Genomic DNA, 72,089 nt, shown 5'->3' with positions numbered 1-72,089 from the left:
GGCGATATTTTCGAGGGTCTGCTTTGAGCCAAGATAGTACAGTCGTTGAATCGGTCCAGATGAACCGTTTCTGAATCGGAAGGTTATGGGCGTCCGATATTGTTTTCATAAGACGTACACCCATCACGGCAGCGTTTAGTTCATTTTTCGGGATCGTCTGTGGTCGTAGTGGAGTTACTTTTGCTTTGGAGGCTACCAGAGAACATCTTGCAGTACCATCACCATCGACGATTCGAAAATATGCAACACAGCAATACGCCAACTCGCTCGCATCTACGAACACATGCAATTGTAATGATTGGTAGCTATGTTGATCGTAATTTGGGAAGTAGCATCTGGGGATCTTGACTCGGTCTAATTCTGGTGTCAGCTTAACCCAACGTTGCCAGCTAGCGAAGTCAGCATCTCTAATCGGATCATCCCACCCAATTCCAGATCTCCACAGGTCTTGAATGAGGATTTTTCCGTGGATTGTGAAGGTAGCGATTATACCGAGTGGATCAAAAAGGCTCATCACAACTTGAAGCACTTGACGCTTAGTAGGAATAGTATCTCCAGTGAGCAGCAAATGAAGATCTGGTCGGAATTGTGCGGTGAATGCAAAGACGTCCTCATTTGGAATCCAAATCATACCCAGTACTCGCTCAGCCACTGTAGTTTTCTCAGACGTGAAATGTTTTATTACATTGGAGGTTTCTCCCCCGACCCGTGTGAGAACCTGCTCCGAGTTTGACTGCCAGTTCCGGATCTCAAAGCCAGCCTCACTATGAATTGTCCGAACGTTGCATGCCAAGCTTACCACTTCCTCGACGGTGTCTCTACTATCCAAATAGTCATCGACGTATGTGTTATTAATAATAGCTAACGACGCCTCTGGGTAACGATCGGCGAATTCCATTGCATTTGTATTCTTTACATACTGCGCCGAACACGGAGAACAGGTTGCTCCAAACGTGGCCACATCCATGACATAGACGTCCGGGGCAGATGCTGTATCAGTTCGCCACAAGAACCTTTGCGATTGTCGATCTTCTTCTCGAATTAATAGTTGGTGAAACATTTGCCGAATATCACCCGCTATGGCAAATTGCTTTTGGCGAAAACGACATAGAACCGATAAAAGGGGCGTATGTAGATCAGGTCCTTTCAATAGAGCGGAGTTGAGAGAAATTCCTGCGACCGTAGCGGCGGCATCCCATACAACACGAACTTTATTGGGTTTGCGGGGGTTTCGAACTACACCCAGTGGTAAGTACCACACCCTCTTAGAATTCGTCTCACGTAGCTCTTCGGTGGTTGCTTTATGGGCGTATCCGCGTTCCTGATATTCGATAATTTGTTCAGAAACTATTTTTCGCAGTTCCGGCTCCATTTGAAGTCGACGTTCTAAACATTTAAGTCACCGTGCAGCCATCGGATAGCTATCTGGAAATTCGACTTCATCGGTCTTCCAAAGTAACCCAGTCTGAAATCTGCCGGAATCTGTTCGTTTTGTAGTTTGTTGGAGAATCCTGCGCGCTCGTTGATCTTCATCAGACTCTGGTATTACCAGGTTACCAGTGCCAACGTTGTCCAGGGCAAAATAATTTTCTACCAGATCATTGAGCTTTTGATTTTCCAAACAGTTACAGACATGAATCATGACTCGATCGATTCCGCCATGTTCACGTTGTCCTCCATATATAGTCCATCCCAAACGCGTTTTTATGGCCACAGGCTCCGTATCTCTCCTCTCCCGTTTTTTTTGTGGCAGTTTCAGTCGCGCATTGTCGACCCCGATTAAGATCCTGGGTAATGCCTTGCTGTAGCCCTGAATCGGAAGACGACGCAGGAACGGAAATCGATGGGAGATATCCTGGTAGTCCAAACTTTGTCGGGGTAGCCCAAGATTCTCAACCGTTCTTACGTTTTGTAGGAAATATTCTTTCTTGTCAGTTCCAGATATGCTTAGTTGAACTTTCTTCGAACGGGATTCTTTCCTCGTTAGATTGCTAGTCCATCGGAGGCACAGTGGACTTTCGATTCCATCTAAACCAAGTTCATTCGCTAGTCCATCTTCTAATAGAGTCAAGTCCGATCCATCATCGAAGAAAGCGAAAGTATTCACCGATTTGCCTTTATTGTGCAGTATTACCGGTAATATTTTAAAAAGGGTTGATGTCTGATGGTGGCAGTGTGTAGATACTAAGGCTGAAGGACCTGGTCGAGCGGAGTCTTCTGATAAACTAGGCTTGCTTGAATGCAACAGTTTATGATGTAGTTCCTTACAACCCTCAACACCGCAGGGTTGCTTCGTTCTACATGGCCACTTGCCGTGCCCAGTTAAACAGCGATGGCACAGTGCATGATCTTCTACGAATTTCATTCGCTCGGGGTAAGTGAACATTATGAACTTATCGCAGTTGCGAATCCTGTGATCAACTCGTTGGCACGCGTGACAAGGTCTTGGGTTCGAATCGCTACGATTTGGAATAATAGATTCAGTTACTGTCTCCGGCTCTATCTTATTTTTGTCGTCCATCGAATGTGCGTTTAGAAAGCCATCTTTTTCCTTTTTCGTGCCACGCCGAGGGCTATAATCCATATGGATGGAATCCGTTGGGAGGCTCACTTGGCAAGCGGCCGTTTTGATGGACGATGTGTAGTCACTAAACGCTTTTAGGGATACTTCTGAAATTCGCTGACTATAAAGACCCCAATCTAGACGTAAACTAGGTGGTAGTTTACCTACCAGTTCTGTTAGCAACATTGGATTTGAGAGATGAGCGTGGAGACTGGCTGCTTCGATGTAAGTTACAAGGTTCTTCACCTCCCGACCAAACGTGACTAACGTTTCAAGCTTGTTGACGTTCGGAGATGGAGCGTTTCGTATCCTCGACAGCAAACAGTGGACTAGCTGCTCGGGACGTCCGCATTCATCTCGCAGTGTATTTATAATCTCTGGGATTGCGGAGGGTAGTGTGAGAATACTTTGCACTTTTTCCCGAGCACTTCCTGTTAAACTTTTTTGCAATCTAGCAAGGTTTTCATCAGGTTGTATTCCACACATGGCGGTAGTCGACTCAAATGAGCTCAAAAACATAGGCCATTCCAAGGGGTCCCCAGCGAATTTAGGCAAATCTCTGCTGACAACATGACGTGCTGCGAGTTGTTGTGGACTAATAACTCCATCCGTTAGCCAAGCTGACTGTGGCGGCGGGAAGCAGCCCATCGTTGGTGGTGGGTAACATGCTGACACATTGGTTGGCGGTATCGGCTGTTGATATATGTATTGAGCTCCCAATAAAGGGTCTGGTTGAAAATAATGTCCCTCGAACCGCTGTTGATTCTTTGGCAACGCTTGTGTTTCATTCGCTTCCGTGGATACCGCAGGATGTTGCGGATTTACATTCGCATGTGAATTCATACTAAACGGTGGTCCGGTTGCATTAGGAAACCTCGTCGTTGGAGGAATGAAAGATCGACCCACATGCAATGCCGGATACAACGAAGACTGACCTGTCCATATGGGTTGCTGACAAGCCGATGGGTTTTGAGTCATTACCAATGGTTGCGCTGTAGAGTGAACATCAAACGAAGGACCCAATTGCAAGTACGTTCCTATCGGACGGTCTGGAATTGATGGTACTGTTGCCCCTGAGGATCTTATCGGAGGCCGCATTAGCTGTGGCAAACCATACGGTGTGTTAGGTTGATATTGCTGTTGTTGTTGACGTCTCTCTAGGTTATTCGACAGTACTGGGACATATGATGTCAATGTTTGTGTTGTGGGTTGGTGTGGTATACCATGATCCATTATCGGGTTACGTTTTATGATGGGTGCAAGCGTGTACACAGGCTGAGTCGTCGACATCGTGTTTGCCAAGGAAAGTTGCAGTACGGGACAAATAGCTTTAGGAACCACACCTGTTATAGCTCCTGATGTTGAAATTGGAGTTGATGTGCTTGTGACTAACGGGTTGGCCTTCCCAACAACGAAGTTTTGTTCGGCAACCCAGTTGCGTACATCACTTTGACTGTGACGGCTGCGGAAGCTTTTCAGGCTACCTCTTTCCTTTTCAGCCTCGGCATCAGCTTCAAGCTGGTGTTTCTGAGCCAAAAACTCCCGTTCCTTTTGCGCCTTTTCCTTCTGAAGTTTATCTTCCAGAGCTTTCTTCTCCTCTAATTGCTTCAGTCTCAGTTGGGCGCTCATAGTCGTTCTTACCGAGGTAATAGAACCGCAGAATGTGGAACAGTGGCTACATCTCCACGATCGGTCGGCGACTGTTTCCGTTACACCTGCGCAACCAATATGCCACCAGGTATTACAACCGTCACAGGCCACCATGTCCTCGACATGGTCAGGGCGGTTACAACCCTTACAGTTGAAGGTTGTTTGCTGCATCGTATCTTGGAGGGCGTTCGTGGTGGCGGTCCCGGCTCCTGGAGTGTTCATCCCTCGTTATTTTCGAGATTGTAAAAAATTCCGTAGTCCGTTTTTATTCAGACGAAACTCGAACTGAAATCGAATATATTTAATCCTTTTGTGCATTTAATATTAAGTAGCTTATCTTACAATAAATTTCCTCCCGAGTGTCTTAGACAGGCAATTGCACTCCTGGAGATAGTTTCCAGGTAATCGGCTGAACGATGCGAAAAGATTTACATAAATATAATGCAACTAAAGCATAAATTCAATGTACTAATGCTTACGGTAATGAAGTTTTATAAGTAGTACTCGTACCCGTACCGCCACAGTTGCTCGAATTAAGACTTGCTAAATTATTTGTGGAAAAGTATAATAAATTGTAAATAATATAATTTGCCTATACGGATTATTTCCTGATATGGCTATTACCTTTAGCTATAACAACTGATTTCAAACGTTATTTACGGGTTTGCTAAGAACGCTTTCTTCATAGGGTGATTTTCAGTTTTAACCTAACTTCAATCGCACAATATGATTCAATTGATTGGTTTGTTTACAAATTGCTGTTTCTCATATCCGATCTACGTTGAGGCGCCGCCTTGCTCCAGCATACTCACGCCACGCCGCATCGGGCAGTTAAAGCGGTGATCACAGCGAACGAGGGGTTTGGTGAAGAAGTTATTAACAATATTAAATAACTAAAATTGTTGATGTACGAGCATTTCGATTCTTTACCTTAATCTTAGAAAAATACAAATTCTTACCAATATCCGGATCATTGGTTTGAAGAAGCGCCAAAAATGGAGTGCTTTCTAGTTCCTTGAGGTATCCCAGTAATATGTACCATATATTCCACCTTGTTTCACAAACCTTCGGTTGTAGGGCAGTTTTATGGAACATGAACATTTGGCGATTGGCTTTCTTGTGCATTCTGAGGCATTTTTTGTTGATGTTCGAGAGGCGAGTTTTGTACTCTCGCAAGACGTCCCATACAGCCAATTGAGCTGTATGGGCTCCACATCTTACACTTTCCAGGATGTCAAAGTTAATCATCTTATCATCTTCGCTATCTTCAAACAGTTCATCATCGTATTCGGTTCGAGATAAATCTTCAACGAAGTCGTCATTTTCAGGTACTATCTGTAATTCGCATTCTAAAATGTCTTCCTCATCTCTAACAAAGGTTTCAGTCAGTTCCGGTGTTTCGATATTCTCCGAATCACAAGAGTTCGCAACAAATAAATATTCTTTGCGAAGAATGCTACCGAGGGAGCCCTCTAGGGTATCGCCCAACAGTCGTTTCATGTATCGAACTACGGCCAATATATTTTGACCATTGTCGCTGGTGATAGCCACAATTTGCGAATATTCAATCCCAAAAACCTTGATCTCATTCATAATTACTCATTGTAGATTCTCTTGCGTCTGTCGTTCAGGCATTTCGTGAGCGGCTGAATTAAATTAAATTGAAACATTATTTTAATACTGATTAAAGTCTTAAGGCGTAAACACAATAGGTTGCATTGCGGCAAATGTAGCAGGGACTAAAATCGCTGCCGCAGTGAATGCGACAAGAAGATATTTAGCAATTGCTCAACCAAAAACTTTGAAGCTACAGCGATGGTTTATACATTATTATACATCAATAGATTGCAAATAATATAGACTACATGTTTTTTTTGTTTTTATTAACTAAATTTTACACCAAAAGGGTGCATTCATTTCGGGAATATAGACTACAGTTTATAAATGAAAGTCTTGTGATATTCGTTTAAAGTACTATACAAAATACGAAGAGAAATTCAGCAATTTCATTTATTCAGTCAATAACTTTGAATTTAAAAGGATGACATACACATTTTTATACATTAAACGATGAGAATGGATGCAGGTAAAAGTTTCTGATTTTTTTTCGTTAAAAATTCATTGGAAGTTATATTGTAGAATTGCAGAATAAATGAGATTTCTCACACTGAAAATATTGTTCCAGTAAATCTCTAAATATGACTGCTCTTAAAACTATTGTTTGCTCAAATAGTATTGGTAAGAAAAAATATTTCCAACAAACCCAGACGACAGTTAAAATATTACGATTGTCTGTATGAATACATTAACCATATTCAGTGTTCAAGTAAAGAAAAACTTGTAGTTAAAATGATCCTTTCATCCTTTTCAATTTTACTACACATTATCACAATAATATTTTTTTACTATAACTAACGTAAGATTTAAATTATAATTTTCACAATTTGCAACTAATCAACTATGGTAGAAAGTTAATAACTTCAAATTTTAGACATTTTAGAAAAGGTTCTTTTTTGTGCCGAAATGGTAGATGATGGATTTGAGGACAAGCAGATTTTAACAAAATGCCAAATGAAAATCCATCTAAAAATAAATATTTCGGAGTCAGGCTTACAAATTCTTTAGAATTTATTTATTTTCGTCACCTAAACCTGCAAGTTTTGAGGTATTTGACATTTCAAGCATTTCTGTTGGTAAGTGAGGTTCTTATGGATTTGACACCAAATGGATCTCAACGTCCGTCGTGTTTCCAAACATGGAATAATACCATGCATCGTAAATCAAGATTTTCAAAAATTACTGACTATAGTAAGAAAAACCATGTGCGTTCAAAAACGGGCATGTTATATAGTAAACACCAATAAAAAATATCATTAAAGTTACCATGGAACATTGATATGATAGACCATTTTCTGTCTAAACAGAATATTTGTTCTACAAAATTTATATGGTGCATTATATTACATTTAACCCTTAAAATAGTAACATCTGTCATACATGTTTTTTCAATGTTTTATTTTGATATTTCTATGAGATTTTGGTGTGTGTATTTCCAATGAATTTTAAGCATATTCGTAAACTGAAGCCTACATCATTTGGAAACGACTGTTGTACAAAAATGTATATGTTATTGCTTTGAATTTAAAGTTATTAGCTGAACAAAATATATTTCTGAAATTCTAAGATTCCTATCATTTGTTGGAAAAGATACAATCAAAAGAGTTTCCCTTAATAATTGTAGCCTACATAAATTGCAATGGGTCGAAGTACAAAAATATGTATGTCATCGCATTGAATTCAAAATAAGTGAAATTTCTGAATTTCTTCAAATTTCTATTTTTAGGCATTTCCAATGACTTTCAAAAAATATTTTACCACAAATAGTAGCTTACATTAATTGCAACAGAATAATCTCTGAAAATAATGTGCCTTCCCCTTGAATTCCCAGTTATTCGATAAATAAATCCTTGCCACGCACGTCTGCCGAACGCGCTTGCCGCATTCTTGTTGAGAAATTTTAAACCCTGCAACCGCCGCAACGAGTCATTGTGGGTACACGCATCCAATCGAAATGGTTTTAAAAAAATTGCCGCGCCGTGTCGTGCCGCACCGCATTGATTATGTTCGGGCCTTTACACGGAAGTGATTAGCGTCACCAGTGATAATTGAGCCATTGAACAATGTTCTGGAATTGGATATCACAATATGCAAGGTGTTTCTTTCAGCATTGCAAACTTTTTGGGAGATGAAAAAGCATTATATTTTGCGGAAAAACTTCACCCTTACTATTAACCATCAAACGTTAATGGGTTATTAGACTTTACCTGTTATTTTCTTATACAAACGGAAATACGAAACGAAAGATGATGATGTAAATTGAAAACTTTCGCTTCGTATTTCCGTTTTTCTTAAAAAAAACCTGCACAAAAAGTGAATGAGGGTAGGAAGTGTGTTCCTTGAAATTTTTAAATCGCATGCATTCCACAAAGGACCCAATAGCAACTGAACACCTTCCCATTCCGGGAATCAAATCGAGAGGTTGTTCTCTGTTATCATTTGCAATGTTCCTAAAAGCACATTACTTCTGGTCCACCTGCACCTTAGATGCCGACTTTGGTCGCTTTTTGGTATTTTGCGGCTGATCACTACCTTCGCTCACTAAGTTTAACCGATGCGCCACTTCCGCGTGACAAGATATAAAGTGACGCTTAAAATTGCCCGGATTGAAATTTTTTTGTTTGTATACACATTTCCTTTCAGCATCAATATCCGCGAGACATCTATATTTTTTGCCTCCAGCGGAATCGTTCACTTTTTCCACTGCATCGCTTATTTTTCTCTTCAAACTTCCGCGTACATTCGCATTCATGCTTGCATCTGGTTTCACTCGCGGCGATTCTTACAATAACTCGTCTTGAGTCGTCATTGGCAGGTGCACTCGTCTATGATTCCACCAGTTCGTAAAAATACAAGAGAGTGGAATAGGAACGAATGGAAGACGGCACGAACAGCAAGAACTCTCATCGTACACAGGTCGCTCACAGCCGCTCGTATTAAGCATAGCGGTTGCTTCATTCACAGTGCATGTTTTGCTCCCTTCGTTCTCAGATTATTCGAAGGTGGTGAATGTTTTTGAGTCCAACGATGCGAGTAACAGCAACCTTGCCCACAATGCCGCGAAAACTGGAACCACGTTATAGACGGCGTCCAGCTTACTGGTGGAACGAGAGCTTAATACGCGCTGCTTGTCTCAGAGTCAGAAGGCGGGTTCAGAGAGCAATATCGGAGCCAGATAGAGAAGAGCGCGAGGCTGCGTTTCGGGAAGCTAGGGCCGCCTTAAAACGGGAGATCAGACTTAGCAAGTCAGATTGCCACAAGGAGCTGTGCCGAGAAGTAGACGCCAATCCCTTGGGCGACGCGTACCGAGTCGTGATAGTGAAAATTAAGGGCTCGACGACCACGGTGCCAATCGAAATGTGTCCGAGTAAGCTGAAGATAATCGTCGAAGGTCTTTTCCCGAAGCACGATCCAACTATTTGGCCACCAACACCGTACCGCAAAGAAGATGGAGCAAACAAGGGTATTCGGCAAGTTACTAACGACGAACTCGCAGAAGCATCGAACTGCTTGAAATAAAAAAAAAGCCCGCGGTCCGGATGGAATACCCAACGTGGTACTGAAAGCTGCGATCCTGGCATATCCGGTCTCGTATATCTGCTGGATATTCTCGAAAAACTGCCGGCAAGAATCGTCCTTAACAGGCTGGCGAAATGCACGGAGGGTGAGCGCGGACTGTCCAAGATGCAGTTCGGATTCCGCAAAGGAGCGTCGAAAGTTTTGGCAATTCTGACAGTACTCAAACGTGCCGAGAAGGCATCTACACAGAAGCGAAGAGTAGATCGATACTGCGCTGAAGTCACGATAGATGTGAAGAATGCTTCTAATAGCGCCAGCTGGGGAGCCATCAGCGCTACACAGACTGCTCATGCCAGATCCTGAAGAGCTACTTCCAGAGCAAAGTGCTGTTGTACGAGACAAAACGAAGGGCAGAAGTCAATGTGAGTCACAGCGGGCGTTCCTCAGGGCTCCATTCTCCGATCCAACTCTTTCGAACGGGACATACTATGGGTTCTTGACGCTACAGCTTCCCAGAAAAATGAAAATCGTATGTTTCGCGAATGACGTGGATTGATAGTTGCCATCAATGTTTTCAATTTAAATGCCACACTGCCCTTGTATGCAAAAGTGACGTAAACGCCATGGAGTATATTTTTCAGGAAATCAAATTTTATCTTGCATCCCGATCAGAATGAAATAACAAGTTTATAACAGAATGCAATTTTCGTAACAAATTGTGTTATAAATTAGGTCTCGTTAGTAGTTAAAATAACAGAAAATTATAACAAGCGACAACGCAAGATATGTTTTTGAAATATTTTTGTTATGGGTTTCTGATCGGGATGGTGCGGGTCAAAACATGCTTTCATCACTTTGTTTTTCGAGTTTCAACAGGTCATTTTTGTTTGAATTGCTTGCACTGAAAGATTTTCGTAGCGAACTTAAAAATACGAAAAAGTGAACTTTGACCAAAGTGGCGTTTACTTCACTTTTGCATACAAGGGCAGCACACTGTGCTATTATAAGCGCTTTGGCTCTTGAAAAAAATTTAATGTAATCCAACGCTCACACCAATGACGATACAAATTAGTTTGACTTTTATATATGTTAAAAATGTAATGCTATTAGGGCGAATGACCCATCGAAGTTACAGCCCCAATAAACAATAATAAAAATAACAGTAATAATAATTATAATAATAATGAAAAGCAAAATCCACGTGGACATTTCTTGGTATATGGATGGTCCCTTATGAGTTTTTTTTCTTTTATGAGTTTTATGAGCTTCGGAGAATCATAAGATGCTCGTATTTAATTCAAACGGCTGGCATATGCAATACCTTATAAAGTGTTAATCATCAAAGTCGTATGTTTACATATTAATCATATGAAAAATTAGTTTTGTTACTTTTCGGTGCATTATAACATAATTCTTATAAATTTGGCTAGAAGTTTTGTGTGAATGTAACAACACAAATAATGTTAAAGTAATAGCGCATAAAAAACAACATAAAACTAAACAGGCATTGGAACGACGATGAGTTTTTATGAAGAAATTCTCAGCCTACTTCGACGGACACCTTCGACAATGCACGTATGTGTGAGAAAATGAGAGGAGAAAAGAGCTCCAACAAAGGAACCCGACTCAAGACTGTCAGAACAATGGCCCGATAGACGGATGAAAAATTAACTTCTCCATCGGGTGGAAAGAAATTAGTCTAGGAATAATGTGCTATTTCCTCCCGGTCTGTAGATAGTCGCAACGTGCGTTGAAAAGTGCGGGTCGAGGTGAAAAATAGAAAAATGTGAACGGATCGATTCGAGCCAAAGCGATTTCCAATATTCGATCCGTTTGATGGAACCCAGAAGGTTAGTTGGAATAGGTGCAATTGTGTCCAGACGCGCCCAATTATGTAAAACTAAGGTTAATACCATCCATCGCGTAAGTACATTCGACTTGGTTAGCCCGTCAAGTCATACAATGGAGAATTACTGGTTGCCGAGCTCGTCAAGTTTAGTCAATTGGGATGCGGAACTTAACCCGATGAGCCTTGGAAAATAGACGTTGCTCCTAGCAGCACTATACCGTAACTACCTCAGCATTGCGGATGTTATTTGTTTGGCGATATCGTAATCCCATTGCTGGCTAACCTGCACCTTCAACCGCGAACAGCATCTTTCTAGTAGCAACAGTGCACAGTTTGCACTTTCACGCCTAATACTGAGAGGACGCAATCAGGCCTGTGACCCATGATCAGCATAATCATCATTACCGTCATCTTGAAGCCTCAAACCTGTCAGCGCCTGTACCGGTAAAAAAACGCAAACGGTTTGTCCGCTGCGTCGCACCGGCCGGGCAGAGATGAGATGAATTCGAGACCCTCGCCGCCTTCTGCCGAACCCAATCGGTCCTTTCCGCTGATTTGACGGAGTAGCTCCATGGATCGTCACTGAGGCGTGGAATTACCTAGGTCATATGTCACCTGGCGTGCTCTTTCTTCGCGCTTTAACCTGCCGACGATGAGGAGAAGAACGGCAACGACGACGACGAAGACGAAGAAGACGCCGCTTTGCGTCGTCGTCCGATAATGGGAAATGACCTGCAATATAAAAAGTATACCTCTATTAATATCGTTCTTTTGTACTAGTTGGAAGCGATGCCGCTCTGGCACGGTGTGGAGATCGGAAGATTTGGATCGTAAGTTTATATCGTTTAAAAACAATATAGCCAACTGCTTTTGACGAGCTGTCAAGTTTTACTAAGATCAAAGGATTTATCATTGCCTAGTTCTCTACAATCACCGTTTGCTTGGTATTTCCCTAAGCCTAAATTTCACACAAATAATGCACTGTCTTGTAAGTTTAAGAACATTTTAACTAATCAACTTGATATGGTGATAAAATTGTTCGTGTTAATAAAAGTGATATAAAAGCAGATAATAAACCAGTACCCCTTCGAGCAGTGAGAAAAAATGAGCAACCACGTTTTACACGAACATCCTTCAAGTTCAGAACCGCCGCACACAGCACAATGACCACAAAAGCGAGTCAATTTCATCACGCGCGCCCAAATCAAAGCACCCTCGGCATTTTCTCTCCCACCTGAAGAAGACGTTTTGCGACTTTCCCGCAACTTCGCGCGCTGTTCTTACTTGGCCAACCCGCGCACCGGAACCCTCGGCACGGTAGGTTCAGAGTGCTGACGTGTATACGAATGGAAGTGTACTCCGTGCGAGACATCATGACGACGACGAGAAGAACTTAGCAACCGACCTCCGCAGCTGTTGCCGCATCGTATCCACCACCCCCGCGGCTGCTGCTGCAACCAATTCTCCTCCGCAGAGGCAGGTCGCCAGGAACAAGCCGATGAGATACGACCAATAGGTCATAATCGTCATAAATATGGGATGGCTGGCGTGGAGTGTTTCGGCGGGAATTGACCATCGCAAAGGGGTCCGGTCCGGTCAGCAGACGTTAAAAAAAGCCAAATGCCTAAAAGCGCCGACAAAGTCGATTATTGTTATTGGTTGTTTGGAGCGGTTTGATGGTGTCTCGGTACATGATGGGTTTATGAAGTAGTTGAAGTACATGAGAATATGTGAGCGTTTTTGATATTGCTCGCGCTGTTGCATTAGTGGGTTCAAACAATGGACGCGGAATGCAAAACAAAATAATTCATCGGTACTTTCATTTGTGTTCCGCTGACCATGAATCCGATGATGAGATTGACCGATGTGCATCGCTAATAGGAAGACATTTATGTAACTGATTGATAGTGTTTCGGAACACAGGGCAGCTGAACGGAATATTATCGGACAGGTATAAAACGGAAAATGACAACTGGGTGACCATAACTTCAGGTATTGGAAACACTAAAATTTTATTCAGTACTCTATTTTGTTTGCATACACATTCGAAAATTTATTTTTTGCAAATAGCTCAAGTAATTTCATTTAACCCTCCGGAATTCGCGCAAACGGCTCACTGAACGACCAGCCGCAGCTGCTCTAAAACAATTTCGCTAGATTTTCAGAGCAGCGTGCACTCAGTGCACTAGCGCGGCTGCCGGAAGGTTAAGGCGTTTTTACTAATGTGCTATACAAGCAAAATTAGCACGAAAAAACTTCAAATACTAATACTAGTTGTATTAAACAAGGATCGATTTTTATATATTTTATCTAAATAAAGATTTTTTAGCTCACTGAAGCTGTAAAAAACCAAATATTTTTAAATAACTTGTACTTGTGGTTCCGGTTGGATATTCAATCAAAGAAAGATCTTTTGAAGTCTTAAGACTTCAATATACTATTTTTACTTATATTGCAAGATTCCGTTTGGGCAACGAAAACTTTTTTTCTACCACTAATTTTAATAAATTGACATCTTTCAATTCATTCAATACTTTGCGTTTTTTACACCGAAAATGAACACCAAATTCCAACGTCTCAGCTAGTTTCAATCGTAGCTAGACAAATCACCTCCATATCACTCCAGCATAACCAAACATGCAACGAAACTGCAATACTCATCATAATCATCATCAACCACCTCTCGATACAGGCCCCGCTATTTCCTTACTTTCTGCCCTCGCCCACCAAATGCACACAATACCAAAACATCAAAAACTAACAATTGGCCGAGGTGTTTCTGTTGTGTGAACCGATGGAAGAGGTGTGGTGTCAATCGGGGGTGGTGGTGGTGGTGGTAAATGAATAGATCGACCCGACTCTTGCTGGAAATTCCTTTGATATTTGCCGGCCACCCAGAAGGACGGACGCCGCCGTCCGATGCGATGCGATGGACGGAGACGAGCGGTCTAAGCCGGCCGACTGACCGGTCAATATGTGATGGGTTGCATTTCTTGTTTTGCTCCAACCAAAACGGTGGTATCGAGAGGATGATGGCCGGTCTCCGAATTGGCTAGAGCACCTGAAAATGAAACAACGGAAAAATGTAATTCCATTCGAGGTGTTATTTCGTTGCTATGATACTGGTAGTATAAATATAATGTGTCTGCTAATCTGGTGCACTGTTGACCAATTTTATGCAGGTTTAAATTTTAAAAGTGTTTTAAAGACTCTCAAGTCATGACTTTCGTATAAAATAAAATACATGATTTTTGATGGAGAAAAACCAATTTTTGTTTTGCCATTCAGATGATTCAAACAGAAAAATAAAGTAACTAAGCCTTCTTTTCATTTTGCAAGATTCTCAATCCATGATTATTGAAAATTATTTTTGATTTTGATTCAAGACGCACTAAAAGGTAGCGACACCCAGTCCTGACTAAGTAGAATCTTTGGTTGACATGGTGGCCCCAGGGCTGTAGAGAGAAATTGCGGGCCCGGGGGGTCCAGGATAAGGGCCCCTTCCATCAAATTTTTCGAACACACAAACGGTTGAGCTCGAGTGAGTGTTCAATTCAAATGATTTTTAATGCATATTTTTTTGTTTATCTACCGTCGGTTTCTGTCTGCATTGAGTGTCAATCACCGACGCCAAAGATGTGTTAACACAACCAGATATCGGGTCATCAATACATGGACCGGGACAAACGGCTTTCACCTCTAATAATTTCATCGACCTCGGCTGGGATTGCACCCAGACCCAGTGGTCCTGAATGCAAATTTAGCAGAAATTTTGAGATTTTACTAAAACTAAACAACTTAGCCTTATTAAGTCTTTGGAGAAGTTTTCGTAGTTTGTGAGCCCCTGGTCCTTACCAAGACCAAAAAATTAACCTTTTAATCATTCTAGCTAGAGCCAAACGACCTTCAGCGAAGTTGTAGAACGACAAATTTTGGAAAAAGTTTGCTGAAGACATGTAAGCTCTATTTGTCATACTTTTTATTTTACAACAAATTTAAAGTCGGAGCTTAGGGTGTTTCTTCGAAATACAGTTTTATTCCAATAACTTTTGCTGTATTCATTTAAAACTGAAGTAGTCTTCAGACAACTTTAAGATTGTTTCAAGGCGATTAATTTGTTTCATGGCACCATATATTTAGCTATTTCTGTTGAAAAGTTATGAGCACTTTTTCGCCAATAGGGTGTTGTTTGGAATAACAATATCACTCAGTTGGGTCAAATAAAAGATAATTCTTTTTGAACTGTATATAAGATCATGATTAGAGTTATAATTGAGCAAGAAATGTCGAATGCGATATTTTTTTAAAATTTCATAAAATTGATTTAAAAAAAAATCCATTTTTGAAATCTTAAGTGCTTATATCTTCTGAACAATAAAAGCTACAGTTTTGATGTATTAAAAGAAAATGTTCGCGTTCAAAAACATCTGAAGGATAGGTTGGAAAAAAATGAAAACTGAAAAAGTTTTATTAAAAATTTGGTTTTTAATGAATTGACTCTTTGTAATATTTTTAAATTACTTTCACGGTGAATAATATAAAAAATGTAGTTTCGTTTTAATGATAAAATGCTGCACTTTACAATACTTTTCTATTATTTTAAATAGTGAGTAGGGTGGTTCTAATTTTTTTTAAAATCAGAAAATTAACTTTTTAATGGCTCGAGATAGAGTTCCAGAAAAATGAAGAAAATGAAATTTTAAAAAAACTTTGTCGAAGACACTGAAACTCTATGTCGTGTACTTTTCATTTTACAAGAAATTTACCAAAAAAATTTAGGGTGTTTCTTAAAAAATGGTTGTCTTGGTATAACTTTTGTAGTTTTGATTTTTCATTAATATCACTTTAGAAATGCTTTGAGATATTTTGAAGGAGAATAATTTGTCTTAATATATTGAACCTCTAGCTTTGCTCGTTTGAAAGTTATATATATATATATATATATATATATATATATATATATATATATATATATATATATATATATATATATATATATATATATATATATATATATATATATATATATATATATATATATATATATATATACTTTTTACTAAAAATAAACTATTTTTTGAGTAAATATTGCAAGATATAAAAAAATATCGTATTTGCCATTTCTTGGTGATCTATACTACAAAGCATGCTATTTCATATGAAAGCAACAGTATTTAATATTCAGTGCCCGAATCGAAGGTAATTCTATTTGAAAAAGTTATATTTTTTACATAAAAGTTCTTATAACTTTAAAACGAAAAAAGTTAAATAGTTGGTGTTTTAAAGCAAATTATGCGCCCTAAAATAATCTTCAAGTTGTCCAAAGGGTACACCGTAAAGCTTACATTTGAATTTCTCGTGCAATGGAAAATATATAAGCTAGAGCTTGCATATCTTCGGCAAATTTGTCTAAAATGAGTTTCTCTACATCTTCATCGAAGACAGTAAAGCTCTATCTCAAACCGCTAAAAAGTTCTATTTTAAATATTGCTAAATTTAGAACCACCCTAGCATCGGTTTAAACAAAAAGAAGGGCCTTGCAAAGTACAACAGCTTTGCTAAACATGTTGTAAGGCGTCATTTAATTTAAGCAAAAAGTTAAAATTCCTGTTAAATTCGCATTCTGGACCACTGTGCAGTGGAGTCAGTGGCAGTCACGCTTACCACTCTTCTACCAGCGCAGTCTATAATCAAAATTTGGTCAAACAAGAATGCATGAAAACTAATTTTTGCTAGTCCCTCATTTATATATTTGGTGCAGTACCATTAAAAAAAACTCACAATTGCAACCTTGTGCAAATTGCAGTAACAAAATAGAAACACAATAAATTAAAAAAAGTAAAAAGAACATTCAATGGAGGCAGAATTTGAAGAAAGCAAAGCAACAAATAAATAAATAAATAAGGAACAACGAGAAAAACATAATAAGTACCTAAAATGTAACAAAACGAGAAAGCTGAAAAGTGGCATTGAAAATAATACAAATAGGATAATAACATGCAAATAATAAAAAACCGCTAATATCCAAAATAAAAAACCCAAAACGGAGAAACGACAGAAAAATGAACAAAATTAAGATAATGGAAAAGTTAAAGTTTGGAAAAAATTAATAAATAGCAACATAAAACTGATTAAATAAATGAAACAATCAAATTAGACGAAGAATATTAGACTAAAATTGAAGAAAAAGAAACATATTGCAAAATGGTTAAAATAACGAAAAAACGGGTAAGCGACAAAATGAAAAATAAAGTATCATAAGTATGGAAAACAGGAAATACGACAAACGGGAGAATAATGAACATAACTAAAAAATAAAAAGAGAGCTACAAAAAAAACAAGTATAAAAATGGACGTAATGGATCCACGGAGTTAGACGTAGAAATAACAATAATATAAAATGTTTAAAATACAAAAATTTGTAAGAAAATAAAAAATAGAGAATATTAAAACAGGAAAACGGGGAAAAAAGTTGAAAATAATTCAAAATAAAAGAAAAAATGATGATCGACTATTGAATAAATAAATTGTTCAGATTTAAAAAAATAAAAAAATGGACATATTATATATTTTTTTATGAAGTAATTTAGAACTTAATAAGCACAATAATAGAAGTAGAAATAAATAGATCAATTGGACGGAATAGATAGAAGAAAAAAAAAGAGAAAACAGGAACAAGTGGAAAGAGCCCAAAAACAGGCAAAAATGAAACCATAGAAAACATGAAAAATAAAAACGGTTTAAATAGGTGAAAATGGAAATGCAAGACGAAATGGGAAAAATAGGAATAGTAAAATAAGAAAAAACAAAAAAAATAAATGGGTTAAATAATAAATAAATTCAAATAAAGTAAAACTTTAAATTAGATGAAATGGAAAACAGAAAACTTGCACAAAATACAAAAAAATCAAAATTTAATAATGGGAAAAATGTGCAAATGATAAAACATAAAATTCACAATTTCTTAAATGGGCATAAAAACAAGATTATTGAAAAAATCCATACAAAGTAAAGCATAAATTTCAAAACTGTTAAATGAAGAACGGAAAATTCACAACAAAAAAAACTAAAACGAAAAAATAAAAAAAACTATTATTTTTTTCGAAAATGGGAGACCTAATAATGAAAACTATGGAAAAAGTACGGATGGAGAAAATACTAAAGTAGGTTTATTGAAAAATATGAAAAAAATCAAAAACAATCGTAAGGATTAAAATTTTGTGAAATTAATTTAATAAATTTAGTGAAATCAATTGAACAAACGGTTGACAAAAAAAAACAAATGAAACGATAATAGAAGTGAGAAGTGAGTGATAATAGAAGCTCGACAGTCAAGAAGACATTCATAATGATACATACGGCACCAAGACGAAGCGTCAATTTCTACGATAGCATTGGGAACACTTATGGAACTGAGGTACAAACGCTATTTAAAACCCTAGCTAATGCGACGTGCAAACTGGGAAGTGCACAGAGTCGAAAAAGTTTTCTTATACGTTGTCGAAAACGAGGCATTTTCCCGTCGCATATTAGCAATACGTTCCGATGTATCTTTCAGTTACTGGAGTCAAACAGTCCCTATCTGAATGAGCTTAACAGATGTGTTAACAAATTCAAGAAAACGTTACTAAACATTGAAATCAAACAAACATACTTCACACTCCGTTCCATACAACATGAAATTCAATCCACGAAACACCAAATAACAGCTGCCGTTCCGGAAAATATCCGCAATTCATTCTTCCAATCACAAGACAGGTTCCACCAGTCAAATCTGGAAGCCCGATCCACCACCACTAAGAAGAAATTCGACGCCATGCTCCAAAAGATAACTGCTGACACTCCCATACCCAAATTTCAAGATAAAGCCATTCTCAACGGTACACACAAACAAATACCCAACGAAACAGCTATCATCCTCAGCCTGGGCCCAAAATTTGCATTACCGTATCAACACGTCCAAGAAATACCACTGTTCCACCTTATTGCCGATATTGAAGCAGTCCTCCAGACAAATCCCAACGAACGTATCCAGAATAACAACCGATGTACGATCGTCAATAACATGCAAAACCACATTAACCGTCTACAACAGTCCACGAGCAACAATCCACTGGAGCGTTTTTGCAATTCAGCTACCAAAATAACACGCAAATTTTTGAAAGAGAATCCTGACATAGCAGTTCTACAATCAGACAAAGGTAACAAAACAGTACTAATGACCACTGCGGACTACCAAACCAGAATGTTCTCACTACTCAACGATACTCACACATATCTCAAGATAGACCGTGATCCAACCCTAAAATTCCAGAAACAGAACAACAGTTTAGTTCAAAGGCTCAAACAACTAAAACTCGTTGACCCCAAAACTGCAAGTCAACTAACAACGTACAAAGCATCTTGTCCAAGAATTTATGGCCAACCCAAAGCACACAAGCCAGGATTACCTCTCCGACCGGTCGTTCCCAATATGACCGCCCCGTCGTACTGCCTCTCAAAGTTCATTGGACAAATTCTCAAAAGCTCCATATCAACAACATACAACATAAAGGACTCATTCACATTCTGCGAATACATAAATACAATAACTCTTCCACCGGATTATATTTTAGTGTCTTTCGACGTTGTATCACTATTTACATGTATACCTAAATCATTGATAACACACAATATCATATACAACTGGAACAATATCAAACAACACACGAATATCAACCTTGACCTCCTATTGGAAATTGTCGAATTTTGCATAGATTCCAGTTACTTCAAATTCGACGACAAATACTACCGACAAATCTTTGGAACAGCTATGGGAAACCCTCTATCACCCGTTCTAGCCGACCTCGTTCTAGAAGGACTATTAGACACAACCATTACAAAACTAAGTTTCAAACCACCAATTCTCAAAAAATATGTAGACGATTTCATAATGGCTATACCTCTCAACAAACTCAAACAAGTGCACGATATCCTCAATAACTATGACAAACATATACAGTTCACCTATGAATTGGAAGAAAATCGCAGATTACCATATCTCGACATGGTACTAGTACGCACGGAAAACCAAGAGATACGTACTGAGTGGTATTCCAAACCCATAGCAAGTGGACGTTTTCTTAACTTCCACTCATACCATTCATACCAGCAAAAAATCAACGTGGCAAAAAACTTTATCAGCAGAGTGGAAAAACTATCTACCAATCTCAACAGACCGGAGCAAATCCAAATCATGGACAAATATTTAAAACAAAACGACTACCCAAAGTCGCTGCGAAACAGATTGATTAACAATAACAAAACACGCGCAATACCTACCACACAACTTTCCAATCCTGATGAAAACCTGAAACATACTTACCGGTCACTTCCAAACATACCGTCATTGACGCATAAAATAGCAAAAACCCTAAAAAGAGACTACCCGGATGTCTCACTAGCTTTTCGCAACATCAAAACAGTAGCAAATCTTTTCAGCAAGGTCAAAGATAGCATACCGCAGGATAATTTGAGCAATGTGATATACAGCATACCATGCCAAAACTGCCCATCATCATATGTGGGCATGACTTCGAACATGCTTAAAACAAGGATAGCTGCACACCGCTCAAACATAAAAAAGCTCAACTTACTCAGGGAAGCAGGACACACCAGTGAAGACATCCAGATAGTCGAACTAAAACAAAAAACAGCTCTCCTCGAACACAGCATTACACATCATCATAACTTCGATGTAAACAAGGTGAAGATACTCGATCAACATAACCGAACGACAGCTCTTCCTATATTGGAAATGTGTCATATCATCAACCAGCAAAAAACTGTAAACAAACGCACAGATACCGACGGACTTAGTTGTATATATGCAGGAATTCTACAAACACTACATAATAGAAACTATAAAACTGACAACACTTACACTACCGATACTACCATACGCACGATTATAGCAAACACTCAACAACCGTCAAATTCAGTACAGTTACCAGATCGAATATAGCGCTTTTTCCCTCGTTCTCTACCCGCGAAACAGAATCGTTTCAAACGCAGAAAAATTTCAAAAAATACAGTAGGTGCATGAATATGCGAACAATAGCAGTGAGTAGATATATCTTAGCAAATTAAACACAGAATATAATTTTTTTTTTCAATTCTTGACCAAAATAGCTATTAGATGACGCGTATACATTAGGACAGTTCATGTTTTACCACAACATTACACTTTACAAGAAAACACAAAGTTTTTGTAAGTAAAATTATTTATGTACTTCAGTAACTACCAAGAGCTATACATTTTTAGAATCCTTGATAAAGGTGGAATAAATCCATTGAAACGTTGGAAGTAAAAGCAATATTGTTGTTTTCGCTGTCTAATTTATGACTGATTAGCCGAAAAAACTCCTGATAATTGAAACGATAGATAAAACGCGAAAATTAAAAGACATGAGAAAATGAAATGAATCTAAATAATGGTACAATTATAAAAAAATGGACGAATTTGAAAGAAACAGCAAGAATGGTAAAAGCATAGAAAGGAAAATATGAAACAAAGTATATAAAACAAAACGTAAAATAAGAATATATGGAAAACATTGAAAGTCTAAGAAACCTGATGAAATGCAAAAAGAAACAGCAAAAAAGCAGAAAATTAAGATACGAAACAATAGGACAAGAAAAAAATGAAATGAAAAGAAACTCTAGAAAGAATATAATCCGATGTAATGCCAAAAACCTGAAAAAAAAAATTAAATTGAGAAAGCTAAAGATGAAAAAAAACTTTCGGGTTCTCGTATTTAAATAATATCATTTAAGTGAACACGGGAAATTACTATGAATCGTTTTCTTCGTGGATTTAGCACGTTAAAATCGGTTTCGAATTATCAAAGTTTTCTTTTGATTAGTGGTTCATGCAGTCTTTACTTTATGATATCATTTACGATTGACTCTATGATAGAAATTGGATCATATTTGGTAATTCGTGTTTTTGACAAGACGAACCCTTTGAACACAGTTCAGTTTGGCGTTATCGTTTGCAACACCTTCATTTTGGTATTGTCAATAAAACCACTCATGACGTCGTCATAATTTTTTCAATCGAAAATACGTGCTTTTAGAAAAAAATATTTGTATCCTATTTACAAAATTCTTACGAAATCATAAAAAAACGTTTTAATCCACCTAGTGGTGCAATTGTGCCATTCTCATTTATCCAAACTACGATTCCATGGCTGGTTATGTTTAATATAATGGTGGAAATGTCTATTATATATTCAGTGCGATTTACACATACGTACAATGAATCGACAGCTACGAACTTGTGTTGCTATGTGGCGACGCTGAAACACTTGAAACCAGTAGCGGATCCAGGAGGAGGGTTCAGGGGTTTGGAGATAGTCTCAACTCAAAATCATTTCAAACCAAATTTTTCACTGGTTTTTCAGACCCATTAGGAAAATTTATTCTAGAGGAATTAGAAAATGTTATTCGCGTAGAGGGGTACTTCATGAGTGAAGGGCGGTTTAGGGAAAGGTGGTGAGTGATGTGGGGGGGTGCCCCTCACCGTATCCCCCTAACTACGACTCTGTTAAAATACAGAAAACCTATGTAAGTCAAAAAAAAATTAGGGATTAGGTTAACGATGTTCAGAGTAATTGCATAACATTTCTATAGGAGAAAGGCAAAAATATGAATTTGCTGTGTGTTGAAATGCTCATAACTATGGTTTCCTTTATCCAATTTGGACGCTTTTAGATTTTTTGGATTTAGGAACTCGTCTACTTTTTGATTTATAAAATTGAACCGGATGAAGGGATCTGGTGCTTGGTAATCCTGATTTTCCGGGGTAATGTTGCATTACTAGGGTATTATTTGTAAATTTTAATAATGCCCTACCAATATGAGTATCAAAACTCTTCAAATTGTCTCGAAAGTCTGTTATTTATTGTTACGGAACCCTATGGCAATTTAAACAATGGAATTGGAATGGAATGACCACCCACGGCCCCACGGGAACCTGCTCCGGAATGTCCGTTCCGGGGTCAAATCACAAAATGGTTCCAAAACCACGAGATGCAGCCTACTGATGCAATTCCATGAATTTTGATACCCGTATTGCTAGTATTTCATTGAAGTTCACAAATAGTATCCTAGCACTGGAACCTGCTTCCGGAGATCCGGATTCCCGGGAACCGAATGAAGTAACCTGATTCACTTTAACCAAGTCCAAAAGCGGATGAGTTCCTGAAACCACAACATTCAAATGAATCAAAATTGGTTAGAAATTTCCTTTGTTATTGGCATTTCAGTTTTGTGGGTACCCGGGTATCCATGTCGGCCTATTACGTAGTAAAAAAATTCAGGATCCCCTCTTACTTTATCAACAATATCATTTGGACATCATGGTGTTACCATTTTATATGAGAATTTGCTAGGTAACCGCACTCTTTAACCCGTAACTCCGGAACCGGAAGTCTGATCGACAAAAAAATCAAGAACAGCTTATGGGAGCGTTATACCTTTCATTTGAAATCAAGTTTGAGCGATTCGGTTCAGCCATCTCTGAGAAAAGCTAGTGAATTTTGAAAACACACACATACAGAAATTTGTCAATTTCGACGAACTGAGTCGAATGGTACATGAGACTCGGCCCTCCGGGCCTCGGTTGAAAATTCGGTTTTCAAAGTGATTGCACATCCTTTCTTTATGAGAAAGGCAAAAATACTGCCCCGAGTACAGCCACCAGACGCGAGCGGTACAGCTTCTCTTTCCTTATTTTACATTTTTTAATATGTTCAATCTATTTAATATTTTCAGTCACAAACAACGACAATGAATGCGGTTCATTTACGCCACGACCGGCATCAACGCTTTCATGTGCGGGCCTCTCCATTTGACTATGCAGAAAAAAGTGTACAAAGCGAGAGGGCCAACTTTACTGAGCCACACTCTCACCGAGCAGTCGGAGTACAGTAGCAAAACAAAAATGCATTTTTCTGCTGTACGGAAAAATGTACTCGGTTTGGCTACCTTTCTGGCAAGAGCAGTAGTGATGCGTCGCTGTAGCGGGCTGTACACTCTTGTGCAAATGTAAATGTGCTTGAAAAAATGTAGTTAACCGGTACCGTTCGCATCCTTGGTTTAGTGACCATAGAAAACCTATAAATCCACTTATTCTTAGACAAATAGATCGAGTACCTTAAATGCGTATCATGCGAAAAAACGATACTTTATTAAAGTGACCGACATTTGGTTTCTATAACGATTTTTTTCATGTTTTTACGTTGAGGCGCCTCCATGGAATGTATTCTTCAAGATCGTTTTAGTTTTCTACTTGTAGACGACGAATTGCGACCTGTATCGAGCCCGCAGATGGGGTCAGTTTTTAAAACACATTTTGTTGGAACCGCCATTTTGGACGCCATTTTTCACCTTAGACTAGAAAATTTTGATTTTGTAGATGAAACCTTAACAAATATTCTGCAGAATAGCGCACATGTCTAAGTCATTTAACTTCTTTAAAAAATTAAAGATTAGGTACTTTTTGCACAATTAATAAAAAGACCCCCCTAACGATCAACAATTTATTCTGGTTGTACGTGAAGGAATACAAACCTTTTCGGTTGACTACAGTACAGTTACTTGCTCTCATTAGAATAAAAACTAATATTGCGATTGTCATTTTTTGCTGTTCTAAGTGAGTAATATTTTAGGGGAATTTTATCTATTTGTAAGTTTTGCCTATTACTACTTGATACACGTTCCATAGAGTTCAACAAATTGTTGTTTAGTGAACAGCGAGTTCCTTGCCAACCTCAATTTAGAATGAAGCTAATTTCATACAACGTTACGTATCTGAATGGGATGGATCGGAATCGATTAGGATATAACTAATCAATCATTTTATATGGAATCTGCCAGGATATAGCTAATACCATTTAACCTCATGTGCAACTTTTTTCTAACGCATAATGCTTCCACAATTATTATTGTTTGGGACTGTTGAGGTCGAAAAAAATGAGAACTTTGTTTCGATCAAGATAGGTGCTTCTCTTGCAGGCACGTAGCTAAAGGGGGGGGGGGGGGGGGCTAGGGAACTAAAGCCCCCCTCTCAAAAAATGTTCTGAAAATAAATTGCAAAAACATGATTATCAACGACATAACAATTTTGTAACTCGTTTGGTGTGAACAAATCGTAGAGAGATAGTTAAAGAAGATTGAACAACCAAAAACAACGGTCACGAAACTCAGTGCGGTTTATCCTCTGCCCGAACCAGTGCAAAGCGAACGAAAAAAATAGTTACTTTTATATTGTGCGAAGAACAAGGGAAAGTGCTACTATACTTCTTGCCCTAGTATTCTGTCAAGGTGAGTAAGTCGCAGAAGCAAGAAGCCCAACACTGATTATTGATGACTCACATAAGACCGAGTATTCGTGATTAGGAAAATTTTCTGTAGGTGAAAATGGAGGTTAGGCTTACGATACCTTTATCGAATTCTACCATCTCAGGCATTCAGCGCTCATCGCGTTCAACGAATTGGCCCAGGATAAACCATTGATTTTGAATAATTTAAAAAACTTGATTGTGTGTGACAATGCTTTAATTAAGAGCTTGATATATATGGACGGTGAGAAAATCAATGTTCGGTTACAAGATCGGATACCGCTTACTTGCAGATACATTTCTCATTTGGGAGAAATACAATACAAAACATAATGCGATAGTATAATCACACATAGTATTCTTTGCACATATCAAGGACAAACTATTACGTTCTAGTTCTGTAAAAAACGACACATTAGGGTTTACCTTGATCAGAAACCGCTGAACACCAAAAATATTAAATTTGTGTTCAGGAAATATTGACAACGGCAAAAGCTGCGTCAAGTATCTCAAAATCTACAGCCAGTAAGTCATCGAAAAAAATGACACTCGTAAAGGCAACAAGCAAGGAAGAACTCATTTGTTCGCGAACATATATGCAGCAACCACTATGATGACATGGAAGGGTTCAATAGCGAGATAGATATGAACGACCCCCTTTACGCAGTTTGTGAGGATAAAATATATTCACGCCTCGTAAACAGGTATTGAAGTGCAATGCCCAAGAGCCAATAATAACCATTAAAACTCGTTTTATTATTTTATTGTTGGAAATAGATAGAAATAGATAAAAGAACCACTGCTCCGATTGGCTAAAGCATTGAACCGAGTCCACTAAACGAATTTTTAATTTTTTTTTAAAACAGTAGAAGTTTCATGGACGACTCGATATTGGCAACTCTATTTTAAATTTAAATGCAAAGTTTGTTAACTGCACCTAATTTGAAATTCTGTATTAGGTCACTCTGTACTCTTAGTATAAATTCATTCAAGCGTACTGGTCAAAAAATATTTCAATTTCCTGAGAACGATATAGCCGAGACGACAGTTTTTGTTTTTGCATCATTTTAACGCAATATTATTCTTATTGACATTTAATTTTATTTTCATGCGAGGAATTCGTTCCGTATTAAAACACTGCGACTAAAATGTTGTGGCTGGTTGAATCTATAAGTCCAATAAATTTGATTTCAGATCTTTGGTGGAGCAGAATGCGGTCAAATAGGTATGGCGGTACAATAGGTATAGGGCTAATAATATAATATAGGGCTCTGCAAATAATGTAGCAAAGATAAAGTTACATTATTACAGAGGTAGCTCATCTTGTGTGAATTAGATACACGTTAGAGAACATCGTTGACGATAGTCATTTCGGCTGTTACCATGGATCAGCTGTATTAGTTTCGGCGTCGTTTATGTTTTCGCGTGTTGTTCTGCGAAAACGTATTGTCTTTCGTCCTCAGTACAATACATTTAATCAATGTAAAAAAATGTCAAGTGGGTTTTTTCTTACGTAAAAATCAATGCTGAACACGATTATTGTGTTAGTTTTTTGATAATTTTGTTTTTCAAAAAAATACGGACATTAACATGAAACATACGCTTGGAGGCACGATAGGTCAGCCGTTTGGGGGCACTATAGGTCACTACTGATCGTCTCACAGCTAAACAACCAAGTGAGCCGGAATTAACAACTTCAATTATACACTCTGGCGACGACGAGGATACCGAAGAAGTCATACACAAGTACAAAGCCAGACGCAGCTGCCGAAAGAACATGTTTTTTTCAACATTTCCTTTCGCTGTTTCATGATTTTTCACATCATTTGCAACATCTCATTTTCGGCGAATAACCTTAGGTTAAACCTCCATAATAATAAAAAAAATAATTGAAATTATTTCCTAAATGTTGGTAAAACAAACCTGTAATCAAACAGCATTATAGCTTTTTTCAAGAATTTATGCATCTTTTCCAATCTCGATGATTGTAAAAAAAACTAATTAAAACGAACTAATTGCTGCGCAGATTAGTGTCAACATATTTGAATTTACTTAGAAAGTATAACTGCAAGCATCATAGCAAATCCAACTGCCAGAAGGAACTAGACAGTAAGCCATGCATACTGAGGCTGACAACACAGAAATCGTATAAATTGCAGTAATTTAAAAATAGAGAACTCTAAAAGAAAGCTTCGGCACAGGAGAAGCAAGAACGATGGGTTGTTTTTGATTTGTCGGAAGCAAGTCAGATGCTACAGTTGAAGAATTCACCCATATTCATAGTTTCTAGTTATTTTAGTGGTGTCATCAATGTTACATTTAATAAAACTTACGTGAATTAGAAGAAAACAGTAATCTGTACTGAGGGATTTCCTTCCGATTAATGAACAGTCTTTTAATAGATAAAATTCCGGACTAAGAACTGATATATATTTTTTGTATTGTTCGAAAATTAATAAATTCTGAAATAAATCCTATATGCTCAAATACAATATTTACTTAATCAAGGTAATCTTATCGAGTCCCAATGATTTTGCAAAATTATAAGACAATAGAGCGAATGATCTAATTTATGCTTTGTAGAGAAATGAGTAATTTTTATTCGTACACACTTCACATGTTTAGAAAATTAATGATGTGCCTTTTGTCGTAGTTTCAAGGATCTAATTGCCTAGAAAAATCAGCCTGTCTAATGATATAAATAGATAAATAATTAGTTGTTCTCACTTGATAATATTGCCGTAAATAGTCTTTAATGTATTATATTATTGAAAACAATATAAATAAGCCATTTCTACAAATCGCCTGCCCGGTCAGATGATTTTTAGCGAATTTCGACATTTTCATGTATTTGTATTTAAATAATTGAAGTCCAACTGAAACTGAGTCTTAATGAACTAAACTAAAAAGAAATGACCTAAAATGACCCAAAACGGTTACGAAACAATGTAAAACTAATGACGAAGTCGAAGATGTCGATATAATCATTGAAGCGACGGGTCATTTCTAACATCGGTCTGTTGGCAGCGTAGTTAGTATTGCGCTGCAGCAGTGTTCGAAGACGGAAGACAAGGGTTGGTGCGTAGAGGTTAATTTGTGATAGGAGATTGGGAACATCATATTCAGTCAGAAGAAACCACGACACGAAGGTAGCCTGCGAGGCGTGTGTACGATATTCTAAAGTGTGTAATCCTAATAATCGACAATGGCCTTCGTATGTGGGCAGGTTTAGCGGATCGTTCGAAGGTAATTGACGTAACGCATATTGTATGACTCTGTGCTGGACAGCTTTAATTCTTTGGCTCCAAGTTGCATGATAGGGGCACTCACCACACGATGTTTGCATATTCCAACGGTGAAAATTGTAACTTGCAAATTAATAATAAAAATCTAATTCAAAAGCAATAATTCGTCGATATACTATAGCCTTTCTTGTATCAGATAACATATTGTCTACTGCCTTAGTTTTGGAACTGTTTTCCCTAATAACTTTTTAAAGTTTCATTCAGTTTCCAGTTAACAGCTTCATGCAAAAAGTTCTAAGCCCCGTCACTTTTACTGAGATCTCAGCAAAAATAATGTTTGTTTGAATAATTTCCATTGACCTTATAAACTAATAAATAGACTTAATAGACTAATAAATATTCGACTTATCGCTACTTGATTCCTCACATTTTGGTTATTCTAAATTGATAAACAGTCTGCTATTACGAAAGAAAATCTAGCTGTGTCCGAAATAATTTGATTCTATTATTTTTACGACATATTTTGGACACTAGTTATTTTATACTTCTAAGTAAAACTTCACAAACTAATAATTTCAAGTACCTAAAATGCAAGATCCAAATAGAGACAAAATTATTTGATCATTTAAAAACAATAAATTTATACTCTTAAATCCAATTTTAAAGTGCATCACTTCTCCCGATTTCTGTTGGAAATCGTGGAATTATGAATCGTTTTCGATATCAATTTTTCAACTGTGAATTTTGATTAATTTAAAGGAATTAGAGATGAACTAATTATGCTGGGACTTAAACACAACCCAAAGAATATAATTATTTTCATCAAACCAAACCAATTTGGAGTAATTGGCAGTAAAGGATACAAATGTATGAAAGCGTCCAAAATAAGGAGGGATCCAAATTAGGATGATTATTCTATCATTCGTTCATCAACATCGTATTTCTATATTCTTTGATTGCTGTGTAAATTCAATGTGAAGTTAGAGTTTTGGGATATTTTGTCCGTAAAACCCCCTATTTTTAAAAATCATTTCTGCTGTATGCTACAAATCATACATTTTTTGCAGTTTTTCTAATGTTCAATAATTCTGTACCGGTTGAGACCGGACTCCTGATTAGATGAAATGTATAGAGCAATTTTTTTTGTCAAATATGGCGTCGTTCTTATTGATGAAATACAATATGTTTTTATTTCACTGTATTGGAATATATGCGCTACTATCAAGAAGTACTGGTATTTCGACAGTAATTTTTTTTTTTGGTGAAATTCCTTTAAGAATGAAAGATGGTTTTTACTACGTTAATGCGAAAATTATCCATTTCATTTTCATATGTCAAAAACATTGAAAATATGAAAATTCAAAGAAAAAAATATGCAACTTCATTTATTATTACATTTTTATTCCACTTTTTCCAATTAACTGAAGGGTTGCTAAAATAAAAGTTCCTGCAGTAGAACGTTTTTGAATGTATAATGTTTGCCTTAAAATGTACGGAATTTTATTGATTTTTTTCATAAACGTTACATTCTGAGGAGTCTCTTGAAGTTAAATTTCGTGTGAATAAGAATAACAGTTTATTATATATGGTTACACAAATGAACAATTTTCCAACACTATTGTTAAAAATATAACAATTTTACCGCATTACAGCGCGGTGCGGTAAATAAAATGCGGTCGCGGTTTTGTCATTTTTTTTCGGTTCCGGTGCGGACAATCCATTTACCGTCCACATCCGCACCGCGACGAACCCTAATATGGGGTACACCCTTTATAGATGAAATCTTTTAACTTCTAACTTCTTTAAAAAAATAAAGATTACGTATTTTTTGCACAATTATATAAAAGGACCCCCTAACGATCAACAATTTATTCTGGTTGTACGCAGGCCCGATGAGAAGAGGAGGCAGCCATGGCAATTGCCCTGGGGCCCGGGTCGTTTTTGGGGGCCCGCGTTTTTACCCGGAAGGTGGGCGAACACGTCCGGTATTCATAGAAGACCAATAAAAATAGTCATTTATTTGTAATCAATTGTTATTAAATTGTTATATGATGTTTATTGTTATAAATAGTTCTATGATGAACAATAACAAATATACGTATGCGTTCCAATAGTCACCTAAACTCGTATGCCTTCGTGTAATAAATGATGATGCAATAAACTTAAAATCAAAATGCAAATTCTGTACGATTTTTCGAAAAAAAAAACAATTGCACAAATATTATACAATATACGTTTGCGTAATTTCAACTAAATATCTAGGTAGAGTTTGGATTAAACCATGTATACATATGCAAATCTTCACACCAGTGAAGCCAATTTTCATCAAAATTAACACTCATCATCCAATCAAACCTGATAGTAATCCATGGTTTCGATGCACGAATATGTGTACAGACGAAAACCTTCCATGGTAACCAATTTTCAAGTTGCAAACAAATCAGTATCGATGAAATGCGTAACCAAGTTCGCTTGTTTGCATTCCCTCCATTCATTCATTCCGCGTGATCATTTTTCAATCTGAGTATGCTTCACTATGTTCGATTCTTATCCATTCAGAAGTGAGGCACGAGATCCAGAATATTTTTCGAATTCAATCGAAGTGATTGAGACAGTTTTGACGCTCTTATGCATAAAAAGGGCATTTGAAACCTATCGTTACGAGCCTTTATGGTACTAGAGCCTCGGATAGTACTATTGATCCCAAAATATCTTCATATTCATACCCAAAAAAATTGCAACGAATGCTATTTGATTCATTCATCAAGCATCTAAAGTTATCGATTGCGATGAGAAAATATTCATATTGGACCGATCTTCACTCAATGCTGAGTTGCCTCTGACAACAGGTAGTACAGCATTTATTGACGAATGAAAAGTTCTATTTGGCGCGTTATGTATTTGGATTTTATCGCCTACTACAAATAGGATGATCTGATAAGCAAGGACAATTGGTTCAGTATACAACATTCAACGTTGATATGCATCATTTTAAATCTACAATATTTTCATCAATCACCATCACTGCTTCACACAGATCAGTGATCAAATTGAGACGAGCTTCTCGACTGCGGATCGAATCCCATTACTATAGGCACTAAATCGTCGATTTAAACAGTCGGCAGTCAAACGAAAGGAGAGAGCAAGGATGGATACGTTATCGAAAGTTTTTTTTTCTTTTGCAGTGTCGTTAACGAAGAGAAGAGTTATTTTTAAAAACACGGCTCTATGTTAACATTGCTGACAGTCATTAAGGTGCTTCTGAACTAGCTCTTTTCTGGCACACTATTTCGCCATTCCGGCACTAAGTATGCTTAAATGATCTCTATAGAACTATTAGGCCTCAAAAAATATGTTTTGTATGCGAATATGAACATATATAAAGCCATTAAATAATGCTTCGTGGTCTCTTGGTTATATACCTTACCTCTAACCTTGCCACTTCCCCAATCCTTCCAATCAGGGAAATCGTGCAAAGACAATTCATGGCAAGGCACAAATCTCCGATCAACATGGGATACGTACCATTTGAGCTAGATGCTACTGATTCCTGTGTACCCGCAAATTGAAAAACTCGTAGCTAGAGCAATTTTACCCGATTTGGATACCATGGAATAAGAAGCTATCGAAATTCACCTGTCTGGCACGCTATCTGTGGATGTGGCAATATGAGTCAACCGGAGATTAATAGAAACCACGGACTCGCGAGTTTCCCATGGCTGAAGAGGCACTAACTCATATTGAACTAGAGGGCTTAGGTTTAAACGCGGCTCTCGACGGCCCTGGTTGTACGTGAAGGAATACAAACCTTTTCACTTGACTACAGTACAGTTACTTGCTCTCATTAGAATAAAAACTAAAATTGCGATTCTCATTTTTTGCTGTTCTAAGTGAGCAATATTTTAGGGGAACTGTAAGTTTTACCTATTACTACTTGATACACGTTCCATAAAGTTTAACAAATTGTTATTTAGTGAACAGCAATTTCCTTGCTAACCTCAATTTAGAAGGAAGATTACGTATCTGAATGGGGTCGAGCGGAATCGATTAGGATATAACTAAACAATCATTTTATAGGGAATCTGTCAGGATATAGCTAATACCATTTAACCTTCTCATGTGCAACTTTTTTCTAGCGCATAATGCTTCCATAATTATTATTGTTTGGGACTGTTGAGGTCGAAAAAATGAGAACTTTGTTTTGATCAAGATAGGTGCTTCCCTTGCCACTCTAGAAGCTGCTAAATTTTTACCTTCCTATACTATTACGATGCTATTCTCCTAAAATGTTTGCAAGTAGTTGAACTGCATGGCAAAAAACTTGTCGTAGACAATATCAATTGATAGGTTTTATCAGTTTCCATTAATATTGTAAGATATCGATGACACATCAAAATTTCATTATTCACCGCTATCTAAAAATGGCCGTGGCAGCATTGCTCCAGAGCAAGCTTATCAGACTAATAGCAATAAATTCACACACTCAAATCGGCTCGGTAATTTCCCAACAGCTGTGTAGTCAGCATATTTAGAAACTGATATCTCAGTAAAGTGTAGAGTTGTGGTACCGGTAATACCGGTACCGAAAAACACGGGAATACCGCCTAATTTTTGGTACCGTAATACCGGTAGTGAACAAAAGCCAGTACCGGTATTACGGTACTATACAATTTTTATGACAAATATATTAACTTTGCAGGGGGATCTGTTTCAAAATATCGGTCTGCAAGATAACGTTTAATTATATTAATTTGCCTTCTAGATAAATCGTTGAGAAAACACCTTTGGAATGAGGTGGGGCTATCATCATAAGAATTCTAGAAGTTAAAGTTTTATTAGCGACATTCTGATTGGTTTCCATTATTCACTGAGATCTCAGCAAAAATAATGTTTGCTGAATCTCAGCTGTTGAGATTTCGGCAAAAGATGCAAAAAAATGAGATTCGGCAGAAAAAAATGAGTGTGCAGTTCTACAGATTATAATTGTAACGCTTAAATGACAGCTATCAGCCCCTTACTTATTTTGTAAGCAAATATCTTGCCTAAAAATTATAGCTGTCCCAATTCGTCGAGTTGAGTTGATTGAGTGCCTTGGAAAAATGTCCAAAGTTTCAATGAACGCTATACCTTCCTTTTACAAGATAGACATAAAGACATCATAAATAGATGGAAGTGTAGGTAGATCTCAACATTCTATCAGTTGCAATGACATTCAACGGCTTGTAATTTTAGATGGACGCTATAAAAACTGAAGGATTATCACAGCTCAATTATTTTCATTCAGATTTGTCATATTCGTAACATTTACTGCATGAACTGTAAACAGTAAACTGTAAATCTTCGACTTCAAAATCCTCCAATGTGGCAAGCACAATTAAACACATACGCGATGATCTAATTAAGGCCACACAAATCCAAATAGTTTAACTCAATTAAAACCCAGGCCAATATAAAATGGCAAATCTTTTCAAACTATTTTAACTTTTAAAAACCAACTCCAACGAGGCCACCATCCCCTTCCATAAAAATATTCAATTATCGCTCCGAGCCGACCCCTTTTTGACGCCGCTCGAAACAATGCATTTCCCGGCTTACAAAAAATGGTACAACCAGCAAGAAAAAAAAAACAACGCCAAAGCCAAGCTAAACAATCCCCGGTCTATAAGTCGGGCACATTTCCCATTTGTCACCACGCTCCGATCCTGGACCACCAACGCCAACCGACGAAACAAATAATAATATAAATGCTCGAGTTCCCGACTCCATTGCCGCTCGCACAACACCGGGATGAAAAGAAGCCAACAATTTTGTTTGCGGTTGGTCATAAAACATCCCTCCACTAAATCCTTGAAAAATGAGCAGTCTTTAAGCACAACCTGGCAACAATAACAATAATAACGAGTAATATATCGATCAGGCGGTCTAGATCTTAGAGCGAACCGGGCAGGCGACAATAAAGATCAAAGACCCGCAAGCCGCTGCTGCAGCTACTGATAAGAATTATATTCTTCCGAACATCGATCATCCGAGGGCTCAGAGTCCCAGCCGCCGCGCCGGATGGGTGCGCAATTCCACCCGCCTGATCGAGGTGGGTGGGTGTTTGAATGTGAGAGTGCACTCGAACGTGTTCATAAACCGATTCGACCAATCACGGACGTTCATCGATTCTTTCCGTGTGGGTGTGCGTTAGTAATGGACGGGATCGAGTCGACGGTCGCCGAACGGTGAGAGCGAAGAGGGAATGTATAGTAATAGCAGCCGGATCGGAAAGGGGGTGTGGTTTGCGCTGCATTGCTGGCTGAGTTGCGTTCGAAGCTGTGATTTTCGTTTCTGGGAAAGAGAGAGAGGAAGAGATAGATGATTTGTCGCAGCAGGCTGCGGGAGTGAGTGAGATGGTTGTGAGTTTAGGATTGTGTGAGCAGGAATGGAGAAGAAGCGAAAAAAAAACAGTAGAGTTGATGCGAGCGATCGGACCAAAGAACCTGCCGTCTTGGGATGTTTTCCAGTCAGTAAGGTGCCAACTCCTCAAGAAGCAACATCTCAACCGGATCGGATAGCAAGAATAAGATTGCTTCTGTTTATGTTGCAGTTTAAGAAGTTGTTCAAACGATAGAGTGTTTGTTGTTGTTTCGGAGATCCGTTTGTAGACACACGGTGAGGATCAGGTTTTTGGATAGTAAACACAAGCCTTCGGGTGATTTTTTGAACGATTTAGTGAAACGTGCAGCCAGTTGAAATTTGGAAAAAGTGTCAAGAGACGTTTAAGAACTGTTTGGTGAATCAACAAGTGACAATTGAATACAAGTGATTTCAAGTTTTTAAGTCAATACTTTAACAACGATATCAGTCGCGAGATGGCAGTAGCCGGTTTGAACATATCGCCGATGTTCTCTGGATACCCGTTCCAAGGTAAGTTTAACATGAATTCGATCAGTCATAATCGTTCAATCAAAGTGGTTTTTATTTTTCGGCGAAGCCGACGGTTGATTGATTCTCGGGGTTGGATATTTTCTTTTGTTTCGGGAACACAACAGTTGGGTAACGGGTCCATATGTTCGGTAACATTGAACAACCGCGGGATCATAAATCATACCGATCGTAGACGAGAGAGGTGAGAAAAATTGATCCTTTGAGTCTGCGCGGTAACAGCCGGGGATCGAGGATCCCAGTGGTAGCGGAGGGATCCTAAAGGGGCGTAATTTCCCGACGTAACGACGGGGAAAGTGGACTGATCATGAATAATTTCTTTTTCTCGCTTCCAACTTGAACCGCTGTTGTTGGATGGTGGAAGCCTCCTCGGAGGGTGAGAAATAATTGTAACAGAAGGTATTTCAAAGGGAAGAAGCCGACGGAGATCGAGTTTTTTTTGTTCGTTGTTCGCTTGGAGTTTCTGTTCATACGAGGCTAACAAGATTAATGATTGTAAATATGTTATTGTTTGGTTATTGTTAGGGACTCGGGAAATGAGCATGGACTCTTTTCTTCGTGCTTTTGTGGAAGAGAGGGAATTGGGAAGAGGATTAAATTGATCTTTTTTTTTCGGGATGCTCACCATTTGAGGTCGTACTGATCCTATCGGGTGTTGAGATGCTTGTAGATCGGGGATTAAGATAAGCTTATTACGTGGTGAGTGGATTTGTAATTTTGCGTGAACTTTGGTGCATTCATGCAGAACTGGGTTGTGATTTGAAACTCAGCAGAAGTTTGAAAAAAAACGCCAAATGCATTGTTGGAGGCCAGTAAAATCCCGAGAATCACTTCTCAAAACTCGTTCCCTATCGCTACGAGCATCGCTGCTCCTTTTGAGACCATTCCCGAGAATCCCGACTGCATCGCAGCGGCACTTCCCAGACACGCTGGCGCGACTTCGGCACGTACTTCATCTTCCTTCCATCTTTCTCGAACGCGAGCGAGCAGCATGGGGGCGCGAAGGGTGAACACATATTTTATTACAAAATTTGCTGTTTGCGGTGCCTGGCCATGGGGCCTTGGAGGTTCCCTCCCACCATATCATCGCGTCTCGAGTGGGCGGCAAACCGCCTTTGATCTTATTTTCAGTAATTCCTGTTTTCAACAATAACACACCGCACGATGATCCCTCGGCAAGCGCACCGCTAGAACCGAGGGACCTCGCGAGATGCCATAATGATAATGTAATGGTATTGGAAATATTTTATTACCTCTCCGAGGGTTCTTCGGGGGAGCTCCGAAGCCGAGGATCGTGATCTTTGGCGTACGGAAAACAAGGAAGGCACAGAGAGAATAAATCGCACCGGGTTTAGTCCGGGCACGTCCCGGGTTCACTCTCGATCTCGCAGGTCTCGAACCAGGGACCGGACTCTCCTAATGTAATAATTTATATGGATGTTTAATATATTTATAAACTAAATGATCAATTTATATGATAAAGTACCGCCGCCGGCGGCGTATTGGAGCGTACATTTTAATCAATTGATCGAGTTCGATCTCGGTTCGACTGCGGGAGGCAGGGCAAGTGAGCGAAATTTAATCAAACTGCCGAAATCAAACCAGATGGAATCCAGCTTTGGGGGACTCGAGAAGGCCGACAACGACATAACGTCCATAACATGTGTACAAAGAAGACCATTTATCTTTTCAACACGTTCTCTTCTTTTTCTCTGCGAACGTAGCGACCGTTGCAGCTCCGAAGATCAGCAACGTCTTCAGGAAATTTATGGACCTTTGATGATCACTCCGAGAGTGGTTCCATTGATCGGGACTGATTTATAGGTCACTAATTCAATTTCTGCCCGCTTCGTTCGCGTTGAGACCAGAAACCGACGATGATGAGTCACTTTCCCTGGGCGTACAGGTGGTCGGTCGATTTCGGTGCCAACCTCCCTCCCCTCGCCCCTTATCGAGCGCCTGCTGAATGATCGCGGTGGTGAGCTAATAATGATTGCGTCTAATTATATGCCGTTGCACCTCGATGCTGCAGTGTGCACCGAAGGATCGAGTCCAAATCAAACATCGTGATCTGAGTTTTTCGAGGCAGCGATCGAACGAGATGCTGGGTGCGATTGATCGATTGGTGTTGCAACGGCAGCAGCTACACAAAACGCACCATGATCTGCTTGCTTTGCGGAAAAATTGCGCGCGAGAACAGGGCACAACCGGCAACACTATAATTAGATTTTAATATACAACGTGTAAACATGTTATTCACATTCATCATGACTACTTCCCCACTCCAGTGAATCATGTATGGTAGATCGTTGCTTGGAGTAGTTTGGAAGCTTCTGGCAATCGAGTTGCCGTTATGGAAGATTCACAGGAACTTATTGGTGGAGTTTCCATCATCGACACATTGTTCCCGGAATACCGAAACTCGGTCGTTGACCTATCCGTTGTCCTTTCCGAAAGAACCAACGAAGATCACACACATCGCTTCCCAAGGACCATCTAATCCCCTTTGTCCGTACTGCATTGAAAGCCTTCCAAATCTAATTTTTACTTCGTCGGTCATTTCCGAAGAAAACAAGATCATACGAGGATCATGTGAGGATCGCATATACCCACTTGCAAGACAACAAAGGAAGGATCAATTCGCCTTCACATTTTACGAGCCGACGAGACCTGCAAACGACGCCCTTGTGTTCGTTGTTTATTGGCCGTTACGAACGATGGGAACGGTTGGCCGAAGACGAGAGCAAAAACACGAAATAGATAATTTAATAAGTAAAGATTTCGGCCGGATCGTTTGACGTTGTGTACGCGCACCCATCATAGGCGTTGGGGAAAGGTAAATTTGCTTTTCACGCTTTTACCGTACCCAGCTACTGATGAGCTCGCTGGTCCCTGGTTGGTCCCAGGGGTGTTAAATGAAATTTGTTCGCTTCTCCGATCCGACGTTTTTTTTCTTTGTGAGAAGCAAAGATAGAAATCGAAAAAAACAAGACATCGGAATTTGAATATCCGCGCCATTCGATTCCGGCTCCACCGGCTGGCTTTTGAAAACCATTAAATTCTAATTAAGCTACTATCCACGAGAAACCGAACCGCGGAATGGCGTGAATTGCTGGTGGTGGTGATGGTGGTGGCAGCTGCTGAGTGATAAATGAACCTCGGGAGGCACGGCGGTCAAAACCCCGGAGAACCAATCCTTTCCGACAGACCCGAGGTTCGACTTGCACCGACTGGAGAAGAAAGACGAAACAGTAGCCTAATGATCGTCTCGGTATTTTGTTTCGGTCAATTTTTACCTTTGTGCTCCTCCTCAGTGATCTGGCGATGTTCTCTGGAACCCCCCATGGTTGATGGAACCAACGACGGTGAAGAGTTGATAACTAATTAATCGCAATTCGCGCCTAATTGAAGTGTAATCAAATACGGTCGATGGCCAAGGTCGACGCTTGTCTGGACTACGGTTTTGATTAATGCTTCTAGAGATCCTCGACCTGCGACTACCTTTTCCGTACGGCGCTACCGCATCGTCGTTAGGCACGTCGGTAATCCCGACCGACCCAAACAGGTTTCTGCAGAAGAAGCTTAAAAAATTTCAACTCAAATATCTCCACAATATTTACGGAGCCACGTGAATCAAGTCGCGACGACCGGTTGACAAATAGCTTTAACAGATTCGCACCCTCTCCGGGCTGACAACCGCGGGACGAGGAACCGAACCGGTCTCGTGGTGTGAATATATGTCAAAAGCCAGTCAGATTGTAATCCACTGACAGTGCCGCTGAGAGATCCCTGAAAGCTCAGAACGTACGCCCGGTGGAGCAGAAAATGAAAATAAAAATTACTCCCCTCGCGTCACGTCGGTCCCCGCATGCAATGATCAAAAGCCATCTGCCGACGGAGATCGCGAGACTCACAAGGCGCGAGATTTTAATCAAACTGAAGCACCCCTCAAATCTCCCCCACGTTACCCAGTCCAGTATTTCCGTTCTCAATCGAATAAAAAAAAAGAAACAGGAAATTCAATTCAATTCCACATTTCATGCGCTCAGAGCTCAGTGAAAGTGACGAATTAATTCCGATTTTCTCACAATTGATCGATCACCCACGATCAATTGAACGCCAAAGCCCGACACAATCCTAAATTGGTTTTAAGTTTCCCTAATCCCACCACTCCTCCCAAACCGACCGACCCGATCCTTTCGATCGTTTTCGGCTCGATTTCATCTCACAAAAGCCAAAAGGACCTGCTCGTACAAAAGCGAACAACCATTAGAAGGGCCCATTACAAGATCCGATCTTGTACCGGGTTCTCGCTTTCATCCCATTCTTCCCCCGGGTTTGGATGACACAACAATGTGACACTCGTTTCGTCCTCTCTCCATCTCTCTTTCTCATCTGACTTAGTAGTTGGAATGACACAGCATCTACCCGTTGTCAGAATAGATCGTCCAAAAGAAAAAAATGAACCAATTTCTCATCCCCGGACTCTGGGCGGCGGCAACTGTGCTTTGAAGTCGTCGCTCAGAGGACCACCCGCACCCCGCCGAAACCGGGTTGTGCGGTGCGGTGGTCACTTTACAAATCTGTGAACAGGTTTCTCTAATGAGATTTTTCTTCTCTCTCTCTTTTAGGCCAGGGACGCGTGAACCAGCTCGGAGGAGTGTTTATCAATGGACGTCCACTGCCCAATCACACTCGGCTAAAGATTGTCGAATTGGCAGCCAGCGGTGTACGGCCCTGTGTGATCTCCCGTCAGCTCCGAGTTTCGCACGGATGCGTGTCGAAGATTCTGAACCGTTACCAGGAAACCGGATCGATTCGGCCGGGCGTTATTGGTGGATCAAAACCGCGCGTTTCGACGCCGGAAATCGAATCGAAGATCGAGGATATGCGTAAAGCCAAACCAGGCATCTTCAGCTGGGAGATTCGCGATGCTCTGATCGAGGAAGGTATCTGCGACAAGAACTCGGCTCCTTCGATTAGTTCGATCACTCGACTCCTAAAGGGACGTTACGGTGAGTTGGAACCTAGAGGAAACCATTCCATCAATGGAATTTTAGGAGGATCGTCGTGCGATGACGATGATGACGATAGCGACACCGCGTCAGAACCAGGCTTTGAACTGAAGCGAAAACAGAGACGATCTCGCACTACCTTCAACGGAGAGCAGCTGGAAGCTCTAGAAGTTGCTTTCGCCAGAACGCAATACCCGGATGTATACACTCGCGAGGAACTTGCCCAAAAAACCAGGCTAACCGAAGCCAGAGTTCAGGTTTGGTTCTCGAACCGCCGAGCTCGGCTGCGTAAACACATGAACTCATCACAACTATCGGCATTCAATTCTCAGTATCCGTCACAGTTTGAGCAACAAGCTGCCGTTTCAGCAGCGGCCGCTGCTGCAGCTTCCGCTCCCGGTATCGTGAATTCGTCCGGATTTGCCTCTTCAATGCAATCCTGGGGACAACCCTGCTACCCAACGGCCAACCAAACCTCGATCCACGCTGCTTCTCAAACCGCCTACAATCCGCTAGCCCAGACAATGCTTCATCCAACCTCAGCAACGATGAGCCCACCAGCATCCCTCAGCCCGCCAACTTCCACCAGTCCAGTGCACTCTGGACACAGCAAGATGGCCCCATCCTCCACGTCACCCGCGCAAAACTCTGCCGCCAACTATAATTACTTCCCTATGCTTGACAATAACCACGCACAATCCTACGCAATGAGCTCCGCGTACGCATCCAACAATGTCACAAGCTCGAATGCCGCCGCCATGGACAACAGCAATTCCCAGTGGCGTTCATCCCACTCCGCCCACAACAAAGCCGCCGAATGGGACGCTTATAGGTAAGTGTCAACCAATTAACACCTCCACCCCCATTAGAACCCACTTTCTCCTCCCGAGTAATTATCACATTTGAAAAGAAAAACAAAACAGGAAAACTAATCAGACTTTTTTTCCTCTTCCTTCCAGCTCATTCTTCTCGAACAACATGAACCACCACCACCATCATCACTACTCGAGCTCGGCCGCTGCTGCGGCTGTGGCTGCGGAAGCCAAATCCGGATATCCCTACTTCGGCCAGCTAGGCGGACTGGATATGAGCCGTCTGCACTAGGTGAAGAACTCCGGTACCGATTCCGAGCAGCACACACACATCAAAGCAGGAGTGCTAAAAAACAATAAATTAATCATAATTAACAGCTGCTGCCATCTCGATTCTTCACCCGCACAGACACACACACACAAACGTTAGCACGGAACGTGAGGAGGCGTGAAGATGAAATATGGATGGGGCGCTGTGCGGCCACACCACACACCCAACTATCATCGGCATCGGCCAAATGCATAATTTATAAAGTTACTCGCACGTACCCGATAGATAATAACACTTTCGAAGCGCGAGGTTTTTCCGGTCACTAAAGTTTAGTAGCCCGGCGGTACACTTTGTTTCAGTTCGTTTCGTGTTTTGTTTTTTTTTTTGCGCCGGGGTCTTGCCTCACATCGTCGTGTTCACCCCTAAAATGTACCTTAGCTAATTTTTACGAGCCTTTGCGCGCCCACATCCGCGGCGTGGCAGAATGTGTAAATATTTGGACTGAAGTGTTTGGGGTTTATGTGCCCCCTGTCCGCGTTTTAATTTTATTTTTTAGGCTTAATGTGTTAGTTATTAGTGCAGGTACAAGAGCAGGTGACGAAATACAATCGGAGAAAATTTATTAGACTGTTTTTAGAGCTTAGGAAAGAATGTAACCGATAAGGCGAACAGAAACTACGATATAGAGCATTTCCTTATGTTAGATGATAAGCAGAAAAGTGGTATTTATGTCTTCTAGTACAAAGAGAGATTATTGTGAAATAAATTGATCAAGTTCTAAAATTAACAAATGTTTATTTTTTCCGAATTCCCTAATGTTGAAGACCCATGCATGACGCAGTATCAAGAGCCATGTTGAATTTGTTGGCTTATGGGTATCTGTTTCAGACAAGGAATATGCTCTGACATTGACAAAGCGTTCTGAATTGGGTCTAAGACCAATGTGCTGTATCTAATAGGTATGAGGGAGAGTCTTATTTGAATATATTAGTAACAGAAAAAAATGAACAAAGTATCTGAAAATCGCAATCTATTACGGTTTAAATTGAAAGACATCGAGCCACACCTTTACAAAATCCATCATATTGGTATGACACTGCGTCATTGACATTCGCTTCTGCCAGGAATCATCAGCAATCAGTAGCGACTGGCTCCAATGGTACGTTCCCCATGTAGATCGCAGAATTGTGCCTTACTATAATTTGCCTTTTCATCATTTTCCTGATGGGAATGATTGGGCCAGTGGTAAGGTTAGGGATAGGAAAAAAAACCTGTTTTAACCCACCTAGCGGTGCAATTGTGCCTTTCTCATTTCTCTAAACTATGGCACGGAGGCTTTTTATGTTCAACATAATTGTGGAAATGTCCATTACATTCTTAGTACACTTTGCACTTATACACAATGGCATGCCAGCCACGAACTTGATGAGCTACGTGTCGACGGTGAAACACTTGAAACAAAAAAATATCATACTCCATTAGCCTAATCAGCATTAGATCAATGTTATCTGCTTGCTAACTCATTTTGTCATGCGGGGGTGGGTATGTGAGGAGGGCGAAAGTCCCATGAACGAACGACTCCCCAGCTTAAATTGGTATGCTTTGGGATATAGTGGTGGTTTAACGTGATGGGGTTGAAAGGGAGGGGTATGAGGGCTGGATGAGGTGGTGGTCTGAGGGGTGATTTAAGGAGATTTTTAAAGGAGGGGAGTGAACAGTTGAGGGGGGGTGTAACCCCTCTCCGTAAAGCATCAACTACGCCCCTGTTAAAATCCAGAAACCTTATGCGAGTTGAAAAAAAAATTATTAGGCCGGGATTAGGTTGACGTTTTTCAGAGTGATTGCATAACCTTTCTATATGAGAAAGGCAAAAATGTGCCAAAATCCAAAAAATTGAAATGTCGTCAAATTTTTTTTCGAGTTTGCATCAAATCTCGACGTTTCATGCACCTAGAACACATTTAGCATCAAAAATAAAAATTCTATATGAGAAATTTCTGTGTGGCCGCACTCTGAAACCCGTAATTCCGGAACCAGAATTCCGATTGATCCAAAATTCAATAGCAGCCGATGGGAAGGTTGCACCTTTCATTTGTTGCTAAGTTTGGGCAAATCGGTCCAGCCATCTCTGAGAAAAATGAGTGACATTATTTGACACATACGCACATACACACACACACATATACACACACACATACACATACTCACACACACATACAGACTTTTTCAGATCTCGACGAACTGAGTCGAATGGGATATGACACTCGGCCCTCCAGGCCGGGATTCGGTTGACGTTTTTCAGAGTGATTGCATAACCTTTCTATATGAGAAAGGCAAAAAACGATTCAGAGGATATAGATAATACAGAAATATTTTTCATTCCCAGGGGAATAAAAGACACTTCTACATGTACGGATATATTACCACCTCCGAAGGAACCCCTCCAATCGTTGACGGACGCTGTATTCTTACTTCGAGTCAGTCTGACAGAACGCTGAGGTCAGTCCAGCGATTCCGTATGGAGGATTGCGTCCGGTTCACTGGTGCTCCGACGATTCAAGCCGGCGATTCGCTGCAGACTACTCGGAATAGTCCACGACGGTGGATCTTTCCTACTCCGACAAAGAGTTTCCCGGCGGTGGAAGATCTTGCGAAACCGATGCTACCCGGGCAGATGCCGAGGTCGGTCCTGCGATTCTGGGTGGAGGGTGACTTGCAGTTGACTCGAACTAGTCCCCGGCGGTTGTCATAGCCTAGTCCGACGGAGAAATTTTCCGACGTTGAAATTTCTCTCAAAACCGTTATCTCGATGCTGGTTCCGAGGTGTCCCGACGACCTACCGTCGACGATGTGGGCGCTCATTCTAGTCCCCGGCGGTGGATCTAGCCTACTTCGGTCGCGCCCGGTGGTCTACTTTAGCTCTTGTCAAGTGCCATGGTCAGTCCGGCGATTCCAGTTGGAGTGTAACTTCCGGTTCATCGGTGCCTCGACGACCCGAGGCCGTGTACTGCTACGTTGCTGGTCGTTTCTCCTCTCGCCAGCTTCGTTGCAACGCTGACATGATTTGAACGACTGTTCTGTTCACCGCGTCCCATTTTTCTTTGTCTGCGCGTATTCTTTGGACAATATTGGTCATATTAACGTCCTCACCGACAATGATTCTCATTTCATTTTGCTCGTATTGGAATCGCGGGCATTCGAGGACCACGTGCTCATTTCCTCTGCATCACCGCACGCGATGCAGAATGGCGAACTTGCGTGGCCGAGCTTGTTCAGATACTTTTTGAAATAGCCTTGACCAGATAACAACTGCGTCATGTGGAAGTTCACCTCACCGTGCGCTCTGTTCAACACACCGACAAGCATGGAATTAGTCGATAGGTCCATCTACCGTTTACAGCGTTATTCCACTGATACTGCCACTTGATTAAGGTGTCAGCTCGGGCTCGTTTACGGACTCCTCTCATGCCTCGATCCCTATAACAATCGGTATCTTCTTCGAGTAGAAGGTTAATTGGAATCGTTCCAGCTATTACGTAGGTTGCCTCTGACTAGATAGCTCGATACGCGTTAGACACCCGCATGACCATCAGCCTGAACGTGCTGTTCAGCCGAGATGTGTTCCTCTTCGTCTGCAGTGCCGTCACCCAGGCAGGTTCTGCTTATCTGAGCACCGGAGAGATAGTCGCTTTTTACTGCTGCTGAACGCCGAATTGTTGGGCATGATCCGAGATGCGTGGTGGTCGATGGGATATTAAATCTTAGCCGGTCGTCTATCATCACTCCCGGTTCTCTAACTTCCCGCTTTGAGTTGATGATACACTCTCCGACCGAAATGCTTGCATGCTGCACTGCCTTTCGGTTGCTTATCAAAACCATTTCGGTTTCGTGGTGAGCTAGCGTCACCTTCTTCTCGCGCATCCAGTCTTCGACAACATCTATCGCCTCCGTTGCGAGTACTTCTACTTCCTCTAGTGATTCGCCGATCACTAGGAGCATCACGTTTTCCGCAAAACTGACAATCTTCACGCTCCTGAGGAGGCTAAGCTTCAGCACTCCGTCGTACAAAGCATTTCATAGAGTTGGGCAGAGTATGGAACCCTGTGGAGCGCCCGCTGTTACGGTTACACTTCTTTTTCCGGCGTCAGTTTCGTAGATCAGTAGCTCCTCAGAATCCTGCAGAGGTAGTCGGGAACTCCGAAGTCTGTGCAGCAAACCGGCGATTGCATATTGGATAGTCCATTCTCTCCCTCTGTGTATCCCCGTTAAGTATTACTCGTTCAAGCACCTTGCCGACCGTATCCAAAGGCATATCGGTCTGTATGCTGAAGGATCTCCAGGAGGCTTGCTTGACTTCGGCAACAGCACCAGCATTTGTCGCTTCCAGATGTCGCGGAAGTCACCATCGTGCTTGCTGTTTTCAGAGCCACGTTTGGGATACCGTCTGGTTCCAGGGCTTTCTTGGTTCCCCAGGCTTTTGCCGCCACCGTCAGCGTCTCGCTACTTTTTCGTAGCCATACTGCGTCTCGTATGGCTTAGGCGGCCAGGCCGTCGGTTCATGCTGTTGAAATAGCGCTTCTACGATGGCTCTCATCCTCTCCGGGCTCCTTTCCAGTGGTACTTCCGGTCCCCTTATCTTCGCCATGGCAACTCTATAGGCGTCACCCCACGGATTTGAATTGGCGTTGCGGTAAAACTCTTCTAGGCAAGCTTTCTTACTGAGTTTGATTTCCTTGTTCAGTGCGGCTATAACGACAGGTCTCCGATTGATAGGCTCTTCTGTCATCTTATCGAGCATTTCTGTGAATCGATCGGTCGTCCACCGCGGAGATGCGTAGAGGCGGCAGAAGAAGACTCCATTGATTTTGGCGATTTTCGCGCGAATCGAGTACTGATACACAACCATGCACTGCTAGGCCCTATACAAAACTGACTCAGACATCACTTCACTAAAAGTTTAATAACTTCTTTTAACAAAGCCGTATTCACTAGCAGTCTTCCGCGAAGTTGTAGACAATTAAATTATCTTTCTTATTTTTACTTACAGTGATAATGTGATACATACAGTGCCACCTAGCGGCAAAAATGCGAGTTAGTGGGTTTTCTCCATGTAAATTGTCGAAAAATCCCATACAAACTTCAGGCACGTTGGTCCGGTAGCTAGACTTGTCCGATTTGCTTAAAATTTGGTGCAAGTACTCCTGGTGGGACTAGGAATCGAATCAGGGGTGGGCCGATAGGGGTAATTTTTTTCATGTCACTCTAATGTACACTAATGTCATGTAATTATCTCAGCAATGTCTGCCCCTAACTCCTTAAAAACCTGACCTAATCAGAGATCACTTATTGTTTGATAACAAGAGACCTGCATATTAAACTACGCGCTAAAAGTGTCTAGCTTATCAAACTTAAAAAAGCAAAATTTGTATGCTTTGTGCAGTGGCTTGTCTTTCGCCACCCGGAAGAGACCCGCCCTATCGACAATGCGATGTGATATCCGAACCGGAATACTACACACCAAAAAAATCTGAATTTTATCGTTGACGTAATTGAAAACATGACACAATTCAACAAACCGTAATTTAGGAAATGACGGAACATTACCGTGTTCCATTCAATTTCACATGAAACATATACTTTACATGTGCAATGACATAAAATTACACTTCCTACCATTCAAAACAAACGCTGTATGTGAAGTAAAATTACATGATTTACGAAATTAAACGTCATGTAAAATTAAAATCAAACGTAAAACTAAGTTATTTTTGATGCTCGTATATGTCAGGGTCAGGAGACGTAAATTTACACTATTTTTCTAGGTGTGTATATGATGACATCCAAAGAGCAAATAATTCTACGAAAACCAGGACTACCAGGCTATCAAGTGTCATGTCTCACTCATAGTTACTCATACTAAGTACATCCACTACATGATGTGACGGCCGAAAGAGTAGATAGACGACTCCCCTTGTTTGATTTAATTTAATTAGAGCTATACTTTAGTATAAATAATATACACCATATATTACATATGCCGTTTTCGCTCGTAGCTGCCGAATGAGGCTTTAACATACGACCGCTGTCAGATCATACTTTGTCGGCAGCCCGGATAGAATTCGGCTCAGTATAGCCCAAGTTAAAATCGCATAAGTACGAATAACGGGTAATGATCTGTCCTTCCCGACCGCGAGCATAACCCTTAGACTTTCCCCTTGCTTATCAGTTTAGCACCAACCGGGGAGAACTTGGCCTTGTACCCACTTCTCTTCCACCATTTTCCTCGTTTTTTCCACCTATCACTGGCATTACATGTGATAGTTTATTACGAATTATGATTTCATAAGCAGATAATCTTATGATTTCAGTTTGTCGGGTCGTTAGTGCGACATAGTGGTCGGAAGTATAGGGAAGCATCCCACGCTACCCTATATTGAGAGTAGGAACAATGCTACAAATGTTACTGAATAAACCCAACTCCCAAGTCCCAAACAACAAACAGTGGTCAAAATCCGACCCCACATGCTCTAAGACCAGATGCCGATACAGTTCAACTACTCATCCTTGAGCAAAATTCTGGAGCTCAAATTTGCGAGGGTCCTGCTCGCGGCAAGTTTCCTGGTTTTGCTTTCACGAAATCTATTTATGTAGCAAGAAAATCAGCGCTTTTGTGGCGGATAAGACTACGAATTTATATTTGTTAACAGTGACCTAGAAGAGAGAAAAGTTCTTGGAAATAACGAAGCTTTCATACTGCCATACGGAAATTTCCATGTTGTGTGGTTGGTCGAAAACTGGTAGTGTGTCGATGAGATGTGCTGTAACCTTACTGCAGCAACTAACTAGGGTAAACCGAGGAGGGTTGAAACTATGCTTTTTACTAGCAAAACAGTACCGTTAGAGATCAAACAAAAATGCTCTTTATATCGTATCCACTAATCCTCCAATACACGTCAACTACCGTAAACCGGGGTGACATTGATCACTTTTCGAAGTAATCATTACATATTTTTGGACGCAACACATTTTTTTCAAGTTTAATATTTTTAAACCATGTACTGATGTATGGAGAACAAGATTGGATGGTTTTACCTAAAATTATCCGTTTACAGCTATTTTTTAAAAATGATTTCAACTTGAAGTCCGTTTTCGTGTTCCGGGGTGACTTTGATAACCTGCATGTTCACCCACATTAAGTTATTGATGTCAATGTTTTTCATTCAAATGTTTGTTTAAACTAATTCTGGAAGGATACTCATTGTTAAATAGATGTTAATTAGTATTATACAAAGTATTTCAATGTACTGTAAAATTCGAGTAATCAAAATTCGTATAATTTGTGTCCAACTAAAATAAAAGATTATGAAAAACCTTTAAAACTACTAAAATTGTTTTGTTTCAGTGTTTTATCAATGTACAAAAAGTTTCATCCATTTTAACACGTTGGACTATTGAACAATAAAAAAATGTTGCGAATTTTAACTTCAAATAATTTGAAATAATTGCCAACTAGTTTCACAAAAAATGTATTAAAAATAAACAAACTCTTAAAACTAAATTTAACATATCCCAATCTAAAGGAAAATAAAAACTCGCTTGTAATTTATTACTCTTGCTCAAATCTGAGATTTATTTGTTTAATAAAAAATAGACACTTTACGAAGCTTCGTAAAAATCAGGTAAAGTCAAATTTCGGATTTTTGTAGTTTTTGTACACAAAAACCGAATACTATACTCAAAAAGTATAACAAATCAGTATTTTATAAGTTTAGAGTAAAAATCATTTCAGATTGAAATGATTCGGTAGACTATTCTGGTTCAATAAGCGATCTACGAAAAAAATGTCTAGTGATCAAAGTCATCCGGATGATCAAAGTCACCCTCGTTTACGGTACGTTAAATAAGTGGTTGAGTATTTACGGTAAACACACAACCAGGGTTACCAAAAGGAAATCTGTATTTTTATTCTAAAAAATCTTTCCCTCTGTATTTTCTTTTCGAAAAATCTGTATCGGATCAATTGAGTTGTTTAACCTTTGGCTGGATTATCTATTGAGCTTGAGTTTGAGCTTGTGCGACCACCCCTGGTTGCTACTCGGTTATCGATCAGGACTAGCTGAAGTTGCACAAGGTAATCAGTAGATAATTATGCTTGAGAGTAGCGAAACATCATCTTTCATAGATAGACCATAGATTTTTTCACCTCAGAAAAATCTCAACGACCTCGGCTGGAATTGAACCCATGCCCAACTGGAATGAGTGGCGGTCACGCTTACCACTCAACCACCGGCGCCGTCCCTTTGTCTGGATTATCTATTGTAGATACTAACTCCTGTGGTTGAAATCGGTCAAACAGGAACCTGTTTACATGTTCGTAATAAGCCGATTCAATGTTTCTGATAATTTACATTCAGAAAATTGAGCTTTGTCGATATGAATAATGGTTAAATGAAGAATAATATGAATTATTCTTCATTTAACGGAGATTTTATTGATATATAATGTTATACACATTAAGGCAACCAATGTAGTTGTCGAATTTTTGTAGAATTAACAAACTTTACAATTAACGGGAGTAGAGCACAGCCAGGCGTTTGTTGGGTGCGAACCTGAGTGTATTACAAACTTTTACCTTGCTGAGTGAGCTACCACTCTCAAAAATGAAGATAATTCAAACATAGAGGGCTAATCTGAGACAGACATTAGGGGAAGTTTCACTGGAACTGAAAAAAAAAATTCTAACGGTCGGTTCAGTAACATTTCTCAAAAATCTGTATTTCTGTACATACAGATTCTTTGTCTAAAAATGGCTGAAAAATCTGTGTGAATACATATTATTCTGTATTTTGGTAACCCTGCGGGGGATCAAGTTACCACACATTTTTACAAAAACCTCGTTTTGGTATGATTTTATAAACTGTTCATATTACTGACAGGACATAGTATTCGGTATTACAAATTACTCATAGCTCTTTCAATTCAAATTGACTACAAGATAGCGAATTTTGCAATTACAATTTTTATTTCATTGAAAAGTTATGTGAAAAAGCAAAAGTGGGATCAAGCGTACCCACTCTCTCTCCTATGGTAATCGAAATGAGTAAACAAGGGATAGATTCCATTTGGTCCATAGTGGTGTTCAACTTTAGCGCTATCTCGATCCGGCCATCTGTTCGGAAGTGGAACAATTGTTATTAAAACAAATAAATATCGACAATGGAATGGTTACGACTATTCAATTCCAACCACTCCAATATCAAGACATTTAATACTAAAACGGTTCCAACAGAAACTTCCCCAAAAGGCAATATCAACACATTCAAATCTTATCTGCGTCGCACTCATGTTTCATCAATTCTTATACAATAAATATTAAAGCGCGATTCAGACGATACATTAGCTTCCGTCTACTTCAACGGAACGTCACCATTCCGTCAGGATAAAGGACGACTCAGACGATACATCAGCTTCCGTCAACGTCAACAGAACGTTACCGTTCCGTCAGGATAAGTTACATGCAGTTAAATGGAGGCATTCACACACAACATCAACGGCACGGAACGTTTTGATGTACGACACGTGTGAACGGGCGCAAGAGAAACGTATTTAACTTATCCTGACGGAACGGTGACGTTCCGTTGACGTTGACGGAAGCTGATGTATCGTCTGAATCGCGCTTAAGTTAAATACTTTTCTCTTGCGCCCGTTCACTCGTGCCGTACGTCAAAACGTTCCGTGCAGTTGATGTTGTGTGTGAATGCCTCCATTCAACTGTAACTTATCCTGACGGAACGGTGACGTTCCGTTGACGGAAGCTGATGTATCGTCTGAATCGTCCTTCACGCGTCGGATCGTCTGGAAGTGTGTAGCACTCCACTTATCATTGTATTGCGCATCAAGCGAGCGAACACAATGCTGATGAAGACGAGCTTCGATTTCTCTACACGACACATTCCGTATTTGAAGATCGGCTCATACTCGGTTAGCTTCAAAGCACAGTCAGAAAAAAAAACCGACTCGGAATAGTGGTGGGGTATTTCGGTCGGTGATAAATGGAAATTTCTTTTCTATCACGGACGTTAACAGCAAGGTAGCGATCGCACAAAACATATGCAGTCCTTCCCGTCATGTACGGGAAGCAAGACTTACGGTTTAGATCCACGCATCCGAACCGAGGGTCCGGATCCAGACCCTTGTCTGGATTTAAGTCTGGGCATGGCTCATGTCCAGACCTGGTTAGGGGAAAATGGTTCGGATCCGGGTACTGCTCCGGATCCAGGAATTGGTTCGGATCCGGACGGTCAGAATTTGCGAACTGATGCGGAACTGAAAACTAGTCCGGATCGAGAGCTGTGCCAGATCTGGAAACTCTAAAATTTGTATTTCACTATCCAACATACCCAGTAAAAAATCCGTAATTCCGGCTGGTTTCTGCCAATAATGGGACAGATTCCAGTCTGAATTTGGGCAGAAATCCGCGAGAATTCCAGTTGATTTGACGCATTACTAATACTGTTATAGAAATCAACCGAATTATACTACATAGGAACAGAGCCGAAGTTGACAGTGTTTGGTTGTGTGATGCACATGAACAGCCACCGAAATTCGTCATTCCACCGTTTACAACCTTTGTGGGAATATGAGTTTAATACAGCAATGCGAAATTGCGTGGTCTGTTACCGAAAAGACAATAAAATCTTACCCGTCGTATTTTGGGAGTGGCATCGACAATGGAGTTTGGTTAGTGCGAATGCGTCTAAAAAGCCTATTCCATCATACGTCGAGTAGCACAAGGTACTATCCACCGTCAAAAGTCACTTTGCACATACATACGAAGGCCAAATACGTGCAAATACTGCCACTAAACTGTGCATTACGGAAAGTCATGTGCAGAGGCAGCAACGGAAAATAAAGCTGTACCCGAAAGGAATTAACATTCAGCATCCATACCTTTAACACCATCAGTAGAACCTCAAATGCGCACCCAACCTGAGCAATCTAGTCAACAACCAACAAAAAGCCAGCCAACAACAGATACATCCAGTACTGCAAAACCAACATCCAGTGATTACAAGGCTACAACAACCAAAGAAGAAATAAAACTTGCTTCCAACGGAACACACTGCTACCTTATATCAAATAATGACAGCGATAACAAAAGGGAAGAAGATGGATGCCAGCTGAGGATGACCCACGGCTCAGTCAAACTAACGCAATGATTCGTGTCAAATAAACAGATTTAAAAAAAGAATAAATTTAAAAATAAGCAATCCTCGAATGACAGTTTTTGTTGAATTATCTAATAAAAACAAAAAAACTGTTTCAACCCTCCTCGGTCTACCATACTAAGTAATTGGATTGAAATGAGTGTTATGCACTTAAAAAGCTTATCAGAAAAGTAGTTTTACAAGCTTTCTAATTTTATGTACATAACGTAACTAAATTGCTCTGTTTGAATATTATAGGGGAGACCGGGGTTAGTTAGCTTTTTTTTATCTGAAACATTATTGTGTCGATTTTTTTGTCATAATGAGACTGGGTACGTCAAGGCATCCGTTTTAAAAAAATTAAAAAAAAAATAAATGCCCGATAACAAGGGAAAATTGTCAATTGGTCTCTGATAACGTCATGTATTTTTATGACTTGAAATAGTTCTGCGGAAACATTAATAGTTTCATTAATACAGCGTTCATTTTCGTGTACAAAAAGTACTTGATCGAACCCGACATATATGGAAAACAACGATCTTTGTAATGTTCTATGATTTGCATAGCTTCGAAAGAAATTTGTTTAAATAATTCCAAATTTTTTGACACCCTACAGGCTAATTCCAAAACGCAGGGTTTTGAAGTAATTAGGAACATGGGGTGTAACCCCTTGTCTTCTACATTTGTTTTATTTGGTAGCAATTAAGATTTTAATACCTATTTTAGATGCAGATTTATGGGACTAGTTGTTTATTGATCAGTTGTAAAAATTTGGGTTCTTCGATATTTATTATTGCCAAAATGTTAGAGCCAATCGTTACCGACCAACTACATCATATCATACGAAAGGCAAAAATGAACGAAGGATCAAAAACAAACACAAAAAATCAAGCATTCTGCAAAGCCCTAAATACTGGGCTACCTCATTCCAAACGAACTGACGATGGATGCGCGATTAGAGTAAAACTTTAGGACGTGATAAGGATCAGAATTTATAGACTACAACTAAATTACTGTGATGTCCTCTTTTGGCATGCCCATTGAGTAAACCAATTTCAGTGCAGCAGCAGCAGCAGCAGTTGGGTCCGGTTGAAGATAAAACGATGCCGCAGGTGCCATTTCGTCACACTATCCGCTCGTATCGGTGGCGACCGCTCACTGCCTGACGTTTGGTTTGCAGGAAACGAACGCGTGCGGGTTTTTTCTCGGAGCACCGAACGGAGACGGGTTGGTCCTATAAAAACAAATCAGGATATTAATTGGTGCTATCGCTTCTGTTTGATGTAAGTTCAGCAAAAGCGAAGGCCGCACATGATGATAGGTTTGAAACGGGCAGGATAACAGGATAACGTTCGAGATTGTGGGCACGAGGCACCTTCAGGAACATCGTGGCTCCGGACAGGTTGAAGGGTCTTATCGAGTGGTTGGCCGATGATTGGCATGTAGAATTGGAACATAAATGAATCGTCGGTTTAGATAAGTGTGGCCCATCTTAAAGACTATGGAAATTATCGTTTTTTGTTGTGTTATTTTGAACTACGCTTGGAAGCATTAATGAGTTCATTTGATCAGGTAATCACTTTATTCCGAATATCTTTACTTTTAAGGTCAAGTTGTTTAAAGCTCAGACCACTGATAATTACATTGCAAAAGGTTACTAGGCGTGTTTACCAACGCTTTGATTTTCTCTTATAGAAAAGTAATCTACACACTTTATAATCCGGCTTGCTAGCCGAGGCACGAACGGATCTTTTCACGTTTCCTTCTTGTCTTCTTTCTTCACTCTTTACTGTTTGCTCTTCACTCTTCACTCTTCATTCTTCACTCTTCACTCTTCACTCTTCACTTTTCACTCTTCACTCTTCACTCTTCTCTCTTCTCTCTTCACTCTTCACTCTTCACTCTTCACTCTTCACTCTTCTCTCTTCTCTCTTCTCTCTTCTCTCTTCTCTTTCTCTTCTCTTCTTCTCTCTTCTCTCTTCTCTCTTCTCTCTCTCTCTTCTCTCTTCTCTCTTCTCTCTTCTCTCTTCTCTTCTTCTCTTCTCTCTTCTCTCTTCTCTCTTCTCTCTTCTCTCTTCTCTCTTCTCTCTTCTCTCTTCTCTCTTCTCTCTTCTCTCTTCTCTCTTCTCTCTTCTCTCTTCTCTCTTCTCTCTTCTCTCTTCTCTCTTCTCTCTTCTCTCTTCTCTCTTCTCTCTTCTCTCTTCTCTCTTCTCTCTTCTCTCTTCTCTCTTCTCTCTTCTCACTCTTCTCTCTTCTCTCTTCTCTCTTCTCTCTTCTCTCTTCTCTCTTCTCTCTTCTCTCTTCTCTCTTCTCTCTTCACTCTTCACTCTTTACTCTTCACTCTTCACTCTTCACTTTTCACTCTTCACTCTTCACTCTTCACTCTTCACTCTTCACTCTTCGCTCTTCACTCTTCTCTCTTCTCTCTTCACTCTTCACTCTTCACTCTTCACTCTTCACTCTTCACTCTTCACTCTTCACTCTTCACTCTTCACTCTTCACTCTTTACTCTTCACTCTTCACTCTTCACTCTTCACTCTTCACTCTTCACTCTTCACTCTTCACTCTTCACTCTTCACTCTTCACTCTTCACTCTTCACTCTTCACTCTTCACTCTTCACTCTTCACTCTTCACTCTTCACTCTTCACTCTTCACTCTTCACTCTTCACTCTTCACTCTTCACTCTTCACTCTTCACTCTTCACTCTTCACTCTTCACTCTTCACTCTTCACTCTTCACTCTTCACTCTTCACTCTTCACTCTTCACTCTTCCCTCTTCACTCTTCACTCTTCACTCTTCACTCTTCACTCTTCACTCTTCACTCTTCACTCTTCACTCTTCACTATTCACTCTTCACTCTTCATTCTTCACTCTTCACTCTTCGTTCTTCACTCTTCACGCTTCATGCTTCACGCTTCACGCCTCACTCTTCACGCTTCACTCTTCATCCTTATCTTTCCACTCTTCTCACTTTTCCTGTTTACTTTTACTTTTCGCTCATTACTTTTCTTCTGTTACATTTCTTTTATTACTGTTCACTCATTACTTTCTTTACAACTTCAAATAGACAAATTTACCATTAGGGATACGTCACTGCGCATTGCCCGAACTCCCAGCTTATTGCCTCGCTGATGAGCACAACTTTTCCCTCTAATTGCAAATAATCGCCTTTCTCTTGCCTGATCCTTCCAATCAGCCCAGCTTGAGGCATAAAATTCAAATTAATTTTCCTCGGAAAAAAGGTAGCCAGCCTCAAACCGAGACAACCGGCAACGCCCGCTTCGGGATACCGAGTTGACTTCTGGCAAAATCTCCTGCAAGCCCCCGAAAAATGTTCCTGCTTCACCCACGCAAGCGGTCTTCTTCCTCAATGATGACGACGACGACGACGACGTGACAATCCGAGATCGATGGCATGCTGTCACGGGGACTCCGAGCTGCAATGTTTAAGCATTTTTATTACTTTATGATTTTATTGCTATGCAGAAGTTGTAAAGTGGCCAATAAATTTGCCTAAAAGATGTTCATCTTCTACTTATTTCGTTTCTTTCGGAGCAGAACATTTTCTGGTTCGTTCAGTTCTTTGCCAGATTCAATGATTTTTAAGAATGAATTTCAAGCAAAAGTTTCCATTGGAAACCGTGGCTGGGGCTTCTTACAATGTCAGAGTTGAAATTTTCTTTTCGATTCATACACTCTCGAGAAGTTATTACGCTCTGTGACTTCAACGCTGGACGAATTTATGTTCCATTTTTATGAAAATTTATAGCAAGATTTATGGGAGTGGGTGCTGGAGAGGAAGAAACGTACAGTTATCAATATCGGTGAAGGAGCAGCTAGCTAACTGCCCGTAAGTCGAAAGGGTCCAGCTCTGGTGTGTCATTGTCGTTCTTCTCAATTCCCTTCCACCATCGCCGTCTTAGTGCTGCAACGCTACAACATACTCAGAATGCGCAAATGGAATGTGTAATTTTATTGACCCTCAGAGTGACAGTCGTAAACAGTCCGGCAGCAGCCAATTCTCGTACCTACCGACGGATGTGCGCACATTTGCGTGCCGAGAGTTGAAAGGGAAATGGCATTTTCGAAAAAAAAGTCCTTTGTTATCCTATTTGACATGGTCTCAGCTTTGTGGAGAGGTGACGATTAAAGATAATTGACTTTAAAAGTTTCATACATTCATCTAACCATCGGCTGCCATATCCATGGTGATGATTGTTTTAGAGAGGGTGATAACTCCGATCATTGTTGGAGACTAGTCGGAGTCAAAGAACCACTATAAGCTATAAACTATGAACCGGTGACATCAAGTGAATAAATTCTTCCTCCGGTTATTGCATCGCACTGATTCCTACATGAGTCAATGCCGGAGATAGACTGCCCACCCAACGCGAAAGCAACCCGGTGACATTCCCGTGAACCGAATTATTACTGTAACGGGGCCAAACAATCATTCACGGGTGAGTGCGAGGCGTTGAAAGTTATCTACTGTGCCAAATGAACGATTTTTTTTCTTCATCTTAACCATAATTTGACGGGATGATAAATTGATTTCTGTCGATTTCCGATCCATCACGAATTTACTAAACCTTCATCCCCCCACGAGGGAATGGAAATGGATGAACGACACAACACGTTTTGATTGACCCTTCCGGCAGATACACGAATACTTCATCAAATTGTCGGTTCAGTATAATCCATCAACAAAGTGCACTGACCTGACAGGAGAGTATGACCGACTAAATCTGAACATGTGTGATCTATCCTATATTGAAATCTTTTGAATCTTAGATCTTTACCGTCGTTTTAAAATTGAAAACCGCAGTAATTCAAATTCAATTCGCTTTCTTTGTTGAATGTGGAAAACACGTCTCAAGATCGATTTTGACAAATGGCGAAAAAAGTTTTAGGGAGGAAAAAATCCTAAATGGGCAATCGAGCAGTGCAAAACGACCCGGGTGGCCCACCGTGAAAAGAACCCACCTGCGGAACAATTGGTCAACTTGGCAGCCAAACAAAGGCAATAATCGGTGCGGAGGGTGGATGTTATCGAAGTTGAGAGTTTTTTATGGTCAATTCTTCTATACTTTTTACGTAGTTTCAGTGAGAGGTTGTGGACATAAATTATTGTCAGTGGCAGCCTGAATGGCATGTAGGTGTGGTACCGCTTTTTTCTATGTTACATTCTTATAGATAGGGAATGTTTGAGTCAATATATCTACGTTTACAGATTTATCTGAAAAGGAGATATTTAAAATTGTTACTTTTCACATATGGTTCAGTTTTTGATTATCTGCTCCACCAGGCTCTACTGAATTATTTTATGGTCGTTAGTAATTATACAATTTGGTAGCGATCGGTTTTGACTCCACAAAACATTTCAAAGTTTATATTGAATTTAGAATGAATTATTGGGATTGAAAATAAATTCTCAAAAAAAATCCCCTCAACTAATTAACGGGAACACTATATGTATATTCACAATACTATATTTCTCTTATGTGGAGAACAATTTGAGTAAAAACTATTTTTTCTGCATTAAGGAGAAAATTGTTAAAAACCATCTTTGCGCGTGAAGAGCACAAAATCTGTAACTAAATTAATTAGAGATTTTGCTATTCGACTTCGTCTCATCAGAATCCGACACTAACTTAATGTCATAATTAAGCTAGCGCCGCTTTAACGCTAGCTCCAAAAAATTGTTCTTCACTAAGGAGAAATATAGTATAGTGCATCTTGCATTGGCTCACTAAGCCAAACCAAATGTTTCGATTTCATTAGTTCTCATAACCTTAAAATGAGCTATTTTTCTTACGGAGCCTCACGCTTGACTAAGGGTTCGCCCAGGAACACAAATTGTGTCTCCGGAATTTATTTCCCGGGATTTTTAAATTTCCCGGGATTCCCGAATCCCGGGAATGAATGTTTTCTTATTCCCGGCACGCTGGAATTCCAAAAAAAAAGATTTTCATTTTTTTCCAAAACATTTCTGTTTTTGAAATGAAATTCAGTAAGTCCATCGGCAAACTTTTGGAGACGGTAGTAATTGCTAATAATACTTCTCCAACTAATTCACAATTCGTACATTTACCAGCCGTTGACCTGAAATATTTTCTTATTTTAACGTTGGCGCTGCGCACAATATCTCAGCCACCCATAAACAGATTGATCTTTCGTATTTTGATAGCTAGACGGTCAACGAAGGGTTTCGCAAATTGGAAATAGTTACAGATGCGTTGATTTTCCAAATTTTTGTTATTTAAATTAAGGTTTTGTTAAATAGCACTTATACCAACATTTTTAACAGTGGGTTACCTTCACTAGTGTCTGTTTATGTGTGTATACAAGCCGTTCGGAAGAATTTCAGCGAAGTATTTTGTCAGTATCTATTTATACACATATTTATTAAAAGGATAAGTGTAAACATTTTTAACTCAGGAGACGAAAGGTAATAGCTCTACCGCACGTCCAATGACCAATTTCAAGAATTCCCCGTACATTTGAGGTCGCCTTCCTAAACAATAAGCATTGGTTGTAAACTTCAACTATACTGCCTATGATCGCAAATCAGTCCCATAAAGATAGAAAATTGCATATATAATGGGACAAATATGCAATCATGGGTAGTATAGTTGTAGCAGATTAGTCGTATACAACGCATCAATATTTGAGAACTCTTTTAGATCAGATACACATGCAATCATTCGCTTTGAAAAATGTTTCCAATAATTCATTGTTTAAGAGAACACAATTCAGTTTTTCCATATTCCCGGGATCCCTGGATTTCACGAGAAATTGCTAATTTATTTCCTGAATCCCGGGAAGCCATAAACTATTGGGAAATGGAAGCTCAAACTCCGAGACTAGTTTTGACGAGGATAAACATACACCAGAAATATATTTTATTGTATGCTAAATTGTTTACCTAGTGTCTCTCAACGTCTAGGGAAATTTTTCATATACAGTATTTTTTATTCCGATTACTGAGGTTTAACTTTTGGGTCATTCGGCTCTTTTTGGGGTTAGAAAAATCTCTTTTGAAACAATTCTAAGGGATGATATGAGAAACCGCCGGCCGCAAAATACGACCATCGTCGATTTGAACGAAACTTTGTAGTTGTGATCGGCTAATGAATCTCCATGATTTTCTCTGCCAATTGCAATATTGTGATACAAGAGTTATTTTCCAAAAGGGTGTAGACGTTTCTACGTGCAACAATTTCAATTTTTTGTTCAATTACCGTATTTTATACAGAAAAACTGTCTGAGAACGAGTTACAAGGAATGAATACCTCTGTATGAAAAAAATATGCGCTGAAAAAAATGTTGTTTCATTTTTCACAAAAACAAAAATTTGTATTAAAAATTTAAATCGCAGAAACTATTTTTTTTAATTTTGTTATATTTTGTTAATAAAAACCTAAAGAGAAAAGAAACATTTTGAATGTGATTTATACATGTTTTTAAATTTCATGCTAATTGACATATAAAACTGTTACAAAATGCATTTAACAAAAATTTTCCAAAATGCGATAGTTTTCGAGATATTTGGAATTTTGCTCCAACAAAACCAATTCGTGTAATTATGCCCTTTTTAAAAATTATTCGCGTTACCCCATCATAAAATGTCAACAAGCTAATGTTTATCGATTTAAAGATGTAAAAGAATTTTTTTCAGTGTATTAAGATCATGGAGAAGCTTCCAATAAAACAGTTATTCGCATTTCTTTATCAACAAATATAGGTTGCTCAAAAGGCCCATGACATTTACTGTAATTCCATCTTTAACATCAAGGCGATATTGTAAACCATTTGAAAGGTATACGGAAACAATCAAAATATTATTCAACTATGGGGACTGATTATTAAACTATATAGTTGAATCATATTTTGATTGTTTTTGTGTGGCTGTCAAATGGTTTACCATATCGCTTTCATGTCGCAGGGAAAGTTACAGAAAATTTTATAGGCCTTTTGAGAAACTTATTGCTGTTAATGGAGAAATGCGTAAAATTTATAAAAAGGTCGTAATAAAACAAAATAATTGTGTTTAAAAATTTAAAATATCTCGAGAACTGTTACATTTCAGAAAATTTCTGTTATGAACATGTTCATTTAAGATGACGTTTAGAATCATATTCAAAAAGAAAATTGCATTTTTAACTGCAAATAGTATGAGTTATGAAAATATATCAAAAGTTGTTGTTAGGTAAACTTTTTTATTGAAAGCTTTCCCATGTTCCAAATACGCTGAAAAAGTTTCTTTTGCGTTTGTAAAACGATAAACATTAGATTGTTGAAATTTTTCGATGGGATAACACTAAAAACTTTTTAAAGAGGGCATAATTACACGAATTAATTGTTCTTGTTAGAGTAAAATTCCAAATATATCGAAAACTATCGGATTTTGGAAGATTTTTGTTAAATGCATTTTGATTTTAAATGATACTTAAAACTATATTCTGTAATAAAATTACAGTTTTGTATGTCAATTAGTATGAAATTTAAAAACATGCATAAAATTATTGTTAGAAAAGCTTTTTTACCGATAAGTTCTCCGTCATGCAATTACATTTAAAATGTTTCTTTGCTCTTTAGGTTTTTGTTGGCAAAATAAAAAAAAATTAAAAGATTGTTTTTTTAATTTTTAGTATAAATTTGTATTTTTGTGAAAAATGACATAACATTGTTTTCAGTGCATATTTTTTTCGTGGAGAACTATTCATTCGCTGTAACTCGTTCTCAGATGGTTTTGCTGAATAAGATAATTATCGACTAAATATTTTTGGAACTAATGTACGTAGAAACGTCTACGTCCTTTTTGAACAATTGCTCTTGTATCACAAAATTGCAATTGCCAGAAAGTAGTACGGTGATTCATAAACTGAACACAACTGCAAAGCTTCGTTCGAATCGACGATGGTCATATTTTGCGGTCGGCCGGTATCTCATGGAATCCCTCAATAGTAAATGGGAAATAAATATTTTGTCTATTGTATGAAAATATGGAACTCAATATAAACGAAGATATAGAAAGTACTACTTTGTCCCGAAAGAGGTATTTCTCTTACTGTTGCCAGACTTCTTAATTTGTGGTCTTCGCTATTATCCTACATTATGTGAGAAATCTTCAATAGTCAGATTTATTTTTTTAGAGAATTTACTGGATGTATCCAGTTTACGACTCCGAAATTTCTTATGGGGAATTAAGCTACATGATTTCTATCCCTTTTCCTAAAATTATTTGAAATTAAGAAATACTTTTAATGTTGAAAAGGACAATTAGGATTCTCAATCAAAAGTCGCATTGAAATTTGTCAGAACACGATGTCGATGCTTCAAGCTAAAAACATGTTTATTAATATATTAATATAGGGTGGATGTACCAGTATTCGCAAGCTTAAGGAAAATTTTTGATAAAAAATCGATTAATAGACCTATGGGCAATATTAATACATTAAACGAAAGCTTTCAGTCCCTACTTCATAGGAAAAATATAAAGATAGCTTAATAACCAATTTATGTATTCAAAACCGCTTGTACCACTATAGGAACACATGTACCAATAGTGGTGCAATCGCTAATTTCGGTTCCTATTGTTGCAAATCCCATTGCTTTCTTATGGGACTTGCAACTATAGGTACACTACATCAACTATAGGTGCAAGGGAGCTCAAAATTCTAAGAAAATCATTTTTTTCAATAGTTATTTGAGCAAATTTCAAGGATAACAGTTTTATTGTCGCATAATTTTAGTACGATGAATCGATAAAAACAATATTTGTTGATGGTTGGTACCTTAGTTAGGCGTATAACCCACTACTGCAACTATTGGTACACCTCAACTATAGGAGCACCCACCCTATGTATATTATCAGTCTACTTTCTACTTCTGCCGCAGTCAGACGTACAATCGAGCCAAGTGAAAAACAGGACTCTCGATCTAGTGTGCATTGTCTCGAGAACAAAAAAAACATCGGATTATTCTTGTCATCATGAGTAAAGTTGACGAAAAAGCTCTACTCCGACCCAACGCTACGGTCGTTGACTTCAAATTTTGTTCAAAACGACCGAGTTTTAGTGAAGTGGAATACTTTCTGAAGGTAAAAATGCAACTTAGGCTTGCGGAAGTCTTATACATTCAGTATCATCATCTTCACAATGCCGTGTCAATATCATTCAACACGTTAGCACAAGCCGAGCGTTTCGTTTTGAAGAACAACTTAAAACACGTGGTTGAAAGTGACAACGTTGGAATTAAGATTCCCGCATATATTGAGAATGATTACGTAGATGTAAGGTTATATGACCTATCACCTCGTACCCCTTCTGAGTCAATTGCAAAATGCATGTCGCAATACGGAAAAGTAGAATCCGTTACACCTAATACTTGGAGAAACTTCTGCCCGGGTACTCCTAACGGCGTTTTTGTAGTGAGGATGCGGGTTGAAAGGCCTATACCCTCCTACTTGACAATAAAACTCAAAACTCACTGAACTACAATTATGCAAACTGCGCTATGCACCCATGAGGGGCAAACTCCTACGTGCAAGTATTGTAATCAGACAGCTCATCATGGACAACCTTGCGCGGAAGATGCAGAGGAAAATCCATCTCAACCGATTGCCAACTCATCTACGGCAAACCAACCCAAAACAGAGTTTTCAATATCAATTCCTGAACCACAAACGGTGGCCAAATTTGTGGCAGCTGTTCAGACCATAATGACAACCGCAAAAGAATCATCCAGCACCCCAAAAGCAACTGTAAGCAACATTGGCAAGGATAACAGTAACAGTGACGGATTCACGCTGGTCAGCAATAAGTGCAAGAAACAGGGAAAAACATCTGATCGCGGACACCAAGCCGGCTTCGACCTGGACGTGAATAACAAAAAAGAATTAAATGACCCCCCAGATGCAGATTGCCAGCAAACCCCGCGAAAGAAGGTCTCCGCTCGCAATAAAAGTTGCGCGCACGAGATCCAGTATTATAATAATATTTGTTTATATTTTTATTTTTACATTTGTAAACATATAAAAGATCCACGGCTCCGTTAAGCTACCGCTATGAGCCGTGTCAAATAAACGAGCTATAAAAAAAAATCTGATCCCGGACACCAAGCCAGTTTCGACCGGGACGTGAAAAACAAGAGAGAATCATACGACCCCCCTGACGCTGTTTGCCAACAGTCCTCGCGAAAGAAGGTCTCCGCTCGCAATAAAAAGTTGCGCGAACGGGATCCAATATTACTACAATAATTTTTGTTTGTATTTTTATTTTTACATGTATTGTAAACATATAAAAGATCCACGGCTCTGTTAAGCTACCACTATGAGCCGTGTCAAATAAACGAATTAAAAAAAATATGAATAATATGTTTATTTACGTTTGAACTTACAATTTTGATGAAAGGTCCGTATGGATGGACAGGATCGTTTCAATTTGAAAATGTTGCTGTGACATTGATCTGTTAGAGTAAGTTAATTATTGGAGTTAGGTTAGGTTTAAGTTCATATTTTAGTTTTATGTTTTAAGTCAAATACTCACTGCAAGTAGGATTTTATCTAGAATGTAGTTCACAGATTCCTTTGGACCGTGACTTAGAGGGTCAATTCAGTTTACTTATCTTTTAGGATTAGGCTGGCTTCTTTAGTTTAAATTAAGTAGATGTAATTAGCACTAAGTTTATCGTCTAAATTATACGTTTTACCCATAGATATGCTCACTAGCACTGTAGGAATAGATTAATTAACTAGAACTATTAAATAATTAACCACGTAGCTGATAAATTCAGTTGAGAAAAATATAATATAGGGTGTACAGGCCGAACTGGTGACGAATATAGGATTAATTTCGCTGTGTCATCTACTTGACGTTTAGGTTCATCCAACAGGGCAGTTGAGCTCTCGCTAGTGGGGGCGCAATGTGCCTGACACGTCGCTGTAACAGGGTCATTCGTCGTCACAAATAGTTTTGAATTTAAGCCAAATGTGCTTTACCAGCCAGGATCGGATCAGGAAAGAGAATGATTCTAGATTACATTAACCATCCCCTAGAACGAGATAAGCAATTAAACGAAATACATGATAAATATTTCTGCTTACTTGTTTAATCACTATCTGTAAAATGGTTAGAATATCAAATAAGTTTAGTTAACATTTCTCTCCTTGCTTATAAAATATCATTGGCACCCAAGAACCGATGGAATCTAAAAAAATAATTTTTCAGGTTAAAAGTCGGACTTTGCAAATACTTCAATTCATCTGAATATACAGTTCAAACCTTACATTTTTGTAAGTTTTTGTAAATCGACTTCTTAATCAGTAGGGCCTGTGCTAATCTAAATACTAATTGTTTAGTAAATTCTTACTTTTAGTGTTATTTTGAATGTCGATAGTACCACCTAGTGACAAAAATGTGAGCCTATTTCTAGGGTTGTCACCCCTGTGTTTTGACCCGAAGACTCCAGTTTTTGGGGGTAATTTCTGGTCCACCGTACTCTACACTAATTTTCCAGGCTCGGTCAGACAGCTGAAGTACTGAATTTTATTGTTTTTGTGCAATATGTTTGAAATGCCCGACCTTTCGTTTGTAGAAGGCCAAGATGCGTCCACCAACGATTTTGGATTTCGAATGAAAAACAAATCAACAAAATATTAATATAATTTTACATTCCACTAAATCTCTCAAAATCATTTTTCAAAGTTAAATTCCTCAAATTGCACCAAATAACGTCAATGTCGCTGATGCTTATCGTTGGCCGCTCCTACAGGCGTCCTTAAATATGGTTAGGGTAGCTTTGCTCCTTTGTTGGAATCTCGCTAGCGACTGTGACGACGAATAACCGAATTCTTCGTTCTCTGCAAGGAATCCTTAAAGATACCGCTTTCCAGACACTACTGATATAGTGTCTCTCTCCTTTTCCTATTAGCTGTTTGCTCATTTGGCTTATCTATCACAGCGAGAGCGGCTGGTGCTTTTGTATTCTTTACGTTTAACCGAGAATATGAAATTCTACGCCAAACTAAACCGATAGAACCTTTAGTAAATGCGAATAATTTACAGCTTAATGTAAATAGCGGTGGACATTACGCTTCGCAAGTTTGAGTCTATTTTGATAATTTTTCAACCAACAAATTTTTGATGCCCTGGCAAGTTATAGGACTGAATGAAAGAGTGTAAGCATATCTTTTGAAATCAATAGGTAATAAAAAGCGATTAAAATGCCGAGCAATAGCTTAGATTCTCATTTTTGTCTGATTCCTGGGTATACTAATGTTTTCCTTAAAGTCTACCTCCTCAGATTTAAAAATCTTCGGATCAAAGCCTTGCCAGAAGTGTAAAACCTAAATATTCAAACAAAAATACTTTAAAAAAAATTTATTCCGGACCACCGACCGATTATTTTGCTTTTGGTTGCATCCTGATGCCGAATATTTTTGAATAAAGTTGTTCACACGGACACCGTGTGTATTGTGCATGGTAATGAAAAAGCTTGTAGGATTGCGAATGAAGTACATATCGTAATCAAAACAGTTTCATGACCCCAACAGTTCAAAGGAAAATAGTCAAGAAAAGGATACCTGGATTTTTAAAATGTTATATGTCATGAACTGGAAATTTATTCAAAACTTCGATTCATAAAAAAAAAGTTGTTATATGATTTGAGATGAAATTTCCTTTTAGTGGACTATAGAATCATTTTCTATATTAACTCATTCTCTCACATATTTCGTGAAATACATTTGAAATTTTATCATTTTCAAAAAAAAACTACATCTCTCACACTACCGTCGATCTATAACAGTATTTACCCGATCAGAAGAGAATAACAGATTTATAACAACTGGAGTTATTTATTTCAAAAATATTTTGAAACAGAACCTGTTATAAATCCGGCTGGTTAGTTGTTAAAATGACAAAAAAATAAAACAAAAAACTGGCTAATGATAACAAAGTTGTAACAAAATTTGATATTATTTTATCAAAGTAAAAACAAAATGAGATATAATTTTTTTATGAACCTTCATTGCAACCTCTGTGAGAGATTAGATAAAAACTGTATTAGATATAATCATCTAATGACAGTGATCTAGTAACAAACAATCAATTCATAAATTGATCTAAATTGATCGTTTCATAACAGATTATGCTATAATATTGATTGTATAGAAAACTGTCCGCCATCCACTTTCAATTCCGTTATCTGAATATAACCCCACTTGTTATAAATAGCAACCATAGTTATAATTGTGTTTTATTTTTTTCTGATCGGGAATGTGCTGCCTCTCCTACCATCTCATTTTATTGTTGTACACATTGATGAGTGTTTACATATTGATCTTATGAGTTATACCAATAATTTGAGCAAATACTAAAACTAAAAATAATCTGGAGCTTAACAGATTGTTATAATGAAAATTGAATACGATAACTAATTAAAGACTACCTAGACTATTTAAATATTAAAAAAAATGTATGATGTTTCAAAAATATCTAATCTGCAAACGGAAAAGGTAAATCCAAGAAAAAAATGATGAACTCCCGGACACCGATTCGCCTGTGACACAGCAACCATCGAGTGGATCACCGCTCAGCTCCACTTTCATCATTCTATTAGCGCAAACTACCAGGCCCGGGCCGAAGGGCTCTAAAAATATATGTACTTAAAGCCACACCACATCTAATCGCTTCATTCTGCACCAATTTTGCGATTTGAAATGGAAATAATTTTTAAGAAATGCCCGCTGTCTGGTTGGCAGAGCTCGAACGCGCGCGGTGTATGCTGCGGAGACAGTGAACGTCGCGACCGGTGAACCAACATGAAAAGAAGCGACACGTGGAATATTTTCCGGTTTTGTAGCGCAGAGAACGTTACGATGATGGTGAAAACTGTATGCTGCATAGAAGTGTAGCTAGGTATACCTTCTAGAGCAAAATCTAATGGATCCGTTCGTCTGCAGTCGAGCGAAATTGTTGCTACACGGACACTGCCGCCCTAAGTGGAAGTTGGTCGTCACCGTATCATGATGCGGTTCACTATGCTAATACAGATTCAGAGTTTAACTATAATTGTTATCGTCACTCGGACTTTAAAATCTATACTGTAACCTCGACAGTTCTAAGCTGTTATCGATTTTGTCAGTACGATGCACCAACACCACAACCGAGGAAAATTACTCGAGCCAAAAAAAAAAAAAAGAAAACCAGAAAACGACTTTTGGTCCTATAAGTGAAAGATGTGCAGTGTAATTGATTTTTGAAACGGTTTCATGCCACATATTGAAGTTTCGAAAACTCTGGCAGGCTTCAAGTAGGTCGAATTCGTAATAAAATGATCGTTAAAAAGGCACACACCGGATAGGTTGCTGCATACGTCATTTAGTCCAAAATATATACTTTGATGGAGGCGAGCAGTACTTTAGTGAAACCAATATTTCCGCAATGTAGTTTTCCAATTTCGACGAAAAGCGATTCCGTTTTACACCAACAAAAAAACTTTCTTCTGGTCACCCCATCATGGGAAATGTGCCGATTTCCATCTCCCACCAAACCCACCGATTACCATTTTCCGCCATCGAATGAACTATCCCGGATTGGTGGCAACGGCATTCAGTCTATCTCCAACCACCCGAAAGTCAATGATTGGCAAATCAATCAAAGCACCATTATGCCGAAGCCAGCCTCGCGCCTTTGCATTCTCTCACGGCCATTCACAAAGTCAGCCCATTGATTGGTGGAAGCTGCCGTTCGGTGGAGGTGAAACAGTCCAAAAAAAAACCACGTACCGTGACCAACTGGGCGTGGAACGTATCGATTAAAGTCGTTGCTCGAAACGGAGAAAAACAATAACAGAAAAACAAGCGAAATGTACACATTTTTGGGATACAACATCCGAGTTACAACCGAAGTCGTAGCCTACGCTGTGACTGATAGGTGCCATTTCCTAGTTTGAATAATGCTAAGAAAAAAAATCGTGCCTTTTTCAATTATCTGAAACGGTTAATATTGGGAGATTGATTTCGGTTTCATGTTTCCCACTGATGAACTGAAGCGTTTCGATCTCTCGACCGTCGAACAGCCGGCGCGAATCGGTCGGAATGGTGGCAGTGCGAACGATTTTGAATACCAAAATGGAAAACAGTAGCTGGCTTCCTAATGAAATGGGATTGATGATGATGATGCGATTTTTTGATGGCGGTTTGATCTTGAATTTGAGGGTATCATGATGTTTTTCCAATCTAATCTAAGTTTAATTAGTCTTTAGAAGTTGTTGATGCAGCAATGAAGAAAGTATAAATTTTACAATAATTTTGAGTTTAAAAGCACAGCTCAGTGGAGCTTTCTTTCAGGTTCTTTTTTTAATTCGAAAAAAAACTTCATAAATTTCAGTCTAAATTAAATTACTCATAAAAGTAATTCAAATGGAAACCTAAAACAATCACGCGAATTAAATATACAACAGTTGATACAATAAAAATTTTAGTCACGATAAACCACCAACAAGGAAGTCATTTGGGACCGTCTGTACTGTTACTTTTACTTCAATGACGTGTATTAGGTGCTGAAAATATTTCGTCTAATGCGTTCAATTGAAGATTTAAAATATCCCCAACAACAGCTTCAAGGCTTTGCTAATGATTTGGAAATAGGGTTTGCCTTGTCTCCGCAAAATCAAAAAAATGCAAAATAAGTGCTACAGATCAGAGCCGTTGCAACATAGGGGGCCGAAATTTCACCTCCGCAAATTGTCACAACATAACGCGGCGCAGCACATGTAACCCGCATTTTGTTGTTTCAATTTACGGCGGTAAAATTCGTAGCGTTTTTGAGTGAACTTTCTCAAATCGATGATACTGACTACAAGAACCTGTTCAAAAATGAATAGTAATCTAAAAGGTTTTACTCGAAAACGTTATCAATGAGTGACGTTCGTGCGCGCAATATGCCGGTGCTGGATATCGCCGGACTTCTGAATAACAGCCAGCTCCTTCTCCAACCTCAGCTCCTTCAGCCCCTCCAGTAGTTTTTTCGGAACGTCTCCAGTCGTCAAAAACACAACTAGAGCAATTCTCGGAACCTCATCCAACCTGCACATTTCCTTCAACTGTGCGGCCAGTGGCGATATCTGGCAATTTTTTCACCGTGAGTATCTACCAGATTGTTTTGCAATGGAACAGCGACGTCGATTATATGGGGACTTGGCGTCGTCCCTAGTCATATCTGGGCGGTTGTGGTGTAGGAATTGGTCCGATAGAACAGTGCGATCCCAGTACAGCTTGAAAAGGACATTTTACAGAAAGGGCACAAGCAGATAACGGTAGTTCGATACAATCTCTTCCAAAAGACCATATTGCCCATTGCTGGTGCAAAATCTTAGTAACGCTACCATAATGTGGTCGATGACCTCGAGCGGCTAATGCTACATCCGGCGTGTATCTTTGACGTCTTGGTGTTAGACATACCTCCTGCCATTCCTCGTCGGCATTATCCTGTCCCGGCTTTATTTGATGACACAGAAACTGTAGGTCAACGCGGCGACAGCAAACATGTTGATTTCTGTGACCTTATTCCCCACGTTCAGGAAAGGTTTCAAGGCACAATTCACTCGACTTAAAATCGTATCACGGAACTCAAGCTTGATGTCGGTGTGACGAATCCTGAGGAGCCAAATTCCAAACTCTTTGCTGATGTCGCAACTAATTATTTCGACTAGTTTCTTGAAATCGTCCATGTAGAAAGTATCGGTCAGTTTCTCCATTCCATTATCTGATAGCCATGCCCGTTTCGTTTGAGTGCCTCTTCCCCTATTCTGAGCTGCAGTGTTGTTAAATACCTCTCCATCGCCTGCCGCTCACGACTGCAGGAGCAACTATATACATATAATTCCAATACCTTGATGAGAAACGATTGCGGTATATAGTCGATGCCTGCGATGCGATGCGGTGGTTTGATGAGGTCGCCCTTCAGTGGGGAGAGTAGTGGAGCGACGAGGGCTGTATCCGACAGCACCAGTGACCCTCCCAGTAGTGGTAGAAAATAGCCCTACCAACGCGCTGGACGAGCCACTATCGGCCAAGCGTAAAGTGGTGGAGCAGCTCGATACTATAATCGAGTTCACTAACGCGTAGCAAAATATCAGCAAGAAGCTGAAACAGAGCCTGCTGGTGCTCCGGAAGGCTGTTCGTGTCGCAAGACAGGAACAGCAAGCTTACGCCAAGAGGGTGGAGTGTGGAGAAAAGTCCGGCAGAGGAACCCAGACAGTGTCCTCCAAGAGGGAGGGAAGGGAGAAGGCCGACATTGGTACCCAGACAGGGGCCTCCCCCTTCCCTTGCTATGGAGCAGCCAAGTCGCTCGAAGCGACGGCTGAGTTCCCCTTAAAAGGCAAGGGCAAGCGCAAGACGGCGTCGAACGCGAAGCGCCCTAGGAAGTCACCAGGCGAGGGTGCAAAAACCAACACCATACGGCGTGTAACCGTCACGGCCAAACGCAATTTGGTCGAGGTAAACCGGGGCGAAAATGACCCCGCCGGGCAGAGAGAACGTACCAGCAACTCCGCGCAACCGGGACAGGGAGGCGTAAACCCCTGGACGCTGGGTACCAAGAAGAAGCCGACACCGACACCGGATGCACCGCGAAGAAGGCCAAGGACAGAGGCGAGGCCTTGTGGTTAAAGACCGACTAGGCCAAATATGCCGACGTCCTAAAGTCGATGAGGGCGTCCGAAAGCCTCTCGGCCCTCGGGCAAGACGTGCGCAGCGTGAGACGCACCAATACAGGAGAAATGCTTTTGGTGCTGAAGCGAGGCACACAATCCAGTGCTGTTTATAAGGCCTTGGCCCAAAAGGTCCTGGGTGAAGGCGCCCAGGTGAGGTCGTTAGGGGCGGAAATGACTCTCCAGTGTAAGCAACTGGACGAGTTCACGACCGCAGACGATGTCGTCGCAGCCGTCAAGGAGCAATGCGACGTAACAATCGAGCGGGCCTCTGTGTACTTGAGAGGGGGACCCTCCGGCACCCAAGTAGC

The 72,089-nt window shown here is 39.6% G+C and overlaps 4 protein-coding genes across 6 annotated transcripts in view; 2 read left to right on the top strand and 2 right to left on the bottom strand.

Moving 5' to 3' along the window:
• The window catches only part of LOC131692322 (uncharacterized), a 4,405-nt gene extending 2,438 nt beyond the window's left edge, over positions 1-1,967 (bottom strand). For both annotated transcript variants that reach the window (XM_058979304.1, XM_058979305.1), the window contains exon 1: positions 1-1,967. This exon is cut by the window's left edge and continues 2,064 nt beyond it. In XM_058979304.1, the coding sequence (XP_058835287.1) occupies positions 1-1,372 (1,372 nt within the window). In that variant the 5' untranslated portion in view covers positions 1,373-1,967.
• Positions 1,400-5,089, bottom strand: LOC131687104 (uncharacterized). Its single transcript, XM_058971144.1, has 2 exons — positions 4,838-5,089; positions 1,400-4,756 (listed from the first exon to the last, which is right to left on the bottom strand). Exon 2 carries the CDS (start codon positions 4,433-4,435, stop codon positions 1,400-1,402), a length of 3,036 nt encoding a protein of 1,011 aa, XP_058827127.1. The 5' UTR covers positions 4,436-4,756; positions 4,838-5,089.
• A 14,892-nt stretch (positions 5,090-19,981) lies between these two features.
• On the top strand, positions 19,982-21,592 carry LOC131690301 (uncharacterized). Of its 2 annotated transcripts, XM_058975963.1 has the most exons (3): positions 19,982-21,299; positions 21,369-21,447; positions 21,502-21,592. In XM_058975963.1, exon 1 carries the CDS (start codon positions 20,011-20,013, stop codon positions 21,199-21,201), a length of 1,191 nt encoding a protein of 396 aa, XP_058831946.1. In that variant the 5' UTR covers positions 19,982-20,010; the 3' UTR covers positions 21,202-21,299; positions 21,369-21,447; positions 21,502-21,592. The 2 variants fall into 2 exon arrangements, with proteins under 2 accessions (XP_058831946.1, XP_058831947.1); XM_058975964.1 differs by having other exon boundaries at positions 21,369-21,513.
• Positions 21,593-35,355: 13,763 nt separating this feature from the next.
• Positions 35,356-42,596, top strand: LOC131689669 (protein gooseberry). Its single transcript, XM_058974917.1, has 3 exons — positions 35,356-35,736; positions 40,386-41,601; positions 41,729-42,596. Exons 1-3 carry the CDS (start codon positions 35,682-35,684, stop codon positions 41,871-41,873), a joined length of 1,416 nt encoding a protein of 471 aa, XP_058830900.1. The 5' UTR covers positions 35,356-35,681; the 3' UTR covers positions 41,874-42,596.
• The last annotated feature ends 29,493 nt before the right edge of the window (positions 42,597-72,089 follow it).

This window comes from Topomyia yanbarensis, chromosome 3 (genome assembly GCF_030247195.1).
Source record: "Topomyia yanbarensis strain Yona2022 chromosome 3, ASM3024719v1, whole genome shotgun sequence".
NCBI classification, from domain to species: domain Eukaryota; kingdom Metazoa; phylum Arthropoda; class Insecta; order Diptera; family Culicidae; genus Topomyia; species Topomyia yanbarensis.
Note: the sequence above shows the minus strand (reverse complement) of the source record. Positions and strands in the feature narration are given on the sequence as shown.

Coding starts and splice junctions, on each gene's coding strand:
- LOC131687104 (XM_058971144.1), bottom strand. CDS start 4,435: ATGAACACTCCAGGAGCCGGGACCGCCACCACGAACGCCCTCCAAGAT.
- LOC131690301 (XM_058975963.1), top strand. CDS start 20,011: ATGGGAAACCCTCTATCACCCGTTCTAGCCGACCTCGTTCTAGAAGGA.
- LOC131689669 (XM_058974917.1), top strand. CDS start 35,682: ATGGCAGTAGCCGGTTTGAACATATCGCCGATGTTCTCTGGATACCCG. Junction 35,737..40,385: donor CTCTGGATACCCGTTCCAAG/GTAAGTTTAACA, acceptor TCTCTCTTTTAG/GCCAGGGACGCGTGAACCAG. Junction 41,602..41,728: donor GCCGAATGGGACGCTTATAG/GTAAGTGTCAAC, acceptor TCTTCCTTCCAG/CTCATTCTTCTCGAACAACA.